The following is a 60,948-nucleotide window of genomic DNA, read 5'->3' as shown; positions in this document are numbered from 1 at the left end:
ACATCCTGAGCGAAGAGTACTTCTACCTGAAATTATGAGCTGGATCCCCCTAGGCGAAAAGGTCCTACCTGGGTTAAGCTACGTAAAACATCCTGAGCGAAGAGTACTTCTACCCGGAAGAATGAGCTGAATCCCCCTAGGCGAATAGGTTCTACTTGGGTTAAGCTACGTAAAACATCCTGAGTGAAGAGTACTTCTACCCAAAACTATGAGCTAAATCCCCCTAGGCAAAAAGGTTCTACCTGGGTTAAGCTACGTAAAACAATCCGAGCGAAGAGTACTTCTACCCGGAACTATGAGCTGGATCCCCTTAGGCGAAAAGGTTCTACCTGGGTTAAGCTACGTAAAACATCCTGAGCGGAGAGTACTTCTACCCAGAACTGTGAGTTGGATCCCCCTAGGCAAAAAGGTTCTACCTGGGTTAAGCTACATAAAACATCTTGAGCGAAGAGTACTTCTACCCGGAACTATGAGCTTGATCCCCCTAGGCGAAAAGGTTCTACATGGGTTAAGCTACGTAAAACATCTTGAGCAAAGAGTACTTCTACCCAGAACTATGAGTTAGATCCCTCTTGGCGACAAGTTCTTATCTGGGTTAAGCTACGAAAATGATTTGTATGAACAATAGTGATGCATGCTAAAAATAAAAGAAAATGGAGATTTTGCGGAAACTTACCTTTGGTGACATTCGTCCTTTAAGAATTGCCATCCTGCACTGTTTTGTTCCTGCTTCAAAACAAAGAAAAATTGTGAGTTTTAAAAGTGGTGGTCGGTATGTGTCCTTGATGTCTTTGGCAGCTTGGCTTTGTGCCCATCTTCTTTTGATTATGATTTCAACCTACCACTAGATGTTTCATGAATACCATTTGCATTTCTGGCCCCAGAGAGCCTTTGACTTTTCAAACTTTTACATGACGGTTGGTCGCGTGGGACTTAACCTTTTCAACTTTATTTTTGCCTTTGTGGCATTTCACTTTCGACTTCTTTCCTCCAAAACTTTCAATTTTAGAGCATTAGGGAACCTTTGGCTTTTCAAACTTTTCCAAAACGGTTAGCCACTTGGGACTTAACCTATTCAACTTCATTTTGCCTTGTAGGCACTTTCTATTTGATTTCCTCCTTACAAGAGTTTTTGATTTCTAAGAATCGGTCGCCATGGCCAGTCGGGGTCGACTTGATGCCCCTGCCGAGTCTGGGTGCCTTTTTTGCATATTAGCTTGTATCAAATGAGAGCCCTGTAAATCAGTCTTGCCATCCCTTCTTTGCCTTAGTTTTTGGAATAGAGTTAGACTGAAAAGGATTCAAAGAACAACAAACAATGGAATGGACAATGAATATAGACAAGAGGTATCCCTTTCGGGGAAAGGAAAGGACTTATCTGAAGTACATGCGGACTTCAATGAACATGACATGCCTTTTGGACTGGATGCCTGATCTGTGTAAACCGTCCGACTCTTAGAAATTCATCACAACTTTTGTCTCGAAATCAAGAAACCTTACCTAGGACTGTGTCGATGCCAATAGATGTGAGGATCCTCTTTTCGATTAGTGGCTCCCTTTGTGGGTTTTCACCAGTTGACCTCTATCTTCTCACCATCGCCTTATAGTGCTCCTTGCGACTTTTCACTAAAAAGACTTATTTTAGTTTTTTTATGCACCATTGCCTTACGGTGCCCCTGAGGGTTTGGGTAAAAAGGGTTTGGATTGAATTACAACTTTGGAACCTCTCAAGCGAGACCATCGCCGAACCATTGTCACATTTGCCCCAGTTTCAACGTTTGGGGGATGTGGATTTTTGTTTTTTGGTGTGACTGAACCCCAGAGAGAGGCTACCTACGTATCCTTTCGAAATCAAGTCGAACGTAGTTCGATTCACTTTGTTTTGATTTTCTTTTCTTCTTCTTTTTTTTCATTTTATTTTCTCTTTTTTTTTCATAAAACTTCCAGGATCCAAATAGGGTAATCAAAGAAAAGTAACCGGCTCAAAATAGTTGATAGTGTTTGGGTAGCGAGAATGAAAGCATTCGTCATCCCAATCAGAGAACATTAAAGATGCGTAAAAGGGTCAAACATAATACCTGTTGACCGTGTCTATATAGACAGTTGTCTCGGAGACATTTCCTTTGATATCTCCCAAATACAACGCTTCCTTTTGGCAGTAATCTTGTTACAATGTATGGATCTTTCCAATCTGTATAGACAGTTGACTCGGAGACATTTCCTTCGAACTTTCTGGGCCGCACTTTCTTGTTGTAGGCACGGGTCATTCTTTGTTGGTACAACTGCCCGTGAAAAACTGCGGCCATGCGTTTTTCATCAATCGTAGTCAATTGTTCCAAACCGGTTCTTGACCCAATCTTTATCCTCAATCTCTGCTTCAACAATGATCCAAAGAGAGGAAATTTCTACTTCTTCCGATTTCATTTGGATCTTGGCTTAGGCCTAGTGTTCCACTTCTTTGCTTATTTTCTCACAAGCCTTATCTTCAACACATTCTGCTTCTTGATTCATTATTTTGAGGTCTGACGGCGTTTTAGGATCTGGGCATGAAGTCCGCAAGAATGTCATGTTATTAAAATCTGCAATAATAGAACTGAAAAGAGAATGAGAAAGGTGATAAGATTAAAAAAAGAGACATTCCTAGACAATGAAATATTAATTTCATTTAATTAATTTTTTTTGAATTTTAAAGATAGAAGGGTTTTAATCGCAAAGTAAGACAATAATGTAAAATATCCGGATTACACCCTGAAATAATTTGGACGCAGAAAGGATAGCAAGACTGGCTACATAGTCTCCCGTTTGATGGGGGACTTTCAGGTTTAGCGACCGTTTTTTTTTTGCTTTTCTTCTGTCTCGGTAATGGATGCAATGGCCTTCAGTGCCGGATCAAATTCCTCATCTTCACGGATCATTCTGACTACTGGCCCATTGGTGTGAACGGGCAAAGGATTGTTCATCATATTAGAGGCCTCTTCATCCCTAAGTATTATTGTCTTGACCTCGATGAGGTCTTCCACTGCTCTCTTAAGAGTCCAACATTCTTCTGTATCATGCCACACTGATCTAGAGTGGTATTCACATCTGGCATTAGCCCGGTGCGAGGGGGATCAGGGTTTAGCCGGTTCGGGGCTATTGGCTGCAATAGACCTAGCCTGACTAGCTTTAGAACAAGCTCGAGTATGATTCACCAACAAGGGTGAAATGATTCCATCTCGGGGGGTTCTTTTTTTTTCTTTTCTTTTTTCTCTTTTTTTTTTTGGTTGTTTTCGCTCTTTGTTTTTCTCTGTTATTTTCTGTCACTCTTTTCTTTTTCACTCAATTTTTTTTTTCGATTTATTTTTTCACTCAAATTTTTTATGGCTATGATCGAATCCGATGGGGTTTGCCTACGTATCATGACGCCACATGAATCAGATCTTGCGTAGTTCAGGCAAATCAAAAATAAAGTAAAATAAACTAACTCTTTTTTTTTACTCATATACAAATAATCCCATAAAAGCTGCAGACAAAGAAACATATTTCAGATTTTTTTTTTGGATTTTTTTTTTTTGTTGAAAGAAAACTTCTAAAGACAATTTTTTTTTATTTTGCTTTTTTTTTTTTTTTGGAAATCTTCGAAAGAAATACTTTTTTTTTAAAAAAAAGAAAGAAAATATTTTGAATTTTTTTTTTTGTAAATTTAAAAAGACAAAAAATATTTTTTTGGATTTTGATTTGTTTTTGAATTTTGGGAGAAAGACCTTTTTTAAAAAAAACATAAGGAAGAAAATATTTTTGGAATTTTGGATTTGACGTTTCAAAGAAAGACTTCTAAAGAAGGAATTAAAGAAAAATATTTTTTTTGGATTTTTGAAAATTGGGGGCCGGAACCGATGAGGTTTGCCTACGTATCTCACATCCGATGAAAATCAGACCCGCGTAGTTCGGTCAGTTTTGTCACAACAGGAAAAATATGCTTTTGAAGATATTGACTCATTTGGAAATGACTTTTTTTTTTCAAAAACTTTCGGCAGAGTTTCGGGACTTTTTCAAATACCAGAATTTTCAGAACCGGAAAAATTTCTCTTTCCTACCTCACTCTTGATTTTTCTTTTGATTTTCTTTCCCTAGGCGATCAACAAGCAAGCCGAAACAAATAAATGCACAAATAGCACGTAAGATGCATCAGGATGGTCTTTTATTTTTGGTACACCTGTCCTAGACGAACCCAACCCCTGTGTTGAGTCCCCAAAGTCAAATGCACGTGACGCAAATAAAGCGAACCTACTAGGGATATCCGGCATGAGGTTTGTTCTTCCAGGTTTAAAAATCCTAAAGGAGATGTTATCTAGACCTGGCTTACCCGGGCGGACAACCCGAGCCGAGGAGCGTCAAGCGTCACCAGTAGTAGAATAACATTGGCTAGCTAACGGCTCTCCCGCCAAAATATGTGTGACTAAATCCTTCACCAGAAGCTGGTAGGCTAACTTGCTTTATCTCAAGACAGAAATTTTGTGATGCTGGTAGGCGAACACAACATAACTAACTATCAGAAGACTCAGAAGGGTGCGAGAGAGGATACAATTTATATGTACAGTTCAACAATATCAAAACGGTAAAAAGTGGACAAGTAACATATTAGGCCCAAATAAATCACAATATATACAAAAATTAATAAAGCCAAATAAATTCAATATACAAGGTCGAATTTTTGAGAGTCCCCAGCAGAGTCGCTAGAGCTGTCACACCCCTTTTCTACCCCCAAAAAGATATTGTGTTTTATAGGTTGTGGGTTAAAGAATTTTTTCAATTAAAATGACAAACTTGAGTAGGGATTATTTTATTTACAGAATCGCCACTTGGAATTAATTTTTGGGTGTTCCAAGTCACCTTTTATTTGAATCTCTAGTCAAAGGAATGTTTGACTCTATTATTATTGGTCTGCGAAAATAAAGTCCGGATAAGAAATTCTGTTGAACGGGAAGAAGGTGTAAGGCATTCCCCGAGTCTCATGGTTCTAGTACGGTCGCTTTATTGACTACATTTGACTTATATTATTTTTGGATAAACTGTATTTTATTGGTTTTCATGCTTTACCTATGTCCGCTTTCATTGCTTGATTATTATTGAAGGACAAAATTACATTGTAAATAACATTATAATTTTATTATGACTTTGCATTTAAGGTCAAGTTACACAAGCGTGCACTCGAATTTGGAATTACGTACCATGATTATGCCACAAAAACCGTACCCATAGTCACGATAATTTATTATTGGCCGCACCTAAAGCACACTACGTTATTCAAAGCTGTTGCATTATTTGCTTAAGTTTGGGATTATTGTGAGGCTTAAAGGTTACGGGGTAGAATTACAAAAAATGTAAGATTGATTATTAAAGATTACTAGAGGTATTAATTATGCCGGGTATAGGTCTGATAATATGACAAGAAAATAAATCCTACTTATTCATTCTACTTTATCTATACTTAAGAAAATTAATGGAATAAAGTGAATGCTTGCTAAACTCCAACGTGATCTCTACCAAATCAAACAATAGCTCATTTGACTTTTCCAATTCATGATTAATACTCACACCCAACATAAAGCCATAGGAACCCTACTTGACAAGAGTAACTATTAAACAAGATATGCACTTAGTAAAAGATTGATTCAAAACACAGTAGCATTTGTCGTTGATGAAGCAGAGAGCAATAAACCACTCAGACTTTCATATTGATTCAACAGTTAAACACACCACATAATCACACCGATAAAACAAAACATGAAACTTTAATAGAAATACTGATAAGAGCATGGAAACGGACCTTGAATATGCAACGGTTTTCAAATATATTGATAAGAAAAAATCTCCTACTCGTACATAATCTCGTTCAAAGTGAAGTGATCCAGAAACAAAAACGAGACCTTCGTCGTCAACTCGTAACTAACTGTACGCCGGAACCTCGAACCAAGATCTCGTCGGGGACTTTTCCCGGACTGTTTTCACTCAGATTTTAGCGACCAAGAGTGGCTTTTTCCTGTTGGTTTTGTGATGTTTGCGAGCTGATTTTTAGAGGGAGAATCACTGCGTTTTTTGCGGCAGTTTTGAAGCTGAAAATTGATGTTAATAGAGGTAGATTTTGTAGCTGTTTTGCTGCATTTTTGGGCAGCTTTTGCTGTAATTTCGGGCTGCTTTTTGCTAGAATTCAGGGTGAGATTCGTTGCTATTTTTTGCTATGTTTTAGGGTAGTTTCAGTTGGTTTTTGTAGCTAAAAGTGTGCTGGATTTTGAGGTAGTTTAAGGCTGATTTTGAGGTGGGTGTTAATGGAGGTTTGGTGCGTTTTGTGCTGGGGAAGGAGGAGGTAATCCGTTTTTTTTTCCTTTTTTATGTGTGTACATATAATAAGAAAAGATGAGAGGAGGAGTGTTGAAAATGAACCATGGGGCAAAGAATAGTGACACGTGAATAGTGTAGTAGGTGAGTGATGGGACAGGGGAATAGTAAAAGGGGAGTGAGATGTGATACGTTAATAGTGTAGTAGGTGGGTGATGGGACAAAGAAATAGTGTAGGGAAGGTAGGAAGTAATTTTATTAGATTTGGTCAGTGATTCAAATAAATTCTTCCGCCTTCTATGTAATAGACTTTGTTAAAAATATTACATATTCTCTAATAAAGTCTACTAATAAAAATAGTATAAAAGTTAAAATATCAAAATTAAACTTAAAACTATTTAAATATTAAAAAAAAAGTGATGAAAATTTTAAATATAGTCAAAAATTAGGTGCTCCAATCTAGCATTTGTTATTTGCGCCAATTAGAGTAACAAGACATAGACATGATTTTTCCACTTGAAGGAGCATGTCGTGAAGCAGTTTTCAGGTATTTATCTAATATCTCATCCACATTATGAGATTTTAAGTACTATGCATGATTTAGTAATGACAATCATTAATCCATGCTACTAACTCAATCAATTGTTCATTTAAGGTCAAATTGGCCACTAATAGCTTCACATTATTTCTACCCCTGAATTTTATGAGTCTCACCATTCAAACATTGACCTACGCTATAAAAAAATTTAACTTTAATAGTAGGGAGCAAAGAACTTATCTTGAACGTTGTTCTCAAAAATGATTTTTGAATTTTTGAAAAGTCCTTTGAATTCTTGCTGAAAACCTAGAATTTTTAGAAATTCTAGGTGTTAAACAATGTTAATCTAAAGTTTCAACTTAAATCTAAGGTAGGAATCTTACCTTGGATGGATTAGTGATACCCTAAATCGTTCTTTCTCTCAAAAACCGCTCTACAATGTTGTAGAAATAAAGTGCGTTTCTCTATCCTCAAAGTGCCTTTAATATCTGACGAATTTTTGGGCATGGGGAACTGTTGTGCGTCGCACAACCATAGCGCCAGGCAAAATCTGAGACGTTTCCAAGATTCTGTGCACTGCACAGCTGTGGCACAGCAACACTGGAATTTTCTGTGTTTTTACAATGCTATGCTTGTGCGACGCACATGGCCTGTTCAATTATGTAACGTTTTATTCTGTGTGTTTTGAGTACTTTTAAGCCATCACATTGCTTATAGTAAGTCCCGTATCACTTCAAACATCTGGTAACATCATCTAATCACTCAGTTAACTTTAAACAAGCTTTGAATTAGCTAAAACAATCCCCAGAGGATAGCTTATTTTGAGCCTTCCTAAATGGGATGGTGTAACTGATATCAATTTGTGCTAGTCATGGAAATCACCATAAACTGTTCTTTGCTTTAAGGAGTTTAATGGAGTTATCAGTTATGTATTTTAATTGTGGCTTTTGAAGATTTTTCCATGATTTGGGGAAATGGAGGATGTGGGGCTTTTGGGGAAGGTATTATTAGGGGAGAAAAAAGAGAGGAAAAGTGGAAAGTGGTGGTGTTCGCCGGTAATGATACATAGCACAAAGAACAAAAGAAAGCATCCCCACAGAGAACTCAAAAATTACAACTTTTTCAAAACCCTCACCTATACAGAATGAAATATGACAAGGATCTAAGAAGATCGTCAGAGTCAGGATGCCCAACTTGCTAGATGCTCAATTATGTGTTAGCACATGGCAGTTGTAATGGTGGGGACGGTGGGAGTTCTTAATACAAGTTAACGGCCCAATATGATTAATTTTAACTTTTATATAATTTCCGGTATAAAAGAATTTATTTAATCATCAGTAATAATAATAACTTACAAAATAAGATGGTAATTTACTAAAAAGGACTAAAATGCACTGATAATAAAATTATCTTACGTTGCCACAGTGCATTAGTCAAATCTAAAAAGTAATGTCATTCATTGCAGCACATTTTGCTCTTTCCAAAATGCCCCTTTCAAAATGCCCCTTTTCAAGATTTTTTCCCACAGTTAACCACTTCTTGATTTTAAAAATACTTTTCAAAAAAATATTTAAAAACAATTTGTGTTTGGCTAATTAATTTAAAAAATACTTTTGAGCAGTAATTAGTGTTTGACCAAGCTTTTAAAAACTGTTTCTAAGTATATTTTTCTCAAAATTACGTTTTAAAAAAAGTGCTTGGCCAAACACTTCAATTTTTTTGAAAAAAATACTTAACCAAAAAAAGCATTTTGTCCCAAAAAAAAAGTTTGGTCAAACAGGCTATACAATTCACAATCCATTATACTAGATACTCCCAAGTATGGAGTATACAAAAAATAAAATACAAGAAGATGACAAAAGGCCTTTGTTTCTTTCTAGCATTTTGAGAAACCAGGCCACTTCCCCCATTCACTAACATGGAGAGAACCTTTAAAAATGTCAACTTCCCACTACAGAAAAGGTTCACACTCACCAAATCAAACCTAAAAAATGAGAATCAAGATAGGGTATACAAATGAAAGAGAAAGATAAAGCATTAGACTATACTATAATTTACAGGGTGGGATTTTAAACTTCATGGGCAATTGGGGTTTCTACCAGGGCCTCCATAGTAAAAGTAATGACCCCAATCATCATTATCTCCTGTTTGAACATCATAGCAGTTGGATTGGTCTGTAAAGGAGCCAAGACTCTTGGGAGACTTAAGATTGTTGGAGCTATCAACCACTTGAATGTTCCTGAAATAACTTGACTTGCCAAAACCTTCTTCAGGGAAATGACCACTGCCCATTTGTGTTGCAGTATGTTGACCATCTGGTTCTGAATTCACCACCTCCCCACCCCATTCAATCATTGAAGCACTGTCTGCTAAGTAGGAGAACAAGAATGATGGCCAATACCCTAAGACATAATCATTCCCAAACTGCATCCACCAATGCCCTTCTTTTGTATCCTACAAACAGATATTCCAGATATAAAATGGCTTTACAGACAAACAACAACAAGCCCAGTAATTTCTCACAAGTGGGGTCTGGGGAGGGTATGATGTACGCAGCCATACCCATACCCTGGAAGGGCACAGAGGTTGTTTCCTATAGACACTCGGCTGGAGAACGGATGAAAAAAAAAAAGGCTTTACAGACAAAATCAAAATATAGCAAAAGAAAACTATGGAGTTATTAATGGTGCTTTAACAACTTGGTGCAGCACAATGCAATTGTGACAATAATTCACAACTGACAAAGCCCTGTTTAGACAATATTTGGTTGAAGTTGACAAAACGAGTGCCTGAAGTTGATGTTGAAAATACGTATTTGGAAGTCAAGTTGTATTTCACTTTGATAAAAGGTTTGAGATTTTGTGAGTGAGAACCTAATATTTCACTTGAAATACTCCTCAAGCAAGACAGAATTGTAAAACAACTAATTTGCAACTAATTCAACATTTGCAAATAGTGTATATCCCAACGCGCCTATGAAGAGTCCCTTCAACAGTTACTGAGAAAAAAGAAGTGAGTTTAGTTTTCTAAACAAAAAGACTCCTTTCTATCAAACAGTTATTTTAAATAAATTTATCAGCCACTTTTACCACATAACGATCATATGAATCTTTATAGCATCATTTTTGAGTTATTATTCACTTTATTTGATGTGCTAGCTGCTGCAGCCACAACTTGGCAATGGGCAAAAAGGGCATAGAAGTCTGAAAGTGGATTTACCTTCCAGATAAGAATACTTATATCATATTGGGAATTTCTTAAGGCAGAAACAGGTGAGATGCTAGCTCCCATAGCTATTTCACTGTTGATTTGAATGAAACCCGAGCAGAGGAGGTTGTAGCAGCCAGTGGCTTGATATGCATCACTCTGCAAATAGTTATAACAAGGCATTCAAAAATTAGCAGCAGCACTGTGCTGAAAAGGCCAAACTAATTTCAAAAAGAAGCAGAGCATCAGTAATTTGTTAAGAATCTTACAGTCCAGTAAGTGAACAGTCTCGTGTTATTGTCACCATAGAGGTTCGGGCTAACCTGAGATTATGCGCATACTTCTATTAGACTCATAATTAGGCATACTATTTTACAGCATTAGTACTTCAATTTTGTTATTATCTACTACAGCTCAACCTGTATCAAAGCAAAAGTACCTGCCAACCTGCTTCAATGCTGTTCAAATCTTGACCAAAAGAACCACCAAGTAACCAAATCTGAGACAAGCTGAACTCATTTGACTGCTGTATTTTAGGTTCCCAAACATTAATAGTTGCCTTTGCTCCATAATACTTGTCACCTTCAACATAAGCTATTGCATGCTGATCATCCATAAAACTCAATCAGAATTAACAAAGTCCAAAAAACATGTGTGCATAGAAAAAGTAATCATGGATTCATATATTTGTCAGTCCTTTATTATATTGCTCGGATCCTTCAAAATGCTGCTGCAACCCTGTTGGATCCTCCAAAAATGAGTAACTTTTGGAGAATCCGACACACCACGCGGCATTTTTTAAGGATACGAGCAATGCGTGTCCTTTATGATGGTAAAACTATGCACCTGGTGGCCGCTTTGATTGATGAAGTCAGGATCTGTGGACCTGGGCTTAGGAATGTTCCTATGCTTCTTCTTTCCATATCTTTTCACTGAACTCGCCCTTAAAACATCCTCTTTCTTTGTTCTCCTTACTGGAATCGCGTCTTCGGGACATCTTCCATTCATATGCCACAACTGAGTTAATGGTTTTGTTCTTTCTTTAGACCTGGCGGACATCTTATTCTCGTCGTAAAGCCCTTCTGGATGATAGCTAGGCCTCATCTGAGCATTGCAAAAATACCCATTAAACTATTATCAACTATTTTCAAGTAGCAAATAAAGTTACAGAAGAATTCTGAAAAATACTGGTCCTTTTCGTTTTTCTTTTAAGAGTAAGAAATAGGAACCTGGATTTTGTGATCTTTGAGGAATGGGTGGTCAAAAGCTGGCTGGTGAGAGATGTGGACACAGTCAATGATATCTCCATCTGGGCTCTGTCCAATCATTACATTCACAACATCAATATTCTATATTAATGTAATGATTTTTTTCCACCCTGAATCAAATATACTCCATTAAACAAAGGAAAGTGCTCTATTTAAGAATCTGGATTAAGTAATCTCAATTGCATCCAATAATAAAGGACTAAGATTTGAAAATTAAACAGAAGAAACAAGATAACTCTAGCTCTTTCCTCTTCCACCCCCCCCCCCCCCCACACACACACACACACACACAGAGACACACGCTCACAGAGGCCAGCATTCCCAAAAGAGGGGGTGGGGATAAGAAAGAAAAAGAGTAAAGAAAATAAGAAAGACAACTAAACCTAATTATTAGCTGAGAAAATAAGGTACAAGACTGATACAAAAAAGGAAAAACAACACTCAGAACAATAATACGGAGTACTATTCGTCTTTTACTGGTGCACATTACTTTTCTCTAGCTATGAAATATAACTCAAATCTCAAAGCCAAACTAGAAGAAGAAATTGTTTTTCCTAAACAAGATAACAGTGAGCTTTTCAAATTAGCAAATGTAAGGATTTACCTGAATGCTTTTAATGGGAGGTTTATTGAGCCTTTTCAAGTGTTTCTCTACCTCAAGTTTCTGTCTGGCGACTGATGATAGTCTACCGGCGCAAGATAGCGAGATTAGAGAACCCCAGAAATAAAGCAAGAACAAAGTTACTCTAACTGCTCCTCTCCTCCTTCTCCGACAGCTGCTAAAATGCACAGCAGTTGCCATTGTTTAGAAAAACACAATTCAACCAACGAAACAAGCAAGATGCCCAAGTGAAGAAATGTGCTAAACTGAGCAGTTTAGAGTTCAAAGTCGTTCCGCCATAACCCACAAATCAGCAGAGAGAGAGAGAGGCAAGAATCTACCTAAACTACACCCCAACACGCGGTTTATCCTACGCACCCTTCCCTTTCGACTTTATCCTCAAAGAACCGCTCTCAAGTCAAGTGTCTAGGACAGTGAGAGTGAATGAGATTTGACGTTTTCTTCTCTCTCTTTACTTTATCGAAAACTCCAATAAAAATGCAGTGTGGCGGGACTGTCTATTTTTGTTTTTATATGCTAATTTATCGCTCAAATATTATATTTCCTCTCTTTCAATTTATGTTACACTTTTTTTAATTAGTCCCAAAAATTATATTTTTTTATTTAAAAATAAGTTATCTTTAAAATAGAGATTTATGATTTGAATTTTTTTTTTCTTCTTAAATTTCATGTCCAATCAAACACCGTCACATAAAAGACGGAGGGAGTATTGCTATTAACTCTTCCCATATTTATTTCTTTTTATCAGTTAAAATAATTCAATTACTCTTTCTCTCCCGATTTATATGACAGTATTTCATTAAAAATAAATATATTTAAAATTTGTTGTCCTGAACACGTTATAAAAATTTTTGTAACAATAAATTAAGTAATATATTAATGATAAAATAAAATTTTAAATTTAATTATTACTAAATATAAAAATATTAGTTTATTTTTTGGATCGACTAAAAAAAGTTTTATTAACATTTAACATAGAGAAGGTCTGCAAGTATGGAAAGATGTGAGGAAGAAAATGGAACTTTAAATGCTTTATTCTATTACTCCTATTATTTATAGGATGGATTTGTTAATTCAAGCATTTTCATTTGATATTCAATCAAACACCTACGAAAGAAATTTTGCTTATGCACGACACTAAAAAATAGAACTATTGAAAGAAAGTAAGGGAAAGATTAAAAAAGTTAGTTTCATAAAACAATAGTTAACATCAAAATTCTAAAACAAAAAAAAATTAAATTAGTCATGAAAATCATATGAAGTACTAATACTATTAGAAAGTGTCAAATATTTAAAATGTCTTACGATATGTATTAGATACGAGAGAATATTATCAGATCAATTTAGTTCTTGCATTTTTTTTCCCTTCCTCACTGCTCTGAATAGGAGAATTAAAAAAGAGACAAACATACAAAGGAGAAGGAAATGAAGAGGAGAGAAAGCACAAAAAGATTCACAGTATGGTATTCCCTTTTTGCCATTTTTCTTTAAAAGTATTTAACCGTTATCATTTTGAAATTTGCCCCTCCGTTCACTTGTTTCAAGATTTGATGGAATCTTTTTTCCCCTCTTTTTACCTTTTCCTTTTCTTTATTACTTATTTGAGCGAAGCAGAGAGAATCTAATATTAGATTTTCTGGTCCTTCTTATATAGAAGTATAGTCTGTTTGGCCGAGCTTTTGTTTTTTGCCAAAAATATTTTTTTTTACCAAAAGTATTTTTGGCCAAAAATTGAAGTGTTTGGTCAAATTTTTAAAAGGAAAAAAAATATTTTTGAGGAGAAGAAGAAGCAGATTTTGAGAACAGAAAAATGTAGCTTCTATCCAAAAGCATTTTTTTGAGAAGCACTTTTGAAAAAAATATACTTAGAAACAGTTTACAAAAGTTTGGTCAAACACTAATTACTACTCTCAAAAGTGTTTTTCAAATTAATTAGTCAAACACAAACTGATTCTCACCAAAAGTATTTTTTTGAAAAGCACTTTTAAAAAAAATACTTTTCAAAATAAGCAAACTTTAGAAGTTTGGCCAAACGGGCTATTAGTGTTAGGCTTTTGTATAACTGTACCAACTATCAAAATTCAAAACATGAAGGAAAAAAAACGGATTGAATCACAAAGATTTATTCATTTGTATGGACGAAAATTGGAAAAGGAGCGGATGGATCAGATAAAATGGAAGAATCAATATTTTTCAGTTGTGGTAAAAATCTAATTTCTTTTTAGGAATATTTTTTTTAAACTAAACTTCATTAAATTTTTTTTTTTTTTTTTTTTGGTTTTTCGTAAAATTGAGAAACTACTTAAGATGTGAACGTTAAAAAGCTTTTTACTCATGGTGTTTGGTTGAACTCTTTTTCGGAAAATTTTTGAAAAAAATCTGAAAACTATATTAACTATTTTTTAAAACAACCCCACCAGTGGCCAGTGGGTAACGTTTGGGCTGGTAAAACTTTGAACATTTATAAGTAATAAAGAATCTTCTTACAACTTTAACAAAATGGCAGCATAATTTTTATGAGAATAACCTGAATAGCAGTCTCTTTTCTCGACATGAATGATTTCTCTTTAATCTAGTCATAGTTGAAGGTATAAATGAACCTTATTTAGAACGGGGAATTAGACATGACAATTATCAGAGATTTAAAGCCAATTTCCACATTATCATATTCTATAAATATGATGAAATATTTGAGAGTACATCTGTCATAATTTACTCAATACCGATTTATATACAATTTATTTTTTTTGCACTTGATCCTTTTATGTTACCTCGAGTCACAACAAAGATGGTTTCTAAGTCCATTTCGTTATTCTTTTACTCAAAATAATAATAATAATAATAATAATAATAATAATAATATAAAAGCAATATTTCTTCCTCAGATCAACCAACCTTAAAATTAATGCACTATTTCCAACTTCAAGTGTTCTTTCTTCAAATCTAAGCTGATGTTTTATTAGAAGAATATATACACATGACAAGATACATAGGACTGACATCTGATTTATCTTATCTTCCATGTGAATGCATCGTCATGGCTTCAGCAGATTCAGAAATAATGAAAATCGTCCTAACATAATTTTCATAAAAGAGAAGAAAAACGAGTGAATACAATGAAAATTATTATACTAATTCAGTTATCATTTTTTGTCAGAGAATCAGCTGCCAACGTGGAGTCTCCTCTACGGTAATGTTTCTTTCTTCTTCTATTAGACAAAGATTCTGTCCTTTAATATTGTTTAGAGCACAATATCAAAGGGACTAAGTTTTGTTAAGTTTATGATATTTGGTTGTCTTATGTTTATCTGTATAATTATGGGGAAAAAATAAACAAAAAAAGAACTTAGAAGAACCGCTAAAACGTTAAGCATGTACTTGAAGCATCAAACTCCATCTAATAAAACAAATAAATATTGCGACGATTAATCACTTTTAACTGGAACATAAATATTTTCAATGAGTTTCCACTCGCAGTTGGAGCATTTCTTGCTTATATCTTCAGATCCATTGACATGGCCATGACCAAAAAAGCAATTTTTTTAGTATGGATGTTCATGTTTAGTGAAAATGTTAATTCTATTTTCGTCACTTTTTGTCAAATTTATGTAACTAGAATTAATTGAACTTTCCTAATATAAGAAACTTGCTAAGCATTTTAATTAATCTTAATCTATTGAATGGAGATCAACTACGGAAAAATAAGAATCTCTATGTTGTTTAGACTAAGCTGGCCTTTGAAATGCACTTGTTTTGTACAATTAAAACTCCATTTCAAAAAGAAAAAATACAACAACAATAATAAATTAAGGTCTATGTTTCTCCATTTAAACTCGCTGGATGTCAATATTATAGAAAATTAAAATAATAAAAATAAAAAGAATTAGACGTCATTTTGAAAAAATCAGAATTCATTTCGCTTGCTTGAATCAACAGATAGGCCTGTTTCAATCTTTAGTACAACAACATCAGGATCATATCATTAAGAAAACACTATTCTCACATCTGATTCTCCACCTTCTGTCGCTCACTTTATATGCAAAATTGAAATAACACCACTTTTTTTTAGGATAAAGGTCTTTTTTTATAAAAGAGATATCCTTTTGTACCAAACAAACACTAAACCTTTGTGAATTCTTAAAAAGCTATATTTACAGGCAGTGAGAATTTTCTTAAAATAATTAATTTTGATTTGTAATATTATATTAGTTATCAAGTTACCAAATTATCAATTGACACTTGTTTTTAAAATTAATTGTAATAGATTAGCTATTAAGTTACCAAATTATCAATTAATATTTCTTGTTAAATTTAATAACTACTTTGTAAATATTTTATTGTGTAAATGCTTTTATACGATCAGTTTTTAGAACTTAACTATCAAAGGACTGTGCTACTGCCAGCACCTCGGAAATGACCATTTTTGACATTATTACGTTCCAGAGTAACGGCGTTAAAGTAGATGCCCGGTCCGTTATCTTATTTCATTCACATTGAGCATCCGTCAGTCAAAGGCAGAGCCCGTGAGCATAACATAGTTAGTCAACAGACCAATTCATTAGCCTGGCCTACACCAATCACAAGAAATCTGCGGACCAACGGCTGATGAGGTAAATGGACCCAACCGACCCCAACATCTACATAAAGAGAATCCAATGATAAATACCCAAGGAATTGGAGGTTTAGGAAGTAAATATACTTTCCTTACAAGTGTTTACATTAATTCAACGCAAAAGGTGTTAGAAATCAATTCAACGAATACATTACATCCGTCTTCACAAATATGATTTTCGCTAAATTCTATATTAACTAGTGAATTTGATCGCGTGAATAAGTAAATATACTTTCCGCACAAAATGTTTACATTAATTCAACGCGAAAGATATTGACATCAATTCAACGAATACATGACATACGTCTTCATAAATATGATTATTCCAAATTATATATTAACTAGTGAATTTGACCACGCTTTGCGCGGTCATAAAAATATTTTTTAAAAGGTAAAATTAGTAAATTCATTGATAAATAAAAGTAAAAAGAAATTAATTCATACATTACATCATAAATGCGTAAGAAAGTAAAACTAATATGATAATAAAAATAAAAGCTTTACTAAAAAGGAAAATAAAAGGAAAAGATCATCGTATTCTTGCTTATACCCAACTGATAATCCCAATACAATCATCTGAATCTTCCCAATTGAAGTTTTGGAAAGCTTTACTTTGGAAGCGATTCACAGTATTTGGTACCATATAATATCTTTGTCACATGGCTTTTATTATATGTTCATTTATGTCATCTTCGAGCTTAAAAATACATACTTCGGAGTTTTATTATGTCTGATTGTCGGATGTGAATAATACTGGCTCTTAATAATTTACATCCTTTGATGTGTCCTTAATTTTTAAATACCCAACGTCACATTTATAGAAAAATATTACCATTCATAAGCCCAAAGCGAAGAAATTTAAGGGGAAAAAATGACAATTTAAGTCGCAATCTTTTGCTTGCACATAGGCACATATGGACAACAGTGAATTTTGAGACTAAATTATCTTTTTATTCCATTAAAAATGAATATGAAAAGTGGGCATGTTGATTTATATTTTTTATTACAAAGAATGAGAAAGGTTTGAGTAGAAATAGTTCTGAATTTTTATTATTTTATTTATTTTAGTTTTCATTCTTGTTGATGCATGAGTTTTAAAACTATTTTGTAGATTCAAATGATAGTATTATCTGAAAAATACCTATGTGTTAAAGTAGTACATGTAGAAAGCAAAGGATGCAATGGAACTTCAGAGAATTGAGAGGCCTAAAATATTTTCCGAGAAGTGCAAGGAAACATAAAGGAAACGGAAGCCAAAAAAAAAAAAAAAAAAAAAAAAAAACTCCTTCATGTCAGTCCCAAAATTCTCTTTGAACAATTATGAAATGCTGAATTTTAAAATAGAAGTATTTCAAGGATCTAAAACATGAAGTGTATTTATTTGTGCAAAAAATAAATAAATTAACGGATAGAATTCTAACATATCTTAGCGAAGTTCTTTTTCATTCCAATGACTTTGACATAGAGATGACCCAAACCATGGTAAGCAGAACAAATTTGTTGCAAGAGAATCTATTTCAATGCCTTGTTAAATTGCATTCCAACTCCACCTCCTCTTGCATATGTATATTTCTCCAAAAAGTTTTGTAACTCTCCAAAAAACAAATCCTTAGACATGGGGAAAGAAAACGTTTTTTTTCCTTTACTAGTGTTTAATACTCATTAATCACATTCATTATGGCAGAAGGGGAAAATAAATGCTTAGTATTTTTGAAATTTTTAAATAAGATAAAGGGAAACATGAGGGGAAAAGGTAAAAAAAGGAAGAAAAAAAAACATAATTGAGTTTCTTGGCCAAAGAGAGGTGCCAAATCATCTTTTCAATTCTTTCCTTTATATATATATATATATATATATATATAGATTAAGACATATTTTACCTTAATATTATTATTTCATTATAGTAATAGATTAATATAATTTGATATGAATATCTAATACAAATAAGCTTTTACTGCTCAGGGTGGGGTCAAAGAGCATCATTGGATTGGTTAAGTTCGTTTGGCTACACTTTGTGGATAAAATCTTTAGAGAGTTGTCATTACGTTGGGTTTGGCGGGCAATTTCCACACGGAAGACGCGGGATCTATCGATCGCAATGCCTCTCTGGGTCTGAGCCTGTCGCACGGGGCTTGCCTAGTGCGATTTACATCCTCTGTGTGGTTTGCAGGCTATCACACAGGGGGAGGGTTACCCAGTGCGCACAAAGTGCTCACCACAGAGTGTTCATCCGAAGAGGAAAGGCTGTGGCAGAGATTGTAGCGGCTGCGTGTTTCCCTTCTTACCAAAAAAAACTCCTTCCCCCCCTCGGGGGCCAAAAAAAGAAGAAGTTTTTGGTTGTATTTTTTCTTCAAAAGTTTTTAGTGTGGTGCCTAAGTGTGTTAGGTGGGCTGGGTTGGGGAGGGATCGGGGTCGGTCAGATTTGGGGAAGGGGGCGATCATTTCTGGGGAGAAATTCAAAAATAGCCAGATTTACAAGTGGTCATTCAAAAATAGCCACAGTTTCAAAAGTCATCGAAATTTAGACATTTTTCATGTAAAGATAATTCTGAACGAAAGCACTGTTCAAAATCCGAAAAATACTCCAGCATAATATACTGGAACTCCAGTATATTATTGTCACGACCCAAAATCTATCCATGGCCGTGATGGCGCCTATCGTGTTACAAGGCAAGCCTATTTCCCAAAATATTACTATTAAATCGATTATAAAAATTAATAAAATATTTCCAACATTTGAATTTTTCATAAACTAAATCAACCCTAAATTTAATTATAGAAAATACGGAAACGAGCCCCAAACATTGGGGTGTCACTAAGTCATGAGCGTCTAAATCTATAAACTAAGAAATAAAACTGTCTAACTGTCAATACAGTCCAAAAGAAGAAATGATAAAAGGAGTAACAAGGTCCTGCGGACGCTAGCAGCTACCTTGCAGTCTCCAACGATCGCCGCGCTCTAACTCACCTGGATCTGCACATAAAGTGCATGGTGTAGTATGAGTACAACAGACTCAGTAGTAACAGAAATAACTAAGGAACTGAGTAGTAGTGACGAGCTAAGTAGAACAATTCAATTATTTCTTTATCACAATTTAAAATAAACAGGTAAATTGTATCAACTCAATAAATGCTACAAAGAAATTAATGGGTAAAATGCAGCAACAGCAAAAGCAATGAATTCTCACAGCAAAGTCACTCCATCACTCAGTACTCGGCTCTCGGCACTCGCACTCAACACTCAACACTCAATAAGTACCTGCACTCACTGGGGGTGTGTACAGACTCCGGAGGGGCTCCCAAAGCCCAAGCGCTAAGCACGGACAACTCACGTTCTATAATATCAATCCCTGAATCCGCACGGTCAACTCACGTGCTACGCGGACAACTCACGCGCTATGGTATCAATATCTGGATCCGCACGGATAATTCACGTGCTGCACGGACAACTCACGTGCCTCAATCAAATACCTTACAATAGGCCCTCGGCCTCACTCAGTCATGTACCTCTCTACCCTCACCATCATCAACAAATAAGGAAAACACAACCCACGTCAAGTATCACAGTATATCAGCAAAATAATAGGGACTGAGGTAAACATGTACAATAATATCTATGACTGCGTGCAATTAATGTGAGCATGAATAAAGCCTAAGCATGATCTCTAACACGAAAGCAAACAAGTTCAACAACAAATAAACACATAACCACAGCTAATAGCCATTAGGCCTCACAGCCTCTCGGGACGGACCAAGTCTCAATCCCTCGCGGTGCACACCCACACGCCGGTCACCTAGCGTGGGTATCACTTCCAACCAATCACATGATGTCAAATCTCCGGTTTATACCCTCAAAGCCAGAGTTAAAACTGTTACTTACCTTAACAATATAAAATCCTACTCCGAGATGCCCTCGTCTCTGGACTCGATCTCTAAAAGCTCTGAATCTAACCAAAATCAAAATACTACTATCAACATAGTCTAAAGAATCGAATTCCACAATAAAAACTACATAAATATGCCAAAAATTCGAAATCGGCCAAAATCCGGCCCCAGGGCTCACGTCTCAAAATCAGTCAAAAATGGCAGAATAACAAACCTCGTCCTTACCCGAGTCTAACCATATAAAATTCGTCAAAATGGGACTCCGTTTGGTCCCTCAAATCCTCACTTAAAACTCTCCAAAACTCAAACCCTAACTCCCTCAATTTCACCCTAAACCCCTACTAATTTCATGTCTAATCAGTAGAAAAACATCATAAATGCGTCTAAATAAACCCAAGCGACTTACCTTACTGATATCTCGTGATTCTCCCTTGAAAAACACTGCCCCAAAGCTCAAAACCATTCAACAATGGTGGAAAAAGGGCAAAAATTCACGAAGTGCAATTTATATAGGTTCTGCCCCAGAGATTCCGCACCTGCGGACCCTTTCTCGCACCTGCGGACTCACATATGCGGTCCCAGGTGTGCATTTGCGAAAGTCACTTAAACGCCAAGCTCCGCACCTGCGGCTATCTCTTCGCACCTGCGGGCTCGCAGGTGCGATCCTCTCTTCCGCACCTGCGCTCAATGCCATGCCTCCATTTTCCGCATCTGCGACATGCCATCCGCACATGCGGCTCCCCATCCGCAGATGCGGCCACACTAGTAGCCTTACACCATCAGCTTCCAGCTGCATTCCCCAACTTCCAAACTTCTCGTTAACCATCCGAAATCATCCCGAGCCCCTCGGGATCTCAACCAATAATTCCCATAACTCATATATCACTACCCGAACTTAGTCGAACCTCCGAAACACCCAAAACACCAAATCAACCTCGGATTCAAGTCTAAGAACTTCTAAACTTTCAAAATTCGCCAACGACGTCGAAACCTATCAAACCACGTATGAATGACCTCAAAATTTTCACACACGTCACAAATGACACTACGAACCTACTCCAACTTCCGAAATTTCATTCCGACCCCGATACCAAATTTGCCACTGCCGGCCAAAATCGTTAAATTTCTAACTTTCGCCAATTCAAGCCTAATTCTACCACAGACCTCCAAATTACATTTCAGACACACTCATAAGTCTAAAATCACTCAACGAAGCTAACCGAATCATAAAAATCCAAGTCCGAACTCGTTTACTCATAAGTCAACTTCCGGTTGACTTTTCTAACTTAGCTTTCTAACTAAGAGACTAAGTGTCTCATTTCACTTCAAAACTATTCCGAACCCAAACCTACCAATTCGATACAACTCAACACAGCTGAACAACACGTAAATAAGCAGAAATGGAAAAAACGGGGTTACAACTCTCGGAACGATCGATCGGGTCGTTACAATTATACTGGAGCCAGCAAAGTATACCGGTCCAGCATAATATGCTGGAAGTTCATACACAGGTGCACCGAACTCCAGTATATTATGCTGGACCGGTCTCTATTACAGCAAAGTAGTGGCTATTTTTCAATGACTTGGCAAACGCCGACTATTTTTGAATGACCAGTCCGAAAACTGGCTAGCCCGTGCTATTTGGGACAGTTCGGCGGGCCGTGGCAATTTTTTTATTGGATTATTACACAAATAGCCGATCAAATTTAATATTTATTTTTTTATAGTCGATATATATAAATGATACATTGATTATACATGATTATATATATACACTAGTTTCTATAAACGTGGGTTACACGTTAACACCATATCAATTATTTATAATTGCATGAACAAAGATGGATTTGTTCTGAAAAAAGCAATTGATATTATTACATTAATGATTCACAACGCATTAACATGAATAATTAGGTAGTAGCCCAAATGAAATTTGCATATTAACCAACAACTCAATTATAGGAAGTTTTGATAAGTGTTACGCTTTTTTTTCCTCACCTAAAATTCTAACTCGTTCTAAGTTTCAAGAAATAAGAAAAAGAAAAGGGATTTTGAAAATTCAAAGTGACAAAATAGTGAACTCATAAGTTTTTTTTATTTTTTTATTTAAGGATTCACCACCTAACATATTTCTTTTTACCTGTGCTAAGTCATTTTATTTATTTATTTATTTTAAAGTAAAACCCTTTTCGAATTTAATGAATTCTACCAAAATATTCAAATTAGGAGCTTAGCATGATCAAAAGAAAGGTGTTATTTATCCCTCAGATACGGTGGTAATTGCTAAACACATTTATAGCCTGTTTGGCCAAGCTGGAGAAATCAGCTTATTTTGAGATATGCTTTTTGCAAAGTGCTTTTGAAAAAAGTACTTTTGGAGAGAACAGTTTGTGTTTGACTAATCACTCTGAAAAGTATTTTTGAGCAATAATTTATGTTTGGCCAAACTTTTCAGAAATTGCTTTTAAGTATCAAATTAAGAATAAGGACATGAATAGATTTACTTAATAGTTAATATTATAAGTAAATAAATAATTTTAAAAATTTGTTATTGCATGCATTAATTAAATCTTTTCATTTTATTTAAGTAAAATATGAAAATAAAATTTAAAAGTACTTAATTCTTTTAATATAAGTTAAATATATTAAAAATCATTCAACAAATATAAAAGCATTCACCCCTAAAGTCACTATATATTAGAAACCTATCCTAAAAATAATAAGAAATATTTATACATTAATATTTTAAGTATTATGTTTAACAGTTATTTTGGTATATACTATATTTTGTTAAGAAATATAGTATGATAAGCTATCCTATCTATGCATCCCTATTAGAAGAGGCTTTTGGTAAGTATTTCAACTGAGGCTCTCTGTTCCTTCTCATACAATGATATATCATATATAATACAAGAGTCCTAAACCAATTGAGAGTTCTAAGTAAATACAACAACTGAGAGTAAATATAGAAGAGTCCTAAACTAAATCTAGTTAGCTATAGCACCGAGGGAATATCTGAAAGATAAGGTAGGTCTAATACCCCCTTGCAAACTGAAGGTTGGTCTTTCACCTTGAGTTTGTCCCGGAAAAACTGAAATCTTGTTGCAGAGAGTGGTTTTGTGAGAATATCAGCCACCTGATCTTTGGAAGAGAGGAATTGAACCAATAGGTCACGTCTCGCAACTTTATCTCGGACACAATGAAAATTTATCTCAACATGTTTAGTGCGAGAGTGAAAAATAGGATTAATAGAGAGGTATGCAACACCAATATTATCACACCATAAAAATTGGAGCGCAAGGCAGCTGAGCTCCAAGCTCAACATCAAAGATTGAGTTCACGTCAATTTTGCAGCAGCATCAACTAATGCTTTGTACTCCGACTCGGTAGAAGAACGTGCCACTATTCGTTGCTTGCGGGATGACCAGGATATCAGATTCGGGCCAAAGTATATTGCATAGTCACCTGTTGACTTGCGATCATCAATACTACCAGCCTAATCAGAGTTTGTAAAAGCTTGTAAATAAAGGTTAGAAGCATTTGAAATGAGAAATGACATGGATTTAGTGTGCTGGAGATATCTAAGGATGCGCTTCACAGCAGCCCACTGGTTGAATGATGGATTGTGCATAAACTGGCACACTTTATTTACCATAAATGATATGTCTGATCTTGTTAAAGTAAGATATTGAAGAGCACCAATAACTTGTCGATAAAGACTTGGATCATCAAAGTCGGGACTGTCACCTTTGTGAAGCTTTGCATTTGTGGCCATGGGTGAGCTTAGAGGCTTACAATGAATCATACCAGCTTTAGTAAGGATACTCTCGATATACTGAGATTGAGAGAGCCAAATACTATCACTATTACGGTTCACCTGAATTCCAAGGAAGTAATGTAGTGGACGAAGGTCCCTTATGGAGAATGCACAACCCAGAGCTTGAACAAATGAGTCAATAAATGAAGAGCAGTTTCCTGTGAGCACAATGTCATCCACATAGACTAATAGGTAGACGACCACATTGTTATGAGAGTAGATAAACAAAGAAACATCAGTCTTAGAGGTGGTGAAACCAACAGAGATGAGAAATTGATGAAGCTTGTTATACCAAGCTCGTGGAGCTTGCTTAAGGCCGTAAAGAGATTTGTGAAGCTTGCAAACATGAGTTGGGAATTAAGGATGAACAAAACCTGGAGGCTGAACCAAATAGACATCCTGTTGAAGATCATCATGTAGAAAAGTATTTTGAACATCTAATTGCCTCAGAGTCCAGCCATAAGTGACAACCAATGATAATATAATTCGAATTGTCGTGGGCTTGATGACCGGACTGAATATTTCATGATAATCTTGACCCTTAACCTAATGAAATTCCTTGGCAACTAAGCGATCCTTATAGCGCTCAATAGCTCCAGTAGAGTTTCTTTTAATCCAAAAGATCCATTTGCACCCTAGAGTGTTCATGGAGTAATTGAAGGGAACCAACGACCATGTTTCATTTTTGAACAAAGCTGTCATCTCAGATGACATAGCATCACGCCATTCTTTGAACTTAGAGGCTTTTGTAAAGCTGGTAGGCTCAATGGAGGGAGATGGGGATGTAGTAGTAGTTGTAGCATTGAAAACATGTTGCGACTTGATGATTGGTACCATTACACATTTGACACTTTACTCTTCCATCATTATTTGAATTCCAAGGTTGACCCATTGGAGAGTAGTTATTACTATAGTTGTTACGATGATACTGATTGCGACCACCACGACCCCCTCGACCTCGTTACGATCTGCCACGGCCCCTTTGAGAATTAGTATTGATCTGACCAAGGTTGTGTTTATCACCATGAAACGAACGCTGAGCAACATTAGCCGTTATTGTATGAGATGTAACGCCTGAAGTAAGGGATAAGGAGGACATGGATGAGCCATGAATAAACTCATAGTTCAACAGTAGGCTATGAAGCTCGGAGTAAGAAACTGGTTCAGGTCGCGCAGATAACGTAGTAACAATATTCTTGAAATCAGATCGTAACCCTTTAAATACATAAATATAAAAATCTGAAGCATTCAAGGCTCGCCCTGCAGTTGCCACCGATTTTCATTAAAAAAAAAAAGAAATTAAACAAATATCTATATTGACTCACAAACAATAGATCCATTTTTTCTTTAAGCTTAAAACTAATTTCAACAAACATCTTAACTACTAATTTTCAGCAGCCAAATAAACCATCAGAATTTTTGCAAAATCATCAACTTAGTTCATTAAAGAAAAACATGCAGCATCCAATTGTAAGGCATAACGAATAAAATATGTGTACATATGAATATGCAGTGTGTGAAGGTTGAAAAACTTAATAAATTCCTTGTGCTATACAATGTTCTGGATACAAAAATATTGATTTCTTCGCTGCCTTCTTACCGCTTACCGTGTACAGTGGTTGTATTAATATACCTTATTCTCTTTAATCGGAAGTTACATAGATTAATAATTACTATCCTTGTTTAACTTCTACTTCATAGTATTTATTTTCTAAACATTCTCAAACTCGGCAACTGTACATTCTCGTATTGACAACTTTGGAGGATCGACATATGCGTAGTTTAAATCGAAAAAAGAATTCCATCATTAGGTTATATATCTACAATTTGATCCTTAAATTATACAAATATTTAAGGCCATAAAAGTCGATCAATATTTCGGGAATATTTTTGTTGTTCAATATTTAGCATAAATTATTTGTGCTTATACATATATATATGTATATATAGATAGCCGACTATTTTTAGTTTAGCAGTTTAGGTGAACAATCTTTTGGGTTAATTCTTCATTTTTATCTCACTCCAGCCTACATTCTGATACTTAGTGGGCCAGATTAGGTGTGCGGGGCCGTCGGTACGGGACGGGTTAGGGTTGGATTAAATTTTTTTCTTTTTCTTTGTGAATTAAATTTTAATTGAATACTTGAACAAGAGCATGAAAAATAATTCTAAGGCAAAAAGTCTTTTATATTGAATAGAAATATAAACTTAGAATTATTGAGTATTTTTTTTTAATCTCTCCCAATTTAGGAGGATCTATATTGTTTACTCGAGTATAGTTTTTAATTTGTAACTTTATGTTTTAAATTTAATATTTGCAAATTACATAGTATGAATATATACTAAAATTACATAACTCTAAATTCTTTGGCGCTCTTACCACTTCCTGCTGACTGGATTTTCGGCATAACGTGCTTCCTCTTCTTCATTAATCTCTAGGTGGCCAAAATATTTTCTATCCGTTTTGATTCAATCTCTAAGGGCTCGTTTGGTACAAAATATAAGAGATAATTAATTTCGGTATTAAATTTGAGTCGAGTTTATCCTATATTTGGTTCGTATAAAATCGTGGTATAATTATTCTCGAGATTAGTTATCCCGAGATTATAGTGTTGTTTTATCCCTATAGAAAGATGATATAACTCTCCCAAGATAATTAATCATGAGATAACTTGTTTCCCAACTAAACAACTCTAAGTAAGACTATATTTTCTGAACCATCTCACGCCAATTAGTGTCGATGCTCTCCAATTTAAAACCTTCCAACACTAAAGCGCTTTTCGAAGCTAGAGATGATATTTGAATAGCCAATACATTCTAAGTCATCCTTACTCTTTGATGCTCCCTCTAATATTTCAGCATATCTGCACGTCCGTTTTCATCGTAAATAGTAGTTTCACGTCCCTGTAGAATATAAACATCAAATTGTTTAATTTCTGAAGAGCGCGACCCACTCAGCGACTTTTCTATAAGGTGAAAATAATACGGTGCTAGTCAATTTTCGGATTGGTAATTGAAAAATAGCCAGTGTTTACAAAGTCATTGAAAAATAATCACTATTTTGCTGCAACACGGAAAGGTCCAACATAATATATTGCAGATTGATGCACATTTGTATGAACTTCCAGCATATTATGCTGGAACTCCTACACATGAAAAGTTCCAGCATAATATACTGGAGATTGAAGCACATTTGTATGAACTTCCACCATATTATGCTGGAACTCCAGTATATTATGTTGAAATATTTTTCGGATTTTGAACAGTGTTTTCATTCAGATTTATCTTTATATAAAAAATGAATAAATTTCGATTACTTTTGAAACTGCGACTATTTTTCAATTACCACCCGTGGTTATTTTTAAATTTCATCCTTCTACGAGGATGCCACTGACATTGCTGGAAGAAAAAGTCATTTTTTAAAAAAAGAATTAATTGTAGAAGAAGAAAAAGGTGGAGCAGATGGTGAAGTAGTGGTTGGCAAGGATTGATAATAATTATACATAAGTATGCAATTTGGCTTGATGGTACTAATATAAATATCCTTATTTAGTGCATCAGTAATTTCTAAGCATCCATAAATTATTTCAATACGTCTTCGTAACTTTTTACTTTTATAGTAAGGTTTAATGCAATTGCAATTAAGAAAATAGGGAAAATAGGAAAAACATACTTTCTAAAATTTTCAATCATGACATCAGCGCATGTTTGTAATTTGGTTTCTTATTATATTCAGCAAAATGTCATAGATATAATAGCTATATGAAATAACATAGATAAAAGAGTAGGATAATACACAGCAAAAAATTATTTAGTAGCTAAATTTTGTTTTCCTAAAAATATAATAAACTCATAAATAGCTTTCCAATCGTCATCTAAAAGATGATCACTAGGATTAGCATTATAGGTATTAAAAACTAATTATAAAAGCTTTCTACATTCGTAAGCAACTATTAACTATTCATACAAAGAATTTCATCTTGTTTTGACTTTCAGTGAAATTTTCCTATAAGGCAGGTTACAATCATGGCACCTGTGCTTAAATTCCTTACGTCTTGCTAGTTTTGGAGATTTAAAAATATAATAGATAACAAGTTAAATTTTATCAAGAGTAGAGCTAAATAAATCTAGGTCATCCTTTACAACTAAGTTATAAATATGATATGCACATCTAATGTGAAAAATATCAGGAAAATGTGAAATCCATTTAGTTTTTAAATTTTCAATAGAACTAATATTACTAGAGCATTATCTAAAGAAATAGTAATAACTTTATCACTAATTGAATAATACTCCCTATATTTCAATTTATGTGGTTTAATTCGGAGTACGAGAGTCAAAGTTCTTAATATTGACCATGAAATTAGACATAAATTTTTCAAATTTGTTAAAATAAAAGATTTTCATATTTGGAAACTACATATAAAGTAATATAAGTCATAATACTTTATATTTTAAATAATTATAAATTATTTAAGAAACTTGTGGTCAAATATGAATCTCGTAGACTTCCCAATTAGTGATGCAGACACATAAATTGAACAGATAGAGTAATCAACAATTTCAAAAATATTTTTGAAAATAAATGTTCCAGTATGTCTTTCATCAACATATGTATATATTAAAATGCGTTTATTCATTACTCAATTTCTATCTATCTAAAGACAGGTAACAATTAAGTAGTCATGCCTATTAGTACTATCACCTATGTCTGAAGCGATAACAACTTTATAAACCAAGTGATAAAATAAATAGCATATATATATAACTGGTGTATATACTTTGTATATTTTGTGAAAATGACACTTAAGAGCCCCAGTTAAAGATTTAAAGACTAAAATGCTCTTAGATTTTAAAAATGACGCGACCTGCTCCAAAGTTACACTTTATCACACGCGTGCCTCACGTTTTATGCCAATACCTTCTCTCTCTTTCCTAATTTCAAAATAGACAGCCGTTCTATGATTGAACGTAGGCGAAATTTCTGCAACTTTTCTCAAATTTCCTGCAAAATCGCGAATTCTCGCTTCTAAATCTTCATTAGGTTTCAATTTCGTTTCTCCTCCTTTAAAATTTGGCTATGTCAAGCTTTAATTTCGAGAAAAAAGTGTTGAAGTCTTATGGGTAGAAAATACACTCTTAAGTGTGCAAGTCCTTTCCATCCAATTCCACATTCATCACAGGTTTCTAATATTGATATGGATGTCGAAAATCAATCAGTTATAATTGTCGAGTCTTATATGAAAGAGGCTCCAAGCATCCATGCAAATGGAGAATCATCTTCGAAAAATGGATCTCAACCAGTTAGTTTGGGAAGAACGCGTTCTCAGAGGGCTAAGGCACAAGATATTGATGGTTCTCTAAGTTCTAAGCCTCCAAGTTCTAAGCAACAACAAATCGATGTTTCTCAAACTGGTTCGAAAACCCCATTAAGTGGTCATGCAAATGGAGAATCATCTTCAGTAAATGGTTCTTTAGCAAAGTCAAATGGATCTAGAGCAACTAGTTTGAGAAGAACGTGTTCCGAAAGTGCTAAGGAACGCGAAATCGATGGTTCTCCAATTCTAAGCAACGAAAACTCGATATTTCTCAAACTGATTCGAGGCCTACAAAAAAGAGGAAGGTTTCTGAATCTGGTATTCATCAGAAAAAATATGCCAAATTTCCTTCAAAGGTAAATTTTTGAATGTATTCGAAGTTTTATGTACGTTAGAGCTTACTTTTTAAGAGCTAGTTCCTCTAATGTATACCATGTGATATAATTATATATGTGTGTCTATTTAAATACAGTTTAATGCAAGTGATAAGACGAAACTTGGTATTCATTTTAATTATGAGATTGTTAGCGATTTGAGAAGAGAATTATCAACAACACAAGTTAGGCTTTTTAGGTCAACTTGTTTTGGGTATTTGTTGGATTTGCCTAGAATAGAAATACAATCATAGTTGATATATTCTTTGTTGACGATGGAGGTTGAAAAAGAAAATGAGGCTGAAATGTAGTTTGTTTTCAATAGAGTTAAGCGACGTTTTGGTTTGTCTGAGTTTACTTGTGTGACTGGATTAAAATGTACTGGTGATATACGGATCCCTACTCGTCCTAAGGGAAAGAAGAACCATTTGATTGAAAAGTACTTTGAGGATTATCCTTCCCTTGCTAAAAAATACCTTTTGGATTGTTTTCTTAATAAAACATTTGAGTATGATGAAGATGTTATGAAGGTGGCAGTGCTCTATGTAATAAACCTCTTTCTCTTATTTATTTATTTATTAAGAACACCAAATTAGTTGATATGAGTTACTTTGACTTGGTTGAGAAAGGTGATTATAACAGTTATCTATGAGGAAGAGATGTATACAAGGCTATCTTGGAATCAATATCTGGAATTTTGGATAAGCGGGCACAATATTATCGAATTTCTGGGTTTCTTCTGGCTATTCAGATATGGTTCTATGAATGTTGTGGATATATGCATAATAGTGTCGCTATTCGGTGTGAGAATAAATCTCCACGAATTCTTAGATAGAAGGTCACAAGGTAGCTAAAGTTAGAGAAATTACATGAGAAAATGTATGATTTTCCTTCCAACAAGGTAACTTATTTTCTTGTTTTCTCATGTATTTTCAGTTAACAGTGGTATATCATATGATGTACTCATTTATATTTCTGGTATACCAAGTCACTGGTATAACTGTAACTTTTCCTTATATAAAATAGTATACCGTCAGTAAATACTTTTTTTTTTACTAACGTATTAGATGTTTGTTTCAGTTAATAGTCGTATATCATATGATATACTCATTTATATTTCTGGTATACCAAGTCACTGGTATAACTGTGACTATTTCTTATGTGAAATAGTATACCATCAGTAAATATTTTTTTTTTTTAACTAACTTATTAGATGTTTGTTTATGTAGTTGAATTTAAGGAATATGTCTCTTGACGACTTGAAAAATGACGCGGCAGATAATGTTGATCAGAAATACTCTAGTTTAGATGATGACTTTGTTGATCATCCACTTGAGAGCTCAAAAAGGCAAGCAAACGGCAGGTGAAAAGGCAAGGGAAAACTACAGTTAAGTTGGACAATAAGGTGGGAGATAATGACTTTATCAATCCTCCACCTCAAACATAAAAAATGCAAAGCAAAACTGCAAATGACTTGGAGAAGGAGGTGGTAGAGGGTATTCATGAAAAAAATCATAGTTCAGAAAATGTCTTTGCCGACCCTCCACCTGAAAAAATAAAAAAAAAATCTCAAGTTAAAAATGCCTTGCCTGTAGGTAATGACTGGGATGTTCAGTTTAAGATTTTGGTAGATGGCCAAGAGGAATTGAAAAAAGAAGTATTGTCATTGAAGAAGGAATATAAGGATAAAATAGTAATTTTAAAGAATAATCTTGCCGAAATATTTGTGGACGTGTTCGATGAGATTGATTCAATTAAGAAGAGCAATTCAGAGGTATACTAGTATTCAATATTGTATTATTTTTCTATTTTTGGTAGTTCTGAAGTTAATAAGATTTTTTTTGAAATTTCTGATGCAGCACTAATACAACAAAGATGCCGAAAAAAATGAAGATGGTGATGGTGATACTAACAAGGATGAAGTCGATGAAAAAAAAGAGAAAGAAGGTATATGTCACACCCCAACCTTGGGAAGTGCAACCGGTACACGACGCTCTAAGGCCCGTGCAAACTGACGTTCATACTTAACCTTTTAAGTCATAAAACCTGGGCCAACGAAACATCTAAGCAGCAATACTGGAAATTAAGATGAACACAACTGACAGGGAAAAGAACGTTAATGTTTATACAACTTTACAACTGTTATCAACATGGTCATAACTCATCCTTACACACAACCAGACACTAGTATGCAAGCCTCTAATAGTACCAAGAGAATATACATATACACAACTTGGTCAGGATAGGACCCCCACTATACCCAAAATGATTAGAACACATGCTTCAGTACCTATTGGCTTTTGAACAGCTACTCCGGAGAAATGGAGAGCGATAACCAACAACTGAAACGTGCACCTACTGAGGAGGGGCGTTGCCGGGCCTATTTGTACCTGTGGGCATGAACATAGCACCCAAAAAAAAGGGACGCCAGTACGGGAAATGTACTAAGTATGCAAGACTAAGGAGATATGTAATCCAAAACATAACATAAGAAACATGATTTCATGATTTCAACTTGGGTACCGAAGACCAACCACCAGGGCGTAAACTATAGAAACCATCAAACTTTAAGTATGCAAGTTTTACAAAGGTTAAACAACTCATGGAGACTATGCATTGATTATAATATAGTAATACTCATCCACTATTTGGGGCACATTATTCATATCGTACCCAGCCTCGTAGAGGACTCGGTAAAGTTTATTTCTTCCATTACATCGAACCTGGCCTCAGGGGGTCCTGGTTGTACCTGAACTGAAGAGATCTTGGTCGTACCCGACCACAAAAGGACCAGGTGGTGTTTTATAGCATATTATTCCATGCTTGGCCTCATAGAGAGCTCGGTCGTACCTGGCCACACAAAGGATCGGTCGTACCCGGCCACACAATGGCTCGATCGTACCTGGCCACACAAGGGCTCAGTAGTATATCATATTGTGCCTTTTCATACCCAACCGATCAGTGATTGCACAATAGGTGCCATACCCGACCGTCTATAACACTTCTCGGTAAAGTAAAATAGATACATTAATATATAAGTGCAATGTAGAATCAATTTCAAGAGAACATTAAGTTTAGATTCATAATGAATTATACGTTCTGATCTCATAGTACCAACTAGGAACATCTTAGACTTTGAGAGAAATGCTATAGATAATAATGTATAAGAACAGGGATAACGTCATCGAGAGGGACTCAGAACAACCAAATCCTTACAATACACGAATCCTTAGAGGAAGAGAGTGAGAGAGAGAAACTTACACCCGATCATGCCAAGAAAGAAATTTGCCTTACATACCTTGTTGCAGAACTAGCTACGCTTCTTTGATGGTTACTCTGCCTCCAACAAATCTCTAGAATCAATATAAAAAGTGTAATGACCCGGCCGATAGTTTTGAGTATTTTAGCTCCGATCCCCTATTTATTACCTCGTCTATGTCGTATCATGATTATGTGAGTTACCGGGGTGTTTGGTTTTGATTTCAAGTGAGTTCCGGAGTGAAATGGGACACATAGTCCATAAGTTGGAGTCCTAAGTTGTTAGAGTTGACCATAGTTTAACTTTTATGAAGACGATTCCGTAATAGAGTTTTAACGGTTCTAATAGCTCCGTATGGTATTTTGGACATAGGAGCGTGTCTGGATGTTGATTTGGAGGTCCGTAGGTCATTTCGGCAAGAATTGGCGAAAGTTGGAAAGTTAAAGGTTTGGAAGTTTGGAAAGTTTGACCGGGAGTTGACTTTATTGATATCGGGGTCAAAAATTGATTTCGGAAGTTATAATTGGTCCGTCATGTCAATTATGACTTGTATGTGAAATCTGAAGTTATTCGGAGTTGTTTTGGTATGTATCGTCATTAGTTTGGAGTTCGGAAGTTTATAATTTTCTTAGGTTTGAATCGATGCGCGATTTGTAATTCTACTATTGTTTGATGTGATTTTATGCTTCGAGCATGTTCGTATGATATTTTAGGACTTGTTGGTATGCTTGGTTGAGGTACCGAGGGTCTCGGGTGTAATTCGGACCATGTTCGGCGCATTGTGGAACCTTAAGGATTGTTGAAGTTTTGGTTTTGCTAGAGGCCTAGTTTCCTTCTTTGCATTTGCGAGAGAGGTCTCACGTTCACGATGGGTTTCTAGGGAGGCAGGTGAGGTTGTTCTTCGTGTTCGCGAAGGTGGAAACGCGTTCGCGAAGGAAGAAGGAGTTGGTCACCGCGTTCACATAAGAGGAGTTGTGTTCGCGTAGGTTTGGACTCAGTGTGCACATCATGTTCGCGAGGGGTATCTAGAGTTCACAAAGAGGATTTTGGCAGTTGTGTATTTTTGTGCATCGCGAACGCGAGGCACATTCCGTGTTCACGAAGAGTAAATCACTGGGCAATAGATTTAAATTTCAAAATCGAGGGTTCTTATTATATTTCACATTTTGGACCTAGAGAGCTCGGTGTGAGGTGACTTTTCGAGGGATTTTCAAAGAAACCATTGGGGTAAGTGATTCAAACTTGAATTAGTCTATATTTCATGAATCTATTACTATTTTCATCATCTAATTATGGATTTGGGTTGGAAATTTGGGAAGCAATAGTAGAAACTTCCTAGACTAAATTTTTGAGTTTTGAAAGACGATTTGAGGTCGGATTTAAGTAATTCTTGTATGGTTTGACTCGTTATCGAATGGGTATTTGGATTTTATAATTTTTGTCCGGTTTCGATATGCGAGCTCGGGTTGACTTTTTGAGTTGATTTTTTAATTCTTTGAAAATATCGTAATTTTATTGTTCGAATTAGTTTCCTATAGTTTATATTTATAGTAAGAAGTTTTTTTGGCTAGATTCAAGTCGTTCAGAGTTGGATAATCGAGGAAAAGACATAATAGTGGATTGATTTAGCATGATTTGAGGTAAGTGACTTGCTTAACCTTGTGTGAGGGAATTATACCTTAGGATTTGTATTGGTTGTGATAATTGTAATATGTGAAAGCCGTGTACGCAAGGTGACGATTGTGTACATGGGATAAATATAAAAATTTATCGGGTTTAGCTATATATATTCTTTTAATTCCTTAATTGAGTTATCTTAACATGTTATAGTCATTATTTCTAGTCTATTTTCACATGTCTACTTGTCTTATCACTTACTTGCTAAATTGCCCTACATGTTTAGTTGATGTTCTTGTTTCCTTTATTCCGTATTCATTACTTAATTGTTGAACTCTTTACTTGAAGTTGTTAAATAGTGGAATATCTTGTTATTGAAATAGTATTGAGATATAAAGACTGTGATTCACATTGAGGCAAAGTGTTAAGTTATGAAATACCATTCTGTTGAGTTGTTCATTTCGGTTGTTATTGTTAAAACTCTTGTGTACTTTGTGGTTGAGCCATGGGCTCTTTACTGTGAAAATACTGTTATTGTTTGGTTTCTCTAGCAAGTTGTAATATTGGGCACTTGAGATGTGATTTGTGATACGTTGTGATATTGATACATATGCGGTGGTATAAGGTTTTGGGGCTGAAACGCATGCGGTGAGATAAGGTGTGCTTGATATGTGTGGTTAGTAAGGGAACTACTAGAAGTCGTACGGTGTGATAAGGTGGGCTAAAATGCGGGATACTATTTTGGAAAAATGATTTTCAAAACTAAATGTAAAGACTCCTCCCGCGGTGATATAAGGAAAGATTGTGATTTATTCTTGTGATTTGAGACTACGATACGGTACCTCGGTAGTGACTCTTGTTGGCATTTCTCCATTTTTGCACTTGTCTTTGGTTGTTGTTTCCTTAGCATATTTTTCATTGTTTTCTCCGTGTTGCACTAATTGCTTTAGTTCCGTGTAGCTAACCTTGATATTCTATTTGTTATATCAATTTCATTACTGTTATTATTACACTGCCTTACACTTGTTCAGTCTTTTATTTATTCCAGTAGGGCCTTGACCTAACCTCGTCACTACTCTATCGAGGTTAGGCTTTACACTTACTAGGTTCCGTTGTGGTGTACTCATGCTATGCTTCTGCACATCCTTTTGTGCAGATCCAGGTACTGCTTACTAGTCCAGGTGTCAGTGAGTAGAGTCCGTGCGTAGAGACTTCAAGGTATACCTGCCAGCATCCGCAGGCCTCGGACTCCCCCTCTACCTAGATTATTTTATTTCCTTATCCTTTATTAGACACCATTGTATAGAGATGATCGATATTACTTCATAGAGATTGTGACTTGTATTTCGCCGGGTTTTGGGCAATTATGTGTATACTGAGTTGTGGAGATTTTCTTTATATTAGTTGTTGGATTTTGAGACTTTAATCGTTATTTCAGTTATATTCCGCATGTTGTTAGTCTTACCTAGTCTTAGGAGGTGCAACCGGCACACGACGCTTGAAGTCCAGTGCAAACTGACGTTCATACTTAACCATTTAAGTCATAAAACCTGGGACAATGAGGCCTCTAAGTAGAAATATTAGAAATTAAGATGCACACAACTGACTGGGAAAGGAACGTTAATATTCATACAACTTTAAAACTATTATCAACATGGTCATAACTCACCTTTACTCACAACCAAACACTAGTCTACAAGCCTCTAAGAGTACCAAGATAATATACATATACACAACTTGGTTGGGACAAGGACCTACCGTACCCAAAATGATTAGAACACATGCTTCAGTACCTACCGACTTTTGAATAGCTACTCCGGAGAAGTGGAGAGCGATAACCAACAGCTAAAACATACACCTACTGGGAAGGGGCGTCATCGGGTCTATCTGTACCTGTGGGCATGAACATAACACCCAAAAGAAAGGGGCGTTAGTATGGGAAATGTACTGAGTATGCTCCAAGGAGATATGTAATCCAAAACATAACATAAGAAATAAGATTTCATGATTTCAACCTGATTACCGAAGACCAGCCACCAGTGGGCGTAAACTGTAGAAACCATCAAACTTTAAGTATGCAAGTTTTACAAAGGTTAAACCATTCATTGAGTCTATGCATTGATTATAATATAGTAATACTCAGCCACTCTTTGGGGTACATTATTCATATCGTACCCGGCCTCGTAGAGGACTCGATAATGTTTATTGTTTCCATTACATCGTACCCCGTCTTAGGGGGTCTCGGTTGTACCCGACCTTAAGAGATCTTGATCGTAGCCGATCACATAAGATCTTTGTAGTGTTTCATAGCACATTATTCCATATCCACCCTCATAGAGAGCTCGATTTTACTCAGCCACATAAGGGCTCGATCGTACCCATCTACATAAGGGCTCGGTCGTACCCGGCCACACAAGGGCTCGATAGTATAAAACATTGTGTCTCTTCATATCCAACTGATATGTGGTTGCACAATAGGTTCCGTACCCGACTGTCTATAACGCGGTTGGTAAAGTAAAATGGATACATATACATATTAGTGCAATGCACAATTAATTTCAAGAGAACATTAAGTTTAGACTCAGAATGAATTATACGTTCCGATCTTTGAGTACCAACTAGGAAAAGTTTAGACTTTGAGAGAAATGTTATCGACAATAATGTATAAGAACAGGGACAATGTCATCGAGAGGGATGCAGAACAACCAAATCCTTATAATACAAGAATCCTTTAGAGGAAGAGAGTGAGAGAGAGAAACTTACACCCAATCATACCAAGAAAGAAGGTTGCCTTACATACCTTGTTTCAAAACTAGCTATGCTTCTATGATGGCTACTCTGCGTCCAACAAATCTCTAGAATCAATACAACAAGATAATAAAGGTTATAGTGTGTCACGATCCTAATTTCCCTCTCGTGAATCATGATGGTACATAGTCTCTACGATTAGGTAATCCTAACAATAACAACAACTGAACATATATAAATTAACAAATTACTGAAAGCAATTGAATAATAGATAAAAATCCTCCGAAAATAGTATCTCACAATACATGCCCCAAAATCTGGTGGAACTGAGTCATAAGCTCTACAGATTATAACTAGAGTATTACTATATCAATGTCCGAATGAAAATGCAACAGGAAGTAAAATAGGGAAGGTGACTTCGAGGCCTGCGGACGTGAGGCAGGTATACCTTGAAGTCTCCCAAGAAGCAGCTATAACAATCCTCTAACGACCGGCACGAGTATACGTACCTGGATCTGCACAAAACGATATGTAGAAGCGTAGTATGAGTACACCACAACAGTACCCAGTAAGTAGTGAGACTAACCTCAGTAGAGTAGTGACGAGGCCAGGTCAAGACACCTACTAGGACATAAAATAGACAATATGAAATTGCAATACAGATATGTAATGGAAAGTCAAGAAACAACTAACATGGAAAGATAATTACAAAAACTAGTACTGAAACCCGACAATAGATATAACATAAAAGAAGCAACCAAAGTGCCGCAATGATCGTGTACGGATAACAACCGCTAGAACAAATAAGGAATGACACAACAAGATATAGTTTTCCACTAAAAACACCTTGCAATATTAAATGAATAGCAAAAATCACAACGAGGTACCACCTCGTGTATAATGAAATCAAAATCGAGGTACCGCCTTGTATAATCAAGAATCACAATCGAGGTAGCGCATCGTATTCACTTTTCTCAATTTCAATCACAATCTTTTCTTATACCACCGCGTGAGCCTTACATTTGAAAATAGGTTTTGAAAATAATTTTTTCGAAATAGCTACATGTACTTTAGCCCACATTATGACGCCGTGTGGCTTCACGTAGTTCTCCTACAAGCAACACGCATATAAATCCCACCTTATACCGCCACATGCACATCAACCCAAGCCTTATACCGGTGCATGCGCGTCAATATCATATCATGATAACAATTCGCACCACAAGTTCCCATATAACACAACTTGCCAATAACAACAATATCAATATTTTCACAACAATAGCCCATGGATCCAACACAATGTATATGAGAATATCAACCACTACAATGGATGAAAAATGCTCAATAAGATAGATGTTTCAACAATAACCAACATCGCCTCAACGTACTAACGACTTCCACAACTTCAATACCAAATAACTCAACAATGAGAGAAATAATGTATAAGCACAATATTAGATAAGACTAACTTCACAGTAAAAGAGATAATATTCAACAATGAGTCTCAAATAATGGAAATCAACAAGTAAAGGGATAACATGAACAATTACTTCAACAATGATAATTAATAGTGAAGAGATAGCATGTAACACTAAAGGAGACAACATGTTCAACTAAAGCATGGGAGTAATTTAGCAAGTAGGATGTAGAACAAATACTAAACAACTCAACTAAGGCATTTAAGGGTAGTCTAACACAATTAAGGATAATTTTACTATGAAAATTTAGAACATAATATGGCATTTCAATTAAAGCATGGAATTAGTCTAAGTAGCCTAGACCGGTCAATTACTATGTACAATCCGTGTACCCACTTGTCACCCTGCATACACTGATTTCACTTTGCATAATTAAACCAACAATACCAATCCTAAGGGGTATTTCCCCCACACGAAGTTAGGCAAGACACTTACCTCAATTGGGCCAATTCAATACTCGAAAATAGCTTTTTCCTTACAATCCGCCTCCACACGGCTCAAATCTAACCAAAATCGACTCAATAACATCAAACAATACTAGGGAATTCAATTGCAATAAATAAAGTTAAGATCTTTACACTTTTTCAAAAAGTCATCAAAAGTCAACTTGGGGCCCGCCCGATCAAAATCAGGGTCCAATGGTAGATTCCGTCTACCCATGACCCCACGAGTTCATATATGTGATTAGTTTTAAAATCCAAATCCAAATCGACTCTCAAAACTCAATTTCTTATTTTTCAAAAACTTGACTAAGTTTCACAAATTTCAACTTTGATTCACATGATTTTGATGTTAAAAACTAAGATATGTTGATGGAATATGAATAGATACAGATTAGAATCACTTACCCAAGGTTTGTAGGTGAAACTCGCCTCTCCATATCGCCTCATACCGAGTCTAGGATTCAAAAATGAGAGAATAACTTCAAAAATCTCGTCTCTCAACCCTTTAACTAGTTTCAGATGTCGCATTTGCGAACCCTCGCAATTGCGAACCCTCGTAATTGCAAACCCTAACAGACTTAGCTTGCATCGCAATTCGATACAGTCTTTGAAATTGTGAACTGGTAAAGATCGCAAATGCGAACAAATTGTTCGCAATTGCGAACATGATCAAATCATGCTGGCTTAGAAAATGCGAAGATGGGGTCGGATTTGTGTTCACTCCTCCCCTGGGATCCTCGCAATTGCGAACCTGGTGTTCGCATTTGCGACACCAGACACTAGAATTTCCTATTTTTCAATCCAAACTACTCCGGAACGTATCTGAAACTCATTCGAGCCCTCGGGGCTCCAAACTAAACATACAAACAAGCCTACAAACATCATACGAACTCGCTCGCCCGATCAAAACACAATAATAACATCTAAAACTACGAATTGAACTCAAAAATGTATGAAATTCAAATAAATTTTCAAGAACTTCTAAAATTATAACTAAGCATCCAAATCCTATCAAATCAACTCCAAACGACATCAAATTTTGCAGACAAGTTCTAAATTCCATAACGGACTTATTTCAAGTCCCAAAATCAAATTCCGAGCTCGATAACTAAAAGTCAACCTACAGTCAAACTTTTCAACTTAAAATTGTCAAATTTCGGCAAATAAACACAAATCAACCCACAGACTTCCAAAATCAATTTCGGGCATACGTTCAAGTATGAAATCATGATATGAAGCTATCGAAGTCAAAAAAATACAGTTTCAGGGTTATTTTCATAAAAGTCAAAGTTTGATCAATATTTTTAAATTTAAACTTCTAAGTCAAGAATCAAGAGTCCAAATCAATCCGAAAGCTTCCTAGAACAAGACTAATCAACCCCACAAGTTATAAAGGCATAAACACACAAGTGTGAAGCAATAAAAGTGGTAACGGGATGCAATTACACGAAACGACTGGTCGGTCATTACATAGTGACGATTCCAAGCTCCTTCATGCACGATCCTACTAGATTCACTTTCGACTGCCTTAGACTGTTTGGGAAATTCTAAAGGGGGTTTGAGAGCATTTTTGGTTGAACCAGTGTTGGTGATATTTTCTAGAATGAGTGAGAAAGAGCTACACTGCCTATATATATCACACCAAAACTTAGGAAATTCTGTTGTTGCTACATGCAAAATGGGTCGCCCTGCCCTGGTGGAAGCACTCAGTGAAATAGCTGGCGTTCGGTTAAAGAAACATGTAGCCACCTTCTGTTTGATAACGTGCTGCCATCAGGTTAGTTGTTCTTAAAACTCATAAATCTTCCAACTTCGTATGTGGGGTATAACTGTATACTAGTATACTGTTGTATTATATGTTGGCCTATTTTTGTGGTTTCAACATATTGATTATTTCATTTAGATGCGATTTTTTACCTGTTCTATAATAAGAATTTTAAAAATGCTTCAGTTTTTGGCTTTGGAGAGGATGCCCATGATATCAATAAAAATGATGGCAATAATATTGAAGATGTGAATTTAGAAGGGATCAAGAAAGGGACTTCTGGTATTTAACTGTATAGTGTATATATATATATATATTTTATGTTTATCTTTCTGGCATCTTGACGTATTTTATGTAGCACTTGGGTTAGTTGATGTTGGAGTTGGTAAAACGACTTTAGGAAATGTGGATGATGATAAGTGGTTTGAAATGTGTTATTCAGAGGCTCATAAATTAATAAGTGAGCTTGGTAAACAAACAACAACTGAAGATCTTTCATTTTGTCAGATGCCTAAATAGTCAGGTGATGAAGATGTCCAACTGTTGAGATTCGTAAACAATTAACAACAAAAGTATTTTCTGATTACGAGGTTGAGATGAACGACTCTCAAATTGAGTCTCAGATTCATAAACTAACTTCTGAGATTTCGAACCAATCCATAAGTGTAGGTCCTGTAATGTGTTCTATGCCAAATTACTCTGCACGTGAAGGTGCTGCAATGTTTTCTTTGCCGATTCAGTCAACATGTGAAGAGGCTAAAGCTTATGTGATTTCAGATGGCTCAAGTCAAGAAGATGCAACAAGAATAAGAGAACCTGTTGTACCTCGTGCTGTTGTGAAAGGGGATCACACTTTTAAAACCTCAATTACAGAAGAAGTTCCTCTATTATTTAGTCATGATTTTTCTCAGTTTGTTGAAAGAAAGTTAATTGTAACTCGCAGGTAATGTTGCAATTTTACTTATAGTTGATTGTATTTTTTTATGATAGTTTCGACCAATTTATACATAGCTCAGAGGACGTAGCTTTTTGAACTACACTATGCTGGTATATGTATTACTTCGATGGTATGTCAACATACATTATTTTTATTTTGTTTAGTTGACATGTGTGTGCATGTATTGGAGTAATGGCTTTTTCTTTTACAACATATTAATGTGATATTCTACTACCTCCGGAAGAAAGCTAAATATGGAAATATGATGATGACAATGACTGAAATTGTTTTCAGTTGTATCATTCAAGAGTTATTCTCTAAATCAACTTCAAGGAGCACAAATGTAAGAAGCAAGATGTTCGACTTGACAAAGAAATTAAAAAAGTATATGATTGGGTATTACATTTTTTATAACACCCCATGGGTCGGCGTTGATTATGTGCTTATGCCAATTAATGTAAAAACTGCATGGCATTGGGTATTGGGCCTCCTGTCTTTCCATGATGGGTGCATTTACGTATACGACTCTATGAGATCTGCAAGTCATGTTACAATTGTTCTTGAAGCGTTGCAGTCATTTGCTATCTTAATACCATTGTTGCTGGCCGCTACTTCATTTTATGAGCAAAGATATGACATTGCAAGGAATCACTCTTATTATTTGGGGAAAGAGAATCTAGCTGATCAATTTCCTATTTTACCAGTAAATGAATTGTCTGAATAGAAAAAAGTGTATGTGGTTATGTTGTTTTATATAATCTTCTTTAGTTTTTGCTATTTTATTTATTTATTATTTTGTTTTAGTATGTAGTGATTGCGGTGTATATGTTTGTGCATTTACAGATTATATCGTTGAAGGTGAGAAGATTCCTGCAGACAATGCATCTTTGATTGTGAATGTTTTTGAACCAGATTTGGAACATTATTATACCATTATGAGAAGAAGAAGCATGTGAAAATCTGGTTAGTGAAGATAAGGCCACTGTAAGATTGGACAAACCTTGTGTTTCAAAAAGGCGCAACACGAGGAGAAAGAAGTAGTTTTTTAGGTTGTAGGTGTCAGTGATGGTGTTGATTAATTAGTACTCTCATACTTTGAAAAAGTAGTATTATACTTGTGAGCATTGCAGAATTACTGATGCACTTTAGGAAATTTCTAATTTTGTGCTTCTGAGTATGGTATATGCAAACATCTTCTAAACTTCTTTTTAGCAACTTAAATTTAGTCTTTTGTGCGCATTTGATTTGATGATAGTAAACTCGAGTTTTTCGAAGAAGATAGAGCACTTGGTCTCCTTTCGGAGTTCGGTGGCCGAAACTTGGATTGATTATTTACTGTGCAGGAAGTCCGATAGAGGTCTTTGCACGGATTGCAAGGTCATCCCAATTGAGAACCTCTCGACCCTTCATAGGCTCTTGGTCATGGGCCTTGAGATCGCGAAAAAGAGGGCGATGTATAGCCAACATAGGATAAAGTAGGGAGCCTTGATGGAAGCTAAAGTGCAGGAGTTGGGGGTCAAGCCGGTGACTATGGGGGGTTGGAGGAGTAGTGGTGACGCAAGCGTTATGTGGACCACGACTGCGCAGTGCATTAGGGAATCCACAAGAGAGGTATTTGGGGTCTCAAAGGGTTACTCTGGTGGTCACATAGGAGACTAGTGGTGGAATGGAGAGGTGCAAGGAAAAGTAGAAACCAAGAAAGCAGCGTATCTGAAGCTAGTGGAAAGTATAGACGAGGAGGAGAAGAGGGCGAATATGGAGCATTATAAGTTGGCTAAGAAAGAGGCAAAGCTAGAAGTTACGACGGCCAAGAATGCAACTTTTAGTCATTTATATGAGGAACTCGAAGGCCGAGGTTGGGATAAGAGGTTGTTTAGGTTAGCCAAGGCGCGAGAAAGGAAGGCGTGTGACTAGGACCAAGTGAAGTGCTTCAAGGAAGAAGAAGGTAGAGTTTTGTTGGATGAGGGGCCTATCCGTCGAAGATGGCAGACCTACTTCCATAGTCTCTTGAACGAGGAGGGGGACATGAGCATTGTACTGGGTGATTTGGAACTCTCCCGAAGTCATTATAACTTTGGGTATTGTAGGCGGATTAGAGTTGATAAAATTGAGAGGGCTATGCATAAGATGAGTAAGGGCAAAGCGACTGGGCCGGATGAAATCTCGGTGGAGTTTTGGAAGAGTGCGGGCAAGGCAGGCTTGGAGTGGCTCACTAGGTTATTTAATATCATTTTTAGAATGAAGAAGATGCCCGGAGAGTGGAGGTGGAGCACTATGGTTCCTGTATACAAGAACAAGGGTGGTATCCAAAATTACAATAACTATCGGGGTATCAAGCTGCTTAGCCATACTATGAAAGTCTGGAAAGAGTGGTAGAGCTAAGGGTGAGTAGGAGTGTGTCTATTTCAGAGAATCAGTTCGGGTTTATGCCGGGGTGTTCAACTATAGAAGTCATCCACCTTGTTAGGATATTGATGGAGTAGTATAGGGAGAGAAAGAAGGACTTGCGTATGGTGTTCATCGACTTAGAGAAGATGTATGATAAAGTTCTGAGGGAGGTTTTGTGGAGATATTTGGAGGCTAGAAGTGTACCGGTTGCCTACGTTAGGTTGATTAAGGACATGTATGATGGATTAAAGACCCGAGTGAGGATAGTGGATGGGGACTCAGACCATTTTCCGATTATGATGGGGTTGCATCATGGACATACTGACGTGCCACATCCAAAGGGAGGTTTAGCGGTACATGTTATTTGCATATGATATTGTATTGATTGACGAGATGCGAGACGGTGTGAACGCGCAATTAGAGGTATGGAGGCAAACCCTGGAATCTAAAAGTTTCAAGTTGAGCAGGACCAAAACAGAATACTTAGAGTGTAAGTTTAGTGGCGAGACTCAAGGAGGGGAAGGAGAGGTGAGGCTGGACTCGCAGGTCATCCCTAGGAGAGGGAGTTTTAAATAGAGACTCGCTTTCGGTATTTTGTGTGACAAGAAAGTGCCCCCGAAACTTAAGGGTAAGTTCTACAGAGTGGTGGTCAGACCAACGATGTTGTATAGGGCTGAGTGTTGGCCAGTCAAGATCGCTCATGTCCAGAAGATGAATTTTGCAGAGATGAGGATATTGAGATGGATGTGCGGGTACACCAGGTTAGATATGATCAGAAATGAGGTTATTCGCGACAAGGTGGGTGTGGACCCTATTGAGGACAAGATAGGGGAAGCGCGGCTTAGGTGGTTTGGTCATGTGCGGAGGAGGAGTACAGACGCCCCAGTGAGGAGGTGTGAGAGGTTGACATTGGAGGGCCTACAGAGAGGTAGAGGTAGGCCAAAGAAGAGGTGGGGAGAGGTGATTAGGCAAGGCATGGCTCAGCTTCAGCTGACCGAGGACATGACCCTTGATAGGAAGGTATGGAGGTCGAGGATTAGGGTATTAGAATAGGTAGTCTAGAGTGTTCATAACAGTAGTATTGACACGCAGTGTAACTTTCTGTTGGTAGTACGTTTTTATGACTAACCGTTATTTTTTTTCATTGTTGATCACCTTACTGTCTTGTTGTTTTTATTCTGGTTTTATATGACTTTTTGGTATTGTCCCTTCTTGTTTATATTTTCATTAATGTGGTGCTTATGCTTTCCTGAGCTGAGGGTCTATTGGAAACAACTTCTCTATCCTCACAAGGTAGGGATAAGGCTTGCGTATACACTACCCTCCCCAAACCCCACGGTGTGGGATAGTACTGGGTATGTTGTTGTTGTAAATTTAGTCTTTTGTATTGTACTTGTGCTCCTTGTGTAACTGTTACCTTATACAAATATCATAACTTTTTCTATGCTTCTATAATTTGTTTTGGTCTATTAATGTTTAAGATATACCAAGACCACTGGGAATACCAGTTATTATAGTACACTATGTTGTTATATCAAAGACCTAATGGAAATACCACTAATGATCAAGGATACTGGGAATATCAGTTAACATGGTATAGTACAACATGATGTAGTATACCAACTATAATGGAAGTACCAGTAACCATGATGTACTAAAAATAGTAGTATACAAATATTCTGGGGGAATACCAGTAACCATGGTATACTCTATTGTATACTAACACTACTAAGAACACCAATAATCGCAGTATACTTTATAGTATACCAAGATTGGGAATAATGGTATACTCTATAGTATACCAAAACCTCTCGCAATGCCACTAAACTTGGTATACTACAGAGTATACCAATACCCCTAGTAATACCAATAATTGTGGTATTACTGGTATACTTTGTAGTACACCGACTATAATGGGAATACCAGTAACCATGGTATACTTTGTAACATACTATCATTACTTAGATAAGTAGTATGCCAACACTATGGGAATACCATAGTGTTGGTATCATGATATACCAGTAGCCAGACTATACTAACTATAATAGGAATACCAGTGTCACGACCCCAATTTTTCACCTTTGGATGTCATGATGGCACCTAGTCTCTAAGACTAGGTAAGCCTAACACATGCTGATTTAATAACAGAATTGAACTATTAATCATTTATCATAAATCATTAAATGACATATATAGCCGAAAGCGGATAGTTATATATTTTTCAAAACCGGTAGTACGGAGTCATAAGCACTACTAAAATACACTAAAGTTTCTAAACACAATATTGTTTTGAGTTACAATTTAACACTAGCATAATGAAGTAAGATGGTGACTCCGAGGCCTGCGAATGTCAAGCAGGTATACCTTGAAGTCTCTCGCCGCGCCGATGTAACTCTCAACAACATAATCAGAATACCTGGATTTGCACAAAAATGTGCAGACATGTAGCATGAGTATACCATAATGATACCCAGTAAGTAGCAAGCCTAACCTCGGTAGAGTAGTAACGAGGCCAAGTCAAGATACCTACTAGACATAGAAACCTGTTCAACATATACATAAGCTAACAATGGAAAGAAATCAATGTAAGACCAACGACGGAAATATTTTTGATTTACAACCAACAATAAAGTAATAAAAATATAAATGGCAGCAAGTAGTAAACGAGTAATAAAGAAACAACATAATCAGACACAGATGAGATGTAAATAAACTCAAATAAGGAAAAACGGATGACAACTCAAATAATCAAATCGCTCTCAACGCATGGACTTACAATAAGAATTATCCCGAGGCACCACACCTCATAAACTACAAGTCATGGACCACAATTTCCAAATCTTACATATACGGTACGTCATGCCCACAATAACAATCACCTTCGTACAGCAAAACCCACATGCTACCATGTACTTTGCAACCATGATAAATATTAATTAAGATGAAATAAAGATATATTTAAACATCATAAAACATAATAACAATCTTGAATAAAGTACGGTATCAAATGAAATAATGAGTTTATTTTAAAAATCAAGTAAAGTGAAGTAATATACAATTTGTACGGAACAAAGTGTAAGATGAGTTTAGTTTAGAAATCAATAAAATCGAGTAAAAGTATCATTTTTAAACAAAACAAAACATAAGTTAAATTAATGAATTAAATATAGAATTTGTTAAGGAAAAACATGATAACAATTTTAGGTAAGGTAAACATCTAATAGGGTGATGAGTATAATTTGAGAACCCAATTATGGTGAAAGTGCGATAACCATTTAGAATAATAAGGCACCGAGTGAGATAACGAGTTCTATCTTAAGAGACACATAGAATAAAGAATGTTAATAATTCTTTTATTTAAACCATTATGTTACCAACAACTCAACATAATATGATATAGTGAGTCCACGTACTTAAATTCATATTGACACTCAATTCACCAAGTTATAACGGAGGCACAGATTGGCATGTTAAAGCAACACAACAAATCACATAGAATGCATGACTCACACAAGAAACCATAATCGTTCCAACAACAAGATAACAACAAATAACCAAACACAATCAAAATGCGGATGAATGATTGAAGGAAGAATAATGACCGTTCAAATCAACAATTTGTTCCAACATGGAATGTACAATAAAAATCACAGCCGAGGTACCGCCTCGTATTTACATTTCACAATTTCAATCAAAATCTTTCCTATATCACCGCATGAGCCTTACATTTATTTTTGAAAATTATTTTTTCCGAAATAGCTACACGCGTTTTAGCCCACCTTATCTCACCGCGTGGCTTCAAGTTGCTCCCCTACTAGCAACACGCGTATCAAGCCCACCTTAGCTCACTGCATGCATATCAACCCCTAGCCTTATACCACTGCATGCGTATCAATATCACAACACAATCACAACCCGCACCACAAGTGCCCATATGCCACAACTTGCCCCACAAAGTCAACAACACCAATATTTCTACAACAAATAGCCCATGTCTCAACACAATGTGTAGAATAATTTCAACAATAACAAAATGAATGTGAATGCTCAACAAGGAAAGGTATCTCAACAAGTAACAACTTCGCCTCAATGTGATAACGGCTATTACAACTTCAACACCAATAACTCAACAAGATGATATTCCACGAAATAACAACTTCAATTAAAAGTGATTCAACAATTAAGAGGTAACTAGATAATAAGGAAGGGAATAACTTCAACTAAAACATATAAGAGCAAAATAACAAGTAAGAGGTAGAACAAGTGCTAACAACGTCAAATAGAACATGAAAGAGTAGATTAATAATGAGAGATATAATATGTTATGACAATTCAATTAAAGGCATGGAAAGAGTCTAGATAATCTAAACCGGTCAAATTATCACATATAACACGTGTACTGTCACGCCCCAAAACCGGGGAGCGCGACCGGCGCTCAACCGAGTGAACCCGACCGAGCAAGCCTGTTAGATTCCTTGTACCCAAACTCATTCATGAATAAAGAGAATATATGTTTTCCTAAATTAAACAATAAAGTGGTCATGTCTGCAATTGCCAATTCATTTCCAATTGTTCATCATTTTTAAAGTCTCAATGGACAAGTAATACATCCACAACATAACATAGTTTGTCTTTCCCCAGTACCAATACACAACCCACACTATGTCTACGGAGCCTCTATAGATAAAGAAGAGTATAATGATAATGCAGGCAACAAGGCCCCGGTTATACCTTAACCATAATACATAAAGATCAAAAGATACATGACCCCGGGATGAAGTGGGGCTCACCAAGTCAGCTGGGAAGAAGGTGTACTGCTATCACTGATCAATATCTCCTGCTGTGGAACCACCTGCATCCATTTAAAGATACAGCGCCCCCGGCAAAAGGGACATTAGTACTGTTGAATAGTACTAGTATGAAAAATAAACACCAATTTAAGAATTTAGAAATACAAGATAATTATGATGAACCAGTGCGGCAATTGTATAATATAGATAACCGTCTCAACCATAGCAAGCTTATTAAATGCTATCAACAACATTTATAGGATTTAAGATGAGATCCTCTATAACCATCTTCACACAAAGCGGCCCCGCCGCCTCACCTCAATGTATGCAGGTGGAGGTGTACGTTCAACACCACAACTCAAATCAAGCGGCCCTGCCGCCTCACCTCAATGTATGCGGGTGGATGTATAACCACAGTACCAAGAACCTACACAAAACGGCTATGCCGCCTCACCCCAATATATGCGGGTGGTGGTGCCACAACAATACCAAAACTATACGCAAAGCGGTCGTACCACCTCACCCCAATATAAGCGGGTGGAGGTGCAGTCCCACAATACCATAATTCCTTCACAAAGCTGTCATGCCGCCTCACCCTAATTTATATGCGGGTGGAGGTGTATCACAATCACACTCTCTATACCTTAATCCCCACACAAAGCGGTCATGCCGCCTCACCCCAATGTATGCGGGTGGAGGTGTATCACAATCATAATCTCTACACAACTTAGCATAATAACTTTCACATAAATCACGACTAGAAATTATAATATGTGGATACATAATCTATAGTTTGGGACACATCCTCAATTTATAATGCAATATGATAAGAGCATTTGAAATATGAATTGAACATATATCTTCGTCACAAAACTTATCGGAATACTCGATTTATAATCAACATCTCGGAACTCACAAGGATAATGAGAATTCCAACTCTTAAAGAAGAGTTTAGCCAACATACCTCACTTGAGCTTCCTTACACTCTAAATATTCTGAAATTCTTAGCAACTTCAATCTATTTTAGAAATATAACAAATTAAACCAAAAGGGAAGATGATCATGGTTCTAGCTCATCTGAGCATTTTATCAAACACTAGATGTGCATTAAGGTTTCAAGATCCTTTTATGGAGGATTCCATCATCCCACAACCCAACCTTTACCATTTTTAGCTCAACAATCTTTCTACACCCCTTGATAACACATGCATATAAAATAACCAACCCTCTTGCCCAGAAATTATCTTGCTTATTATCCATTTCTACACAAAATTCGAAATTGAGGGTTAGGGTGTAGAATCTTACCTCTAGGATGAAGACCTAGTGAGTTTCCCTTCTCAATCTTCCAAAACTTGGGCAAGAATTGAAGAACAATTATTGGAGAACACCTTCTCACTCTAGGGCACCCTCTCTCACTCTAAAATGTCACATAATAGCTCAAAAATGACCCAAAGAGTGTATTTAACGAAATAGGGTCGGGTTTTAAAAACCCAAAAATAAAGCTCCGGAACAGGTTTTGCGGTCGCATATGCGACCGCATAATGGTTATACGGACCGCATATCAGTCGCATAATTGGTAACAAAATAGCCAAAAGAACTGCCTGTGTATGCAGTCATTATGCGGTCCGCATAACTGTTATGCGGTCGCATAATGCACCGCATAACTGTTATGCGGTCGCATAATGCACCGCATAATAGTTATGCGATCGCATAGTCGACCGCATAGCTGCTTCCAGAATAGCCCTCTCCTGCTCACTTCTGCGGCCATTATGCGGCCCGCAGAGTGATTATGCGGTCGCATAATGGACCGCATAAATGCACTATTCTGGCAAAAAATTTCCTTTACTTTTCTGTGCATTGTTCAACCCAAAAGGTCCGAGCCGCGGCGAGCTTGCAAAGAATTTCTATAATCCTAAAACACGTAAGCATAGTCCGACACCATGAAATATTATTTTCTTTGTAAATTTTACCAAGCCTTACACTTAAGTACTTTGAAATTTTTCGGGGTGTTACATGTACCCATTCGTCACCTTGCGTACACGGCTTTCATATAACACAAATAGCACAATCAACTGAAATCCTAAGGGGTAGTTTCCCCCACACAAAGTTAGGCAAGATACTTACCTCAAAACAAGCCCAATCGATACACTAGAAGCGTTATCCCGCTCAAATCATCCTCCGAACGGCTCGAAACTATCCAAAAGCAACTCAAAATCATCAAATAATGCAATAGGAGAAAACCCAATCTATAAAGGTCGAATCTTTACACATTTATCCAAAGGCAAACAAAAAGTCAAACTCGGGCCCGCACCTCGGAACCCAACAAAACTCACAAAATCTGACAACTCATTCAATTACGAGTCCAACCATACTAATTTACTCAATTTCGACTCCGAATCGGTGTTCAAAACTCAAAAATTCACTTTAGGAAAGTTTAGACAAAACCCCCTAATTTCTCTTTTGAAATCATCAATCAATTGCTAAAAACGAAAATGGAATCACAGAATATAATCTAAACCGAGTAGAAAACACTTACCCCATGGAAAAACTTGAATAAAATCATTGAATTCTCCCAATCCCAAACTTTCAAGATGAGAAAAACTCCAACAACATTAATAGCCTAAAACACCCAACTGTTCTATCGTTTCTTATGGAAAACAATCCCGAAACTCGCTTTTGATGCCTCCAATGGATTTCTCGTGAAATTTTAGTTATGTTAGGTATTTGAATCACTCCATTTGACCTTATAATGAAGGAGATATGTTGGCTTCAATATTTAAAAATAGTGCAGATTTTTAAATACGAATTCAGTGGCAATTTGATAATTAATCTGAAATAATCTAGCAACCCAATTCTTAGTAAAATGACCATAAATTTCTCATACGATGTCGAAACTTGATAATTTTAGTTGCTACAGTTCCAAAATTACGATACGGATATAATGGTTTAGACGAAACACAAATCAAAGATCGTTTGCTCAATATGGTAACCTTTATGCTCAAATCGATATCGAAACCGAAAACAATCACCATACAACCCAAACTTATCGGAATTTAATCAAACTTTGTGGACATGTCCAAAATCATCATAAAAACTTATTGGAATAATTAAAACTCGATTCTTAGCCCGTTTACCCAAAAGTCAAACCTTGGTCAATTCTTCCAACATTATGGGGAAATACCAATAACCATGGTATACTTTGTAGTATACTAACACTACTAAGAATACCAGTAATTATAGTATACTCTATAGTATACAGAGATTGTGAATAATGGTATACTCCATAGTATTCCAAGACCACTTGCAATGCCAATAAACTTAGTATACCACAGAGTATACCAGGACCCCTGGTCATACCAGTAATCATGGTATTACTGGTATACTTTGTAGTATACCAAAGACCCCTATGAATATCAATAATCGTGGTATTCTATAGAGAATATGAAGAATAGTGGCACATCAACAATATGGGGAATAATAGTAATGATGGTATATACTATAGAATACCAAGACAATTTGGAATAATTAGGATAATGGTATTCTCTCTCATAAAACAGTCTGATATATTAGCACATCATCTCATTAACTGATAAATTGATTGAAATAAAAGAAAAGAAGCTGAGATATATAAGGCCAATATACTTTTGAACACTATTCCAGAAAAGTATATATAAGTAACATTATAACAGTAATCCAATAAAACAATTTGATACTATAAAAATTTCTAAGACATTAAATGTATGTTAAGTGCTCTTTGGAGGATTCCTGCACGTTTTACGGATGTGACCCTCTTGTCCACATATTTCACATGTAACTTTTGATCGCTTGGATTTTTTTTTCATGTGATTTTTTGTATCTCGATTTCTGTGGCCTTCCCTGATTGATCTTCCCTTTGGGTGGTAGCAACTCATACTTTGAGATTTCTGTAGAGATCTTCCATGTAGTTTCATCAGGTATATGATACACTGATTCTTCATAAGTCTTAAACAAGTATTCCTTTTAGTAGTATATTGAGCAGTATTGATATGGATCCATATTGAATTTCTTAATAATTGCCAAAAAATACGGACATGGAAGTTCATCCAATTGAAATCTTCTGCAACTACACTTTCTTTCCTCCATACAGACAACATATCTGCTACCTCCATCATATATACTGTATACACTAAATTATTCAATGGCTTTACCTACATTATTAAATGTCACGACCCAATTCCAATATAGGCTGTGATGGCGCCCAACACCATTGTCACGCAAGCTAACACTAATCAAACTAATGATTTTCCGTTTAAATAAATTTACTAAGGGGAAAAACATTTCCTCATTTGTTAAAAAGGATTTAAAAATTTGCAAATGTTACGTAATTTAACGGAAACAACAAGTACTAATCGTAATCATGTAACCAAATTCAAAATCATAAGTCCACTAGTGCATGTACCAAGACCTGGTGTCACAAGTATGTGGTCTACTAACAGAATATATAACATAATACTAGATGACTGTCACGAGGAAATAGACAGAAATATAAATCCAAAAGAGAGATTTCGGCTGCTGCTGAACGGCTCGGAAGGGCAGCTCACCGTGTAGTCTCGAGCTAGAAGTCAAACGTGCACGCCGGACTGGTATCCAGATGCACCTGTCTTAGATCATGCACATCAAGTGCAGAAGTGTAGCGTGAGTATGTAAACAACGTGTACCCAGTAAGTATTTAGCCTAACCTCGAAGAAGTAGTGACGAGGGGTCGACTTCGACACTTACTAAGGGCCAAAAATATAATACTGTGTAAAGCAGGTAATATACAATAATAATGGCGCTAAAAACAATAAGTAAGTAAGTAAATCCTCCTTTCAAATAAAAGTCAAACCATTTCTCGCATCTATTCCTTTCACCTTTCAAATCTATGAAACATTATTAAATAAGAAGGAATTTTGGTGTCGCTACGCACGAGTTATGCCGATGACGTACGGCCCGATCCAAATATATATAATAATATACTGTGCACTACTGAGGGTCGAACGGCCCGAACCATATAATATATTAATAAATCCTGCCGAGGCTAATGACCCGCTCCCATGAGAGTAGTGAAAGTTTACCCCGCTCGCGTAATATATTTGAGAAGCGGTTGAACATAAAATTTCTCAACTCATCGTAGTATTTCTCAATTCTTTTTTAAATATACGAAATTTAACTTGGGCTTTAAATATTGGGACCTTCAACTTCCACTTTAATCCAACAACTAGTAAGCATAACCAAATAACGGTATCAACAAAGCATGGTGTAAACCTAAATCTACCCGGACATAAGCATGAGTAGTAGCTACGCACGGACTCTCGTCACATCGTGCGTACGTAGCCCCCCACAAATAGAAGTACATATTGATTACGTTTACCTATGGGGTTAAATTCCCTCTTACAAGGTTAGCAAAGAGGCTTATCTCATATCAAGGCTTACTTCCCGATTCAAGAATGCGCTCAAACCTCCAAATTTGATGCCAAACGACTCAGAACTAGCCAAACATTAAAAAAATCGATCAATCTATGCTCAAAAGTTCATATCTCCACTATTGTAGTGATTACCTAACCCAAATTGTAAGATTCCTAAAATTCACCTCCCAGGCCCACATGCCCGGATTCCGAAAATTTTGAAAAAAGTTGTTACCCATAACCTCATGAACTCAAATATATTAATAAATTTTGTGGTTAAATCATATTTTTATCAAAAACCTAGATTTTCACCTAAACTCGTAATTTTTACTAATTTACATGTTATAATCTACCCATAATCTATGTATTTAACTCACATTTGATAAAAATTACTTACCTCAACTAGTTGGTGGAAATCCCCTCTCTAACCAGCTCCAAAATCGCCCCCAAGAAGAGTAAGAAGTGAGCAAAAAGTGCTCAAATTCCGATTTAAAACATCACAGCCTTTCAGCGATTTCCGCACATGCGGTTCAATTAGCGCACCTGCGATTCCACTTCTGCAGAAAAACTCGCGCAGGTGCGGACCAAGGCCAGGCTGCCTCATATCGCTTCTGCGCCCAGGTGATCGCACTTGCGGCCACGCATCATCGACCAATGAAGCGCATCTGCGACATCTCTCGCTCCTGCGATGCCTGCCTTCGCACCTGCGCTTTCGCAGGTGCGGTCCTTTTTCTGCTTCTGCGATGGCTGGGTAGCCTATGCTGGGACGCTTCTGCGATCATGGGGCTCACACTTGCGGCTGGCCAAGCGCAGGTGCGATTATGACAGCAGCTGGAGCTTCAGCTTTGACTCCCAATTTCTAACTTGGTCCGAGCCTCGTCCGATCGACACTCGGGGCCCCGCCCGAACATACCCACAACTCTGGAATCATAAAACAGACTCGCTCAAACTCTCGGAAGGCCCGAAACAATAATAAAACTAAGAATCGCACCCCAAAACCAATTGATTCAAACTTAGAAACTTCAAGTTCTTCAATTTACTTACAATGTGCCGAAACATACTTAGACTACCCTGAATGACATCAAATTTTGCGTGCAAGTCTTAAATGACATTACGAAACTATTTCCGATCTCGGAATTCTGTTTTGACCTCGATATCACCAAAACTCGCTCCAAACCAAATTTAAAGAATTCCTAAAACCTTCAAGGAACGACTTTCACTATTAGGCGCCAAAACGCTCCCGAGTCATCCAAAACCCGATCCGAACATACGCCCAAGTCCGAAATTATCATACGAACCTATTGGAACCATCAAATCATGATTCTGAGGTTGTTTACTCAAAATGTTGACCGAAGTCAAACTTGGCTTTTCAAGCCAACCTTAAGGAACCAAGTGTTCCGATTTCAACCCGAACCCTTCCAAATCCCGAACTAACCATCCCCGCAAGTTATAAAATAGTAAAAGCATGTACGGTAAGTCATATTTAGGGGAACAGGGTTTTAGAAAGTAAAACGACCGGTCAGGTCATTACATTAAAATAGATTTATCTGTGCTATATAAAAATTATAACATAAACTGTTCTTGCGTAATATCATACAAACTGAAATGTATGTAATAAGTATGGTCATGAAAATTATACCGTCATCTTTCGTGCAGAAATAAAGTTTTCTTCTAGCATATCTTCATACTTCTATCCAAGCTTTATAAATGTTTCTGTTGCGAGCTTTTTGTTACTGTCGTTCCACTCCTTAATTAAATTTGTCATGAAATCTAGCAACAAAGTTACTCGGAGATCTCTTGCAGACTTATTTGCTGAATTCATGGATTCAACAATGTTAGATGTCATTATTGTTGTTGTGTTAACTTTTGAATGTGCTTTCGACCATTTGTCATATCCAACATCAAAGGGATATTCCTGCACCCTCTTATCAATTGTTTCAATCTCTTCTATTTGATAATTAAACTCGCCAATTATGTATGCTTTGGCCATTTTGAATAATATTTGCGCAAGTTAGTTATGACTCTTCTTGAACTTTGCCTTAATGTTGTTCGAGATGTGGAAAATACAGAAACAATGGGGTACCTTTGGATAGATAGTAGAAGTTGCCTTTGCGATACTCTCATGCCTATCAGTTACGACCCAACGTCTCACCATAAGGATCGTGATGACACCTATTCTCTAAGACTAGGTAAGCCTAACACATGATGAGATAAAATAAAAACAACTTATCTATTCAATAAAAGCTGAAAACTGCCATAACATAGCCGTAAAATGAATACAATAGTCATACATCCCAAAACCACGTAATACCGAGTCATAAGATCTACATAGAGTACACAAAAAATCTCAAACTACAACACTATTTGGAATAAAATATACGATAGTAAGGAAATAATAGAAGGTGACTCTAAGACTTGCGAGCGGAAAAACATGTATACCTTGAAATCTCCTCAGTTCTGGATCGACTCTTTAGTGACCAGCACGATTGGAGGTACCTGGATTTGCAAACAAAAAATATGCATAAGCATAGTATGACTACACCACAATCGGTACCAAGTAAGTATCAAGACTAACCTCGGTGGAGTAGTGACGAGTTTCAAGTCCAGACACTCACTAGTCAAAACAACCTGTGCAAGATATCAATATAGAACGGACAACGAAAAGCTTAATAGAACAAATATTTACAACCTTGAAGAATATGCAACAACAACTCAATGTAAAATAATCCGCCTATGACAACATAATATCGATGGGATTGGCCCACGTAATGACATATCAAATTCCACTAACAACTCATAAAAACGCAAGGGAAATTCATTTAACTAAAACAAGAATTTGATCAAAACATCAACCCTCCTTTCCAACACATGAATAATAGAAAGAATCACCCCCGATATATCTCATAACAATCCCCGACAAGCCACCCTTATGTCGCTGCATGCACATTATCAATGGAATGCCATCCTTATGTCGCTGCATGCACATAAATAACCACCCTTATCTCGCCGAATGCACATAAATAATGGAATGCCACCCTTATGTCGCCACATGCGTATCTCATTCACAACACAACAATCAGCCCACACAATATGTGCCCAAGTGCCATAATATCACCAAAACAACAATACCAAAATCACAACCAGATATAGCCATCGGCTCAACAACAATATGTACAAAAATCATAACAATAGCATAAGAGTACGGCGAGTGAAAAACAATAAAACATGTTTCAAACAAAAACACAACCCCAATTCAAGGCATATTAATAGCTAGGTCTAATCCGGTCAATTACTACACATATGCCCGTGTATACACTCGTCACCTTATGTGCACGTCGTTTCACATAGCATAAATAAAGCAAATTCGGCCAAATGTTAAGGGTAATTTCTCCTACACAATATTAGGCAAGATACTTACCACAAACAAGCTAAGCAAATAATACTCTAAGAAGCCCTTTCTGTGTGTTTCAACCTCCGGACGGCTTGAATCTTGCCAAAAAAACTTAATAATATCAATAAAAGCCATAGAAAATAAGCCCAAATGATAAAACTACGATCTTTGTTCAATTATGCAAAGCCAACCCAAAACGTCAACCCCGGACCCGCATCCCGAAACCCGAGAAAACTCACAAATTCCGAACACCCATTCCAATACGATTCCAAATATATTTGTTTCATCTAATTCCGAACTCAAATCGACCTTCAAATCATCAATTTTTACTTTAGAAAAGTTTTTACTGAGATCCCCAATTTTTCTTCAATTTGATTCACCAATCAATAGTTAAGTTCAAGGTTGGGATAATGAATAATAAATAAATCTGAGTCAAAAAATACTTACCCCAATTCAAATCGTGAAAATCTCCTCCAAAATCGCCCAAATTCAAGCTTTATAACTCAAAATGTGATAAAATAACCAAAACCCTCGAAATAGAGTACTTAAGTGGTCTGCCCAGGTGTACACATCGCGATCGGGTGTCACGACTCAAATTTTTCCTCCTTAGGATGTCGTGATGGCACCTAGTCTCTAAGACCAGGCAAGCCTAACAATGAGAGATTATGACAGAAATAAAAGCTAAGACATGATATAAAATAATAATTCTCATAAATATCCCGATAACTGAAAACACAACTACAATGCTCCCAAAACCCGGTGAGAGTGAATCATAAGATTCTACATTATGTTCCAAAAAAACCCACTACAACATGGTCTAATAAAGGAAACGACAATATAATAAGGATAATAGAAGGTGACTCCGAGGCCTACGGACACCGAGCAAGTATACTTTGAAGTCTCTGGCAAACAGCTACAATCAACACTAACGTCCAACACGAGCAGGCGTACCTGGATCAACGCAAGAATATGTGCAGAAGCGTAGTATGAGTATACCACAATGGTACCTAGTAAGTATTAAGCCTAACCTCGGTATAGTAGTAACGAGTCCAGGTCAAGACATCTACTAGGACATAATAAACAGAATGAAAACATAATAACGAGAAGTAATGGGAGGCGGAGAAATAACTGATACGAAACAAGTTAATATCATAGACTAATTCCGGAGTTGTAAGCATAAATATAACATAAGGGAAGCAATTAAAGAGAACCACCATAGTCAAATACGGATCCAAACTAATAAGACAAGGACGAATAAAAGCAACAAGAAATGTTTCACCAATAACTCTTTACAACATGAGATAAAAAACAAGAATCACAAATAAGGTACCACCTCGTATACAACAAGAATCGTAACCGAGGTACTGCCTTATATATAATAAGAATTACAACAGAGGCGCTGTCTCGTATACAACAAGAATCATAACCGAGGTACCACCTCGTATTCACATTCCTCAATTTCAATCATAATGTTTCCTTATACCGCCGCGTGAGCCTTACATTTAAATAACCTTGAAAATAATTTTTCTGAAATAGCTACACGCACTTTAGCCCACCTTATGATGCCGTGTGGCTTCAAGTAATTGCCTTACAAGCAACACGCACATAAGTCCTACCTTATGTCGCCACATGCACATTAACCCCTATCCTTTTACCGTCGCATGCGCATCGATAACACATTACAATAACAACTTGCACCACGAGTGCCCATATATCACAACTTGCCAATAATCAACAATATCAATATTTTCACAACAATAGCCCATGGCTCAATCACAATGTGTACAAGAATATCAATAATAACAATGAATGTAAATTTCTCACAAGAAGGATATCTCAACAATTAACAACTTCGCCTCAATGTGATAACGACTTTCTCAACTTCAATACCAATAACTCAACAATGAGAGAGATAATTGTGTAACCACGATATTAAATAAGAATAAACTCACAATGGAAGAGATAATATGTAACAATGACTTCAATTAATGATAAATCAACAACGGAAAAGATAACACGTAATAATGACTTCAAATAATGATGAATATCAACAATGGAAGAGATAACATGTAACAATGAAAGAGGCAACAACTTCAACTAAAGCATAAGAGCAAAATACCAAGGAAGATGTAGAACAAGTGTTAACAAAATCATTTAAGGCGTGTAAGGATAGACTAACACAAGTAAGAATAGATTGACTATGAGAATTTAAAACATGATATGACAATTCAATTAAAGCATGGAAAGAATATTGACCACTCTACTAAACAAATTAATGGACCACACATGGAAATCAACTAAACAGTTTTAAAGCAACACCTCATAGCGACATGATTGTGTGACATTTAGCAGAATTCATGAACACATGGTCATTTAGAAGCAAGATGTGACATATTTGATTAAGTAAGGAGCATGAAATAAATTCAATCTCAACATGGTAAATTTGACATGGCAAACTAATAACATGGGTTAAATCATTAAGTAGGTGAGGACATGCTAAAGATAGGCATAATATCATGAGAGTTGAGGAAACACGCCACTTAGAGTTTACAAGGTAAGCATACACAAGATGCACATATTAAGCTGCCCAAAGTGGGTCTAAGGTAGATCATAGTTCCAAAATTAGTCCAAAGGGATTTTAAAACTATGAATCTAAGTTAGGAAGGTCTGATAGAGCCATAGTCAAAGGAGGACTATTACACACAGTAAGCAAGTAGACATGCATAATCTATAGCAGCTAATAAGAATCT

General features: G+C 36.2%; 2 protein-coding genes and 1 long non-coding RNA gene across 4 annotated transcripts; 1 reads left to right on the top strand and 2 right to left on the bottom strand.

The window, feature by feature from the left end:
• Window positions 1-8,638: 8,638 nt before the first annotated feature.
• LOC104109799 (protein neprosin-like) lies at window positions 8,639-12,430 on the bottom strand. The gene is made up of 7 exons (XM_009619165.4): window positions 11,936-12,430; window positions 11,293-11,379; window positions 10,910-11,167; window positions 10,503-10,667; window positions 10,333-10,386; window positions 10,076-10,222; window positions 8,639-9,310 (listed from the first exon to the last, which is right to left on the bottom strand). Exons 1-7 carry the CDS (start codon window positions 12,131-12,133, stop codon window positions 8,933-8,935), a joined length of 1,287 nt encoding a protein of 428 aa, XP_009617460.1. The 5' UTR covers window positions 12,134-12,430; the 3' UTR covers window positions 8,639-8,932.
• Window positions 12,431-23,787: 11,357 nt separating this feature from the next.
• On the bottom strand, window positions 23,788-25,104 carry LOC108947438 (uncharacterized mitochondrial protein AtMg00810-like). The gene is made up of 3 exons (XM_018775401.1): window positions 24,934-25,104; window positions 24,103-24,603; window positions 23,788-23,946 (listed from the first exon to the last, which is right to left on the bottom strand). The coding sequence occupies exons 1-3, from the start codon at window positions 25,102-25,104 to the stop codon at window positions 23,788-23,790; spliced, it is 831 nt and encodes a 276-aa protein (XP_018630917.1).
• Window positions 25,105-29,170: 4,066 nt separating this feature from the next.
• Window positions 29,171-33,362, top strand: LOC117279981 (uncharacterized). 2 transcript variants are annotated; one of them, XR_011412832.1, is made up of 3 exons: window positions 29,194-29,941; window positions 31,189-31,733; window positions 31,819-33,362. It is a non-coding gene; the product is annotated as an uncharacterized lncRNA (long non-coding RNA). The 2 variants fall into 2 exon arrangements; XR_011412833.1 differs by lacking the exons at window positions 31,189-31,733; window positions 31,819-33,362 and adding an exon at window positions 30,589-31,018 and having other exon boundaries at window positions 29,171-29,941.
• Window positions 33,363-60,948: the final 27,586 nt, after the last annotated feature.

This window comes from Nicotiana tomentosiformis, chromosome 1, assembly GCF_000390325.3.
Source record: "Nicotiana tomentosiformis chromosome 1, ASM39032v3, whole genome shotgun sequence".
NCBI lineage: Eukaryota > Viridiplantae > Streptophyta > Magnoliopsida > Solanales > Solanaceae > Nicotiana > Nicotiana tomentosiformis.
Note: the sequence above shows the minus strand (reverse complement) of the source record. Positions and strands in the feature narration are given on the sequence as shown.

Excerpts from the sequence above, each read along its gene's own strand:
- LOC104109799 (XM_009619165.4), bottom strand. The coding sequence starts at position 12,133 with ATGGCAACTGCTGTGCATTTTAGCAGCTGTCGGAGAAGGAGGAGAGGA. Across the intron at positions 10,668-10,909 it reads TCAATCAAAGCGGCCACCAG|CATGCAATAGCTTATGTTGA; the intron begins GTGCATAGTTTT and ends ATGGATGATCAG. Across the intron at positions 10,387-10,502 it reads GCATTGAAGCAGGTTGGCAG|GTTAGCCCGAACCTCTATGG; the intron begins GTACTTTTGCTT and ends GCATAATCTCAG.
- LOC108947438 (XM_018775401.1), bottom strand. The coding sequence starts at position 25,104 with ATGGTACCAATCATCAAGTCGCAACATGTTTTCAATGCTACAACTACT. Across the intron at positions 24,604-24,933 it reads AAAATGAAACATGGTCGTTG|CTTCACAAATCTCTTTACGG; the intron begins GTTCCCTTCAAT and ends CATGTTTGCAAG. Across the intron at positions 23,947-24,102 it reads GATCAGACATATCATTTATG|GCTGGTAGTATTGATGATCG; the intron begins GTAAATAAAGTG and ends AACTCTGATTAG.